The sequence below is a fragment of the Callospermophilus lateralis genome, chromosome 14 (genome assembly GCF_048772815.1).
Source record: "Callospermophilus lateralis isolate mCalLat2 chromosome 14, mCalLat2.hap1, whole genome shotgun sequence".
Classification (NCBI taxonomy): Eukaryota; Metazoa; Chordata; class Mammalia; order Rodentia; family Sciuridae; genus Callospermophilus; species Callospermophilus lateralis.
This window is the reverse complement of record NC_135318.1, coordinates 91,234,036-91,306,124: the sequence shown is the minus strand read 5'-3', so window position 1 is coordinate 91,306,124 and position 72,089 is coordinate 91,234,036. Positions and strand designations below refer to the sequence as shown.

Below are 72,089 nucleotides of genomic sequence, written 5' to 3'. Positions count from 1 at the left end.
ATAACTAAAATGATGAATTATATATCTCAAACCAGTTAGAAGACAGAACTTTGAATATACTCACCATAAATAAAAATAATGAAAAAATTAGGTATATGATATGCTAATTATCTAAATTGAACACTACCCAATGTATACATGAATAAAAACATCAATAGGTATACATACATACCTCAAAAATAGGTATAAAAATACATCAATTAAAAATGGAAATTTGAAGTACAGTTTCTATTGAATGTGTATTTTTTTGTAAAATGGTAAAGTCAAAAAATTGTAAGCTGAATCACCATAATTAGAGGACCACTTGATTTCTGCCTTTACTGGGTTCTTCCAGATTCCTTGTGGAATTGTTACTGGCTTTTAACCCCCAAACTACAAACACTCAAAGAGCATGATTCTTCTTACTAATAACCTCATTTGCAAGAAATTGTTTTCTAGGGTATTCTTGCATTTAATCTCACTGATCAGCATAACAGCCTAGAAATATAGGGCAAGTATTACTGTCACCATTTTTATAAGAGTTAAGGGAAGTTCAGTGAAATTAAGCAACATATCCAAGAACACACAGATGAATGTAAACACTGCCAACATTCAAAATTGGGCTTTTTGATTTCTAATCCCTTGGTCCTTTATTAGGTATATTGAATTTAGAAAGGTACACTAAATTAGAATTCTACTTCATGTATAATTACCTGAAAAAGAAAATAAATATACAATCATCACATTAAACTTGAAATTCATGCAAACAATTAATAGCTTTTCAATACAAGGGTATTCCATGTCATATGTAATTAGATGTTACATATGTTAAGTGTAGCTCAGACTTGGTTGTTTCATGATGAAATTTCCCTTTATCTGGCAACTCTAAACATGGGAGTAATCAATCAGAGCATGTTCACCAGGTCATCTTAAATGATTTTCCTGGTCTTAAATGTCAACAGTGACAATAAATTCATTGGAACAATTTACCTTTTAAGTATTATGCATTTTGTTATTTGTTTATATTTTTATGAATCATTATTTTTTCATTTGAGATGATGTTTGCTACTCTGCCTTCTCTACTTTATTAGTTTTTTTTTTCCTCTCTTCTTGGTGATTTGACTTCTCAAACTCTGTTGTTATTTTTCTCTGTTGTCTTACTGGGATTCAAGTCAGGTTGATGACTCCAGATGAAGGGCATCCATGAGCAGCCTGTCATTCTTCCATGAAGGCAGCGGGAGAAAGTTGTACAGCCCATCAGTCTTGGAGGAGTTTCCCGTCTGAGTCTTGCTTTCATTCTTGCTAGTTTCTGAGACCAGACCTGGTTCACATTGGACAGTGTCAACTTTACTTAAACTTCACTTTACATCTTTACTTGATGGTTACAGAGGTCAAAATTCTTCTAAAGCCACCAGAATTCTGACCTTTACATCAGATTTTATTACTAACAAAATAAACTCTAGAAAATTATCTGATGGACAAGAAGGAAGAAAGTGCTATCTCAGCTTTTTCACTGGGATTCCCACAGTGCCACAGGCTTTCCTAACAATCAGTAATGACCAGGCTCAGTAGCTTTTTGGCTCTGGAAAGAATACAGACAAGGGAGGGTGGCGAGAGAAGATTCAAATTCCCTATTGTTTCAAAAATTCTCACCCATTATTCCATTCATTAATTAGAAAAACAAAAGATAACAAAAACCATTTGTATGATCAAAAAATATTTTAAAATCCATAGGATTTTACTCAATTCCTGGCATGTTCCTATTTCCTTCTCAGAAATTATATTCAGAAGGTGTTGTTATTTCAAAGCATGTACACAGGTATATGTATACCTAGACATAATTTATATTTATGATCATATATATGTGTTCCACATCATATTTTGGTTGTAGTGGTTACCAAGTCTCTTGCAGCCATCAACTCCAGTGAAGTGATGGAAGTAATGAAAAACTGTGCTTGGGTTAGAAATTATTTCTCTATAAACACAGTTGTATATTCTATAGAAATGAACCTTTCTTTATTGATTCTTTAGGTAGTTTTCTACTGCAAATTATCAGAAACGGTTTTACTGGGCATCCACATCAAAATTCATGTGCAACTAGCCTTCCTATTCAAGCACTCTATTCTTTACTTTATATCCAAGGCAGTTGAATGATTCTACTTAGTTTGAGTGGCACTCTGCCACACACATATTACAGTAGAAGGAGAACTCGGAAGAATCACTGAAGCTAACCATACATTACATGCATGCTGCACTCACCAGAGGGCCCTTTTCACATTGTTATGGTTTCATAAGCTACACTGACATTGTCATTAAGTTTAAAAATTTGATTCTGTTCACTTTGCCATCCTTAAAAGAGATGTCTCTGAAGGTTGTCTCTTTAACAAATAGAATTTGCACACAAAGAGTGTTCTATCACCTGTACTTGTAAATAATTATGTTATTCCACTTTTTCATAATAAGTAATGAAAGAGCCAAATCAGAAGTAATAAACCATACTAAGCAATAGTGAACAGATTGTAAGAATTCTACTTCTGAGTTTTTTCTCCTAGACTGTTCAGCAAAAAGCAGCCTCCCCCCTACCTCTATTTGACTCACTTTTGGAGGCATTTGTTTTATGATGTATATTAACATATACTCCTGAGACTGTAAAATGCCACAAATTGGATAAGCCCAAAGCATTCTCTACATTAAAATTTATGTTGCTTAGTTATATGTCTGCATTTGGCTCTGTGGTATCAAGCTAGAAATGCTGATCTCAATTTTGATGTTGATAGCTTTCTGTCCTGTGAATATAACTTCTAAGGCCACCCATGTGACACTGTGACTGCAACAGGAGGATGTACATTTCAGCTCAATTAACTATCAGACGATAAGTACTATGGCTATTAAACTACTGACATTTTAGAGTACTTAAAAATTCACTTAAATCTTCAGTGTTTATTCTTGACACATGATAACTTTCCATCAATTAAAATGAATATTAACACATCATATCATTTAAATTCACTTCATGCTAATTAAGTTTATTACTAACATATCACTTTTTAAATTTTGCTCTCCTATTCACATTTTTAAGAGTGAAGGGTCCCAGAGAGTTTGTCTGTATTTTTAGTCACCATCAGTTCTCACCTCATCAGTTCTCATCAAATCTTCTATTTGTTTGACACTGTGAAGGTATTTGGATAATTATTTATGTTCAGTGAACAGATTTATTCCCACAGAAAGTGATTTTTTTCCTATTAAATATTCCATGGTAAATGGCTAATTCTAAATTTTATAAAAGATAATTTTCTATGGTATGATGCTGTCATCAAGCTCTTCTTATTTTCTGCATTATCTTCCTATAGTTTACTTTTCTTACTCCTTCTTTGAAGTCACGAGTATACCAACATGTTGAATTCATGTTTAACAATGCACTACCACTTACTGTTTTTTATTATTTTGAGTATCAATTAAGAATACTGAAATTAAAAAAAGAACTTCTTCATCTCTATCTCTACCATTGTTTGTCTTTCTACTTACTGGTTTAAAATAATAGTATTATATTAAAATGTGTTTTTAAAAATCAAAAAATAATAATAATTTCAAATATTCTCTAGATGATGAACTTGGTATTATATTCATGTGATATGATGTAATTTATTTTTTCCTACTTTCCAATACTTAAAGTGCTTAATTTCTCTTCTATATTAGTAATGAAGTTATAATGATGTATATAAAATAAACTGACAGAAAAAATTCTGAAAGTAAATTTATTTTGGACATATCTTTTCTTTTAAATTTATTTTGGATAATTAAGTTTTTTTTTCCTGCCCCAAATCCATGATTTAATCATCACTTGTTTAGTAATTAAAAAAAGTTGCACTTAAATTTCAAATCAGAAAACATACTGTGTTCAATAATCAAAATCTCTACTAATGTTAAATATGAAATGTTCTCCAAAAAATCAGGTGTAAGATAGTGACAGAAAGTTTAGAGCTGAAATGATTGGGTTATGAGAGCCTTAACCTAATCAGTGCATTAATTCACTGATAGGGATTAACTGAGTGGTAACTGTAAGTGAGTAGGGTGTGACTGGAGGAGGTGAGTCACTGGGGTGCATGACTTATGGTTTAAATTTTGTGTCTGGTGTGTTGAGTTCTCTCCACTTCGTGGTGGCCATGTTCTGAGTTGCTCCACTCTGACATTCTGCATCATTTCTGGCAAGAGCAATGGAGCTGGCCATCTATGGGCTGAGACCTCTGAAACTGGGGGCCCCATAAACTTTCCTTCTTCTATGTTGCTCTTGGCAGGTAGGTTTGTTTGTTTGTTTTGTTACAAGGGAATGAACATGGGTGCTCATGCTCAACCACTAAGCCACATCTCCAGCCCTTTTAATCTTTTCCTTTTGAGACAGGATCTTACTAAGTTGTTTAGGGTCTGACTAAGTGGCAGAGGCTGGCTTTGAACTCACAATCATACTGCCACAGGCTCCGGATCCACTGGGATTACAGGTGTGCACCACTGTGCCTGTCTTCTTATGAGGTCTTTAGCTGTCTAAAATATGTATTAATCAAAGTTTCTTCTTGGATTAAATTAGAGGCATTTCTCAACTCTAGCATGAAACTGTTATAGTTCCTTCCATGCCTCTGCCCTATCTAGAGTTCATTTATTCCTCCCATACTTCCCCTCCCTATTCCACTATAAATCAGCCTCCTTATATCAAAGAAAACATTCAGCATTAGTTGTTTTTTTTTTTGGGGGGGTGGTATTGGCTAACTTCACTTCGTATTATCTTCTCTAACTCCATTCATTTACCGGAAAATGCCATGATTTTATTCTCTTTTATTGCTGAGTAATATTCAATTGTGCATATATGCCACATTTATTTTAATCCATTCATTACCTGGAGGACATTTTGCTAAGTTTAACAAGCCAGACACAGAAAATCAAATATTGTACAATCTTATTTATATATGGAATTGAATATGGTCAACTTTACAAAAGTGAAAGTATATAGCAGTTGCTATATACAAGAATAGGGAAGTGGAAATTGGAAAACACCAATTAAGAGTGTAAAATTTTAGTTATGAAAGAATAAGTTCTGAAAGTCTAGTACACAGCATAGTGACTACAGTTAACAGTACTATATTATACACTTGCAGTTTGCCAAGATGGAAGATCCTAGATGTTATTACCTCAGAAGAATGAAATAAGAAAAGAAGGAAGGAAGGAAAGAGGCAAATATGTAAAGTGATGGACATGTTTATTAGCTTGATTGTGGTGATTATTTCACAATGGATACATATACCAAATGATCAAATTTGTACACCACAAATATAAACCATTTTTCAATATATGTCATTAAGCTCAGGGAAAATAGAGTATTTCAAATAGGGTTATACTGAAAAAGAAACATGAGAGTAAATAAAGCCTGCTAAAGAACAAGGAGTTTGGAAATGTAGAATAGAGAGCTGAATTTACCCAAATTGTCTTTGTTCACATAGAAAACAATATTATATTATCAATAATGTAAAAGTATAATTGTTTATAGATAATTAATTACTTTGAATAGGACTTCCATTGTCAGTATTAAATAATTATTTCAGTAAAATTCTTATAAAATTTTTTTTGGAAACCTAAATATTCAAATACTATTGATTTAAGAAAATTCAGAAATCATATTTCTTTCAATAATGTAAAATCTGGCTCCAATGAGCACATTTAACTTTGCTAGAAGTGGAATTTACCTGAACAGATGCTCTGGTACTTGTATTTGAAATAAGAAATGAGATCACATGTATTTGTAGAATTAGCACATGTAACAGATGAAAATTGGATGTTGTGCCCATTTTCACTGTCGTGGGGTTATGCTATGAGACACCCCAGATGTTACACTTTGGCAGACAGTTTTTATTTTTTGTTGGGAGCTCAGAAGATTATTGTATGAATCTGGATATATCCCAAACTGACCCTCCAAGTGTCTGGCCTAATTTAGAGAAGCAGATGATGTAAATGAACTTCTTTACTTACAAGGTTATGTGTAAGATGACAGTTCACCTGGTTTGGGAATCCTTCATGAATAATCCTGCCTTCTCCATGCAGGGTGATGTTCCTCACTGTTTAATGAATGACAGCTGTTTGTTGAACAGAAGTTTCCACATTTGACCTAGAAACAATTTTTCTTTCTTTCTTTCTTTCTTTCTTTCTTTCTTTCTTTCTTTCTTTCTCTCTCTCTCTCTCTTTCTTTCTTTCTTTCTTTCTTTCTTTCTTCCTTTTTTTTCCTTTGGTACTGAGATTTGAACTCAGTGGAGCTTAACCATTGAACCACATTCTTAGTCTCTTTTATTTTTTGTTTTAAGGCATGGTCTCACTATGTGATTCAGGGCCTTTATGAATTGCTGGGGCTGGCTTTCAACTTGTGATTCTCCTGACTCAAGTCACTAGATTTACAGTCAGGGGTCACCATGCCAGGTTACAAGTTTCTTAATCTACACTGTATGTTTTGCCTTCCTTTGTGTTTTGGTTGCTTTCATTTTGCATAAGATTATAGTAGCTGTTGAAAAGTGAGTTGATTTTTACCCAAAGATATTATTTGATTAATTTTGTTTCTATTTAAGTAGTTATGATGCTACATTTCTTTTTATAAATTCAATGTGTTTTGAAGTGTTATAAAGTTTTTTCATTTATTCACCTAAGATTAAACTGTTCTTTTAAATCTTAGAAGTAAATTAGATTCCATAAGTACATTAGTGTTCCATTATCCTTTCATTTTTGTTGTATGTATGAAGTTGGCTTTGTCTAGCCAAACTATGTCAAATATAGATACTTTCTTTTCTGTCATCACTAATATCATAAGAGATGGCATTCCAATCCTCATATTCCCATGACTACAGAATGGATTATTTATTCACATGGATTGAGGGTGGAGGGGATTTCTTCAATTATCGTCACAAAAAAAGAGCAAGAAGTTGTGGTTATCTGTTTCAGTAAAGAAACACAACTAGCATAACATCTACTATTGGAGCCACCATTTAATTAAAATTATACAAGTTAATTTTAATCTATCATAATCATCCTATCTTTTTTGCAGAAATCATGAAGGCAAAAGTAATATGTTGGGGAGGACTATTTGAAATTCAAGGTTTTAAATGTGACTGTAATCATTGCAATGCCACACTATCTGTGGTATAACTTCTATTACCTGTGAAGAAAGAGCAGTTTCCTGATGCTTCTTTTTCTATCAGTCAAGGAACCAAAATAAAAATTCTATTAACTTCAAAGTGGATTCATATCAATTATATATTCAAAATATAGGTACACAACCACAGGTTGGAGCTTCAGATTCAAGGGACTTCCCATGTGACAACAGAACATTTATCAACTGTGCTTCATGGTTTGCCTTTCTAATCTGGGGTAACGTTAATTTCATCTTCAAAAGATCTGAGTACTTTTACCCCAGTGTATATAGTGATTTTAATAAATGCAGTTGGGTACATTTGAAGATGGGTTGGGAGAAAATTTATTTGTGGTGGTATTACAGGGAGCCTTATTAAGAGAATCAATCTCCATTTCAGTTTATAACCACTGCTCAGAAGTGGCCCAGATTTGAAGTCTAGATGAAACTGTCATTCACTAGTTCTTGTTTTTTCCTGTTTTTATAAATCTATCCATTCATTATTGGCTATCCTACTACTTTGTATCATGTTCATTAATAGATTCTACTTACCATTTCAACCTCTCTACTTTACAATAGTAATTATATGCACCTTGCAATATAATTATATCTCTGACATGTAAATAATATAAGTGCCTTCATTTTTCTTTTTTTATACAACAATAACTATTTATTGTGCATCCATCCATGAATTCAAGGCCTTAACTAGTATGAAGCATACAAAAGAGTACAGTCTATATTCTAATAAAACCTAGTAGTAAAGTTATAATCTAGTAAGTGGATGTCACAGAGAACAGTGAACAGAACGTGAAAAGCACCAAAAGAACAAGGTACAAAGTGCTAGTGAAGGAAGGAAACGAACTAAAATTAAGACAATCATGGGAGCTTCATGCTACATTAAGCTAAAACTTAAAACAGTATAGAAGATTTTAAACATGTAAAAATGGATCAATATCACAGAGAAAGATACAGGTATATTAGAAATTGGTCAGATTGGCTAAAATTTAACATAAGAAAAATGTGACAAAAACTGCATTCAGCTAATTATTCTTCAAAAGTTAGCTTGGGGGCTGGAGATGTGGCTCAAGCCATAGCGTGCTGGCCTGGCATGCGTGCGGCCTAGGTTCGATCCTCAGCACCACATACAAAGATGTTGTGTCCACCGAATACTAAAAAATAATATTAAAAAAATTCTCTCTCAAAAAAAAAAAGTTAGCTTGATAATACTTTCAGACAAAAAAAATATAGTTGATTTAGAGAGCTTTATTTTTAAGAAAATGCAAGAAAACTGAACCCAAAAAGGAAGGCGTGGGATGCAAGGAGCAATGATGGAAACAAACTGAATACCTTGGTGACCTAGATAAGCCTATGAGAGGGGAAATGTGGGAGAAGTCACTTACCTTAGTGAATCTGGGAATAATTTAGCCTCGTTCTCACTTTTCATGGGACTCTACACTTAACTCTGGTCTTTCCCTCCTTGATAGAGGTTTCACAGGGCCCAGCAGGAATATGGCCTTAGTGTGTTTCACTATGACTAGTTAGGCAGGGCTACTTAAATCTAGGGTTTGACAATTACAATCCAATAGGCACCTAAGTAATTTATCTACTAACGTTATCAGCGGTAATGCTTGTATTTCTGTTACCTCTTTTAAAAAAAAAAAAAAACTTTTGTAGTTGTGGCTGGACAGCATGCCTTTATTTTATATGGTGCTGAGGATCAAACCCAGTGCCTCACACATGCTAGGCAAGCGCTCTGCCACCCTGCCTACTCTTATCAACTGTTTGAAGATTCAGGTAGGAATGTACCTAAAATGGTGTCTAGAAGGAAACTTATGGCTTCAGATGTAAGAATTGTAAAACATGACAAAATTAATGATCTGGGTGTTTAACTCTGGAGATTAGAGAAAGAAAAAACATAAAACAGAAGAAAACAATAAAAAGCACATTAGGAAATAAACACATAGTAAAGAAAGCAAGAAAACCAAAAGCTGTTTATCTAGTGATAGAAACAAATATTAAAAATGAGAAAAATATAGCTATAAAAGACATTTTAACTCACAAATGAATAATCAACTTTGTGCAAGATCTAGATAAAAATATAAGTAACCAATGTTGATTCAACAATAGAAAACAAGGTGGGCATGGTGGCTCACGCCTGTAATCCACTGGAAGCTGAAAGCAGGGGGCTCCCAAGTTCGAAACCAGCCTCAGTAATTTGGGGAGGCCCTAAGCAACTTACCAAGACCCTCTGGTAAGGTACAAGGGGCTGGGGATGTAGTTCAGTTGTCAAGCGTCCCTGGGATCAATCCTCAGTACCAAAACAGAAGAGCAGCGAAGCTGCTAGGTACATATGTGCGCGGATCAGCTTGCTTCCTTGGTTCCAGCAGCAGGTAAGCTTAAGGACGTCTGCTGGCCCTTTGGTGCCAGGCAGCCATGCTGTGCTTGAGCTACTTATCACAAAACAGCGCTGCGGACATGTCTCCCGCTTTCAGCAGTTTGAACCTGGGACTTGCGAGTTGAGGAACTTGCCAAAAGGCCTGCAGGAAGTAAATCAGGTTAGCTGTGACAGGCTCCGGGCCGTGACCGTCGGCCAGGCCGGCTGGCATTGCGGCAGGTGGCATGTCCTCCAAGTAACCTGAGGAGTGCGGGGATAACTCCTTGTCCCTGGAGTCCACGTCTTTGTTATTGTTCCTTAAGGTTTTCAGACAGGGTGGATAAATAGGTGGAATCAGACAAACGGTTGAATGGGGCTGGCCCGGGGCGGTGGCCTCCTGCTGCGCTGTGGTGGACGAGTTCCCAGGACGTCCAGTCCTGGTTGCGCTGCCTGCCGGGAGGCCGCGTGGCCGGCCTGCAGCCGAGGGCGTCGACGGCCCCGCGGCCCGCACCCTCCACGAGGCGGCCGGGGCAGGGTGCGGTGTACCCCACTCGAGCACGGCCCCAACATGGATTTCCCGCTCATCCTGGCAACCGCCGCAGGAGCTTTACTCACGGTTGCTGCGGCCGCTCTGGCGGCAGCATTGATACTAAGGCGTCTAAACTTCCTAAAGTGGACGGAAAGTGAGGACCAAGAGAGCAGCAGCCACTCTAGCGAGCAGCCCGCCGTCGCCCGCAAGACGACAGCCCAGGTGAGCCAAGGCACGCACCAGGAGCTGGGCAGTAAGGGACAAGACGCGCAGGAGGAAGCCAAGGGAAGGGAAAGGTACGGCGGGCGCCCTGGCGTACGCCGGTGGCGAGCGGCCTCTGCCCGAGGGCGCCAGTGCCCGGTTCCCCGACCCGCGCCGGGCTTTCGCCGCTTGAACGCCTGGCGGGAAGAGAACGCCCCGAGCAGCGCGCGCGGCACAAAGGGCGCCACCTCACAGAGCCCGGCGCGGCCGACAGCGGGGCGAGCGCCACCCGTGCAGGCGCTGCGGGCCGCACTGGGCCCCTCGGGGCGGCGAGGCCGGCGGGTGGGTGCGCGGGCGGCGGGAGAGCCCCGTGGGGAGCGGGCGGGGACGTGGCGGCCAGTTCCGTGGGCCCGCAGCGCCTGAGGCGCCGGGGCGGCCGCAGCTGCCCGCGCCGCTCACCTGCCCAACCGCAGTGCGCGCAGCCGCCACCGCCTTCATTTTTCTAATACAAAATTCTGTAACTCACATTGAGCTAGTGAGATCAGTTCCAAGGTTACATTTTATTCTATCAGCCCTGGATAATAGGGCCCACTCACCACAGAACTCAAATATACTGCCACTTTAGTTTATTTCTTGTTGATTTTATAAAGCTGGAATACTTCCTGCTGAATACAGTTACCTGGTAGATCCTTTCATCTCAAATAAAAGACAACAGTAATAACAACACCAATAGAAATTTTAACATTCATATCACAGTTAGATTATTGATCCCTTTATAATAAATTAAGAATTAAAACTGCCATACACAAGGTGGTAGCTGTGTACCATGCATCCCCAGCTCATGAGTGATACATTTCTATAACTCCACTGGTATCTGTTTTTTAAAACAACTCTTTATACTCCTCACTTATTGTGATTTCTTTCTGAAAGTGAAAACTGGATAAAATTGTATATAAAGTTTAAAGTATTTGGGGGGTTACTCCAGAAAATTGGAAGGACAGAGAAGGGAAAAAATATTGAAGTTGAAGTCTAAAGTGTATTATAGAGGTACTGCCAGGAGCAATGGGGTCCTAATTCACCACATCTCTGAGAGGTGTTGAGAATGTCTCCCAGAAATGTCTTCCTACAGGGAGAGAGCTGAAACATTTATCCACTGCTCCCATTGCCTTTTGGTTGAGTTTTGCCTGGAGGAGATGTTATTCTTCTGCCCTCTGATCTGTATTTTAATGTTGATTGAAGCATTGGGGAAAGTCTCAAGGAGAAAAGAAAAATATGTACACGGTCTGGATTTGGGAACCAAATTCTTAGTGCAAAATGAGTTGAGCTTCAAAGAAATTATTTATTTTACATGAGACTAAAATAAAAAGTGTGTTAATTTATGTGAAGATGGGACTTTGTGCAAGACTAAAGTAAGTAAGTTATATTTAATATAATGAATCAGAGAATACTGTACTCTTCAGCCATTCCTGAAGATTATTTTATAAGACCAAAAATTTCACACAACCAAGATATACCTGGAGAAACTTCAAGAAAAATACTGCTACTAAGAATTAAATATATTCAATTAGAGATACAAGTCTAACACAATGAGGTCAAGGTGAAAAATATGTACAAGTGCTGTATATCCTTAAAAATTAAAATAATGCAATTCAGTAATAAATGGGAGCCAAAAAAGTTATTTAAGTATGGGCAGCCAAATTGTAGCAGGCAAAGTAAGGAAAAGGGGAACTGGGTACATTATTAAGGCATAAGTATAAAGGTTAACAACTAGGAAAAAAACTAAGAACCCTTGCAAAACAATTTAAAAGTGAATCACACAGAAAAAGAATAAGAGTAAATATTAAATAAGATGATATACTTTCCAGCAAACATTCAGCCCTCTCTATTAATCTAAATGATTACTCACATATGAAAGAGATTCATAGAGTGCCAAAAAAAGACCAATTTCATTTTGTGTTCAACAGATACATAAGAAAAGTTGTTCTGAAAGACCAAGAAGAAATATATTAATTTTATTGTTTATTTTATAATCGATTTGAGAAAAATACATACTTTAGCTTGTTTTACTGAAGAAACCTCAAATTCTAAAAGTAAAAATGCTTTAATATAGTAACAGTCATAACAGACTTGGTCTTCTTCCTAAATATAATTCTAAACATAATCCTTCACTGAAAAGAACCAGGGATCCTTGGAGACATGGCTGATTCCAGAACAGAGACAGGGAAAGAATGTCTCAATATCATGAGAGGGAAACCAAGATCATGCTCAAAAACTGGCATGCGCATGTCCAAAGCAACTACCATAAAGGGCTTTGACCTGCTAAATTTGTACAATGATAGCCTCAAAAGGAATAAGTAATGAAAATTAACTCTTAGCACTCAAGGAAATAATTCATGAGTCCATAGAACTACTCAAGGTAAGAAGAATACCAGCAATGAAAGTATAGGAAAGAAGGAACAAATTAATTAAAAAAGTAACCAACAGAAAATCTATCGAACCAATGTAATAATGTATATTGTAATAATAATCAATCGATTTTTAAATTATTAGATAAAGTACTTTTGAATACAGTTACATTGATATAGTGTCAAATATAATTCATTGGTTACTCATTAGTGATAAAACAAAAAAAAAAATGTATCTTACATTTTGGTGCCTGCTACCTAAACTGACATTGAGTATTTCTGGGTAGAATGTAATGTGAAGTACACATCATAAGACATCATCCATGTGACATTTTTACAAATAAAAATAATAATAATAATAATAATAATAATAATAATAATAATAAATTAACCTGAATCAGATTAGAACTTGATCAACTCAGTGAAAGGCAACTGTACTAAATTCTTTAGAAATGTCAATGTCATTATTGTACCATAGGTCATGAAAAATATTGGTGGAAACCCTATAAATCAAAATTTAAAAATGAAACATGAAAACCAAATGTCATGAACAATACTAATTAGATACAAAAAGGCAAAAAGAAGATGAAAAGAAATAAAGAATTTTGACATACATTTCCTATTAGGTAATGCTATATTAATGTTAAATATTTTCTTTATGATTTGATTAGGTAGAATATATATTATGTATTATTACCAATTAGAGTCATCTTCATGTTCTTAGGAAACATATGTTGAGGCATCAAGAGATGGAATACCATAGTTTTTATGACTTAATTAAATTGAATCAAAAAAAGGTACATCCATGCATATGATGCTTATATATGTGTGTGTTCTCTGTGTCCACGTGTGTACAAAGACTGAGAAAAGAGAGAGTTATTACACTATTCTATCAAATGTATCATAGGTTTGAAAATTTTATACAACAGTAGGAAAATTTTTCGTATCAGGAAATGTATCACTGATTAATTTGATTAACCTTCCTTGGAAAGACAACAAATATAGCTTTATTGTTGCCCTAAGAACTCTCAGCATAGTCATCTTATGTGCTGGAGTCCACTTTTATTTTTTTTTTTAATAAAGGAATTGTGAACAATCAATCATAAGAGTTCAATAATGTATTAACAGTGGTTTTATTTAAAGGACTGTGAACTACAGTAGAAATCAATAGCATTGATGATACTGATATCATCAGTTTTATCAGTAAGGTAAAATAAATATTATCTTTGGGCTGGGGATGTGGCTCAAGCTGTAACACACTCACCTGACATGAGTGAGGTGCTGGGTTCGATCCTCAGCACCACATAAATATAAATAAAGATGTTGTGAAAACTGAAAAATAAATATTAAAAAATTCTCTCTCTCTCTCTCTCTCTCTCTCTCTCTCTCTCTCTCTCTCTTTAAAAAAATAAATGTTATCTTAAATTATTTTGTATTATTTCTCAAACATTTTATGATTATGATATCATTCATATGTTCAGTGATTAAAATATGATTATCTTATTGCTTCATGCAATACTTTGAGGTTTTAACATTTTCTTATGTAATAATGTATATTGGTAATATAAATCCTTAGATTTTATTAAATATAATCTGAGCCTATTAATCATAAGATCATTATAAGCATGAAACTGATATTACACATACATCCTCTAGAATCAGTCTTTACCATTTATAGCCTTTCTGATTTCCTTCTTAAGGCCTAATTACTTTATTTGTAAAATGAAAATATTACCCATCTTGCATTTTGTGATGAATTTCTTGTTGGCAGAGTTCTGAGGAGGTGCAGGTAACAAATGGTAGGTGGTAGAGAGCATATGTGTGGTGTCTATTCTGGTCTCTTCCTATGAAGCCACTGGTATTCAATCATGGTGGCTCTATTCTGAGAAGTTTATCTAGTCCTAAACATCTCTCAAAGACCTCACTTTTAAAAATTGCTCAGATAAATATTAATATTTTACCATGGGAACTAAACTCTTATATTTGGTCTAGGTAGATAAACCATATTCAAATCATAGCATCCTCAAAGTTTGGTTCCTTCAAACTCTCATGATATTTGTTAACTCTTACTTATTATATAATATGTCTGTTTCTAAACAAATATGTGTGATATCTCATGTGAAAAACAATTTAATTTGAAGTTTATTTGCAAGTCATCCATCTATTTTCATACTCTGCTTTGTAGTTATTGATCACTCAAGTCAAAGATTACACCAAAATCTCTGTTCAAATCTTGGGTTTTAGAGAGAAGGTTATTGAACTTTTTGAAATATAGTTAATTAAAGCAAAATGTACCTATAAAATTTAAAGTGCTGCTGTTACTTGGCCAACGGTACAGTAGTTAACATACAAGAGTATTCTTCACTAATCTTCCTTGATTTTACCTGACAATTGGGTTCAACCATCACGTTCTGAGAACAATTATAATACTAGCTAGGTACAATGAGGAATCCAAACTGAGCTAAAATGCTGCTCCTTATAAGTTACTTTCTCCTGGTGTGGGCCCTGAATCTATTAAATAACTGGATGCAAATTTCTTACTTTTAAAAATCTTCTATCACTCCAGCCTTTTATTCTGGATAGTTGATTCATCCCTATTGTCTCAATCTGAAGTCTTCTTGTCTACTTTCCAAACAATAAAATCTTGAATTTACGTAGGTTAACCTAGAATTTATATGTACATATAAACACATATTTTGTGTAGGTGTGTGTGTGTTTATTTTTGTGTGTGCGTGTGTCTGTGTGTGAAAATATACTTCCCAATACTAAAAAAAACAAACAAAAAAAACCAAACAAAACTTGTCTAAATTCATAGAATTTTTGGTGGAGAGGAAATGAAGGATCCAAGGGTAGGATCTATGTCTATATCTCTGGTTTAAGATCACATCATTTCTCTGTGTAATACCACATGATGCATAGATTACACATAGAATTTTGGCCCACAGGATTTGGCATTTTTTTTTTTTTTAGAAAAAAGGAAAAAAGTTTTATTGCTTTGCTAGCAAAGGAGAAATGTAGAGGACTCCTGTACCAAAGGCTGTGACTCTTCAGATCACTAGTGGGTAATGGTAGGGGTGTGTGTATAAAGAAACTCTTCAAGGATGACATTCCAGGTGTGCTCTGGTAGGAGGTCCCAGGGTGCCCTGATGACTGTTAAGATTCACTTGTTAATTTAGAAGATATTCACTTTCCAGATCCTTAGTAGGTATCTCCTTTCTGTAGTGGGTGTGTTTAAGGGCAATTAACTAGGGGAACAAAAGATAACATTGTCTCTCTAATCTTGTTAGGGAGGGGGAGAGGGGAGAAGAAAAATAACCTTTAAAAAAAATAAGCCTGAAGGTGAAGGGACCACTGTAGCATTTCCTAATGGTCAATTTCTACCTTCCATTTCCATGGAAAAGTAGACACTGACATCCCCAAGCTCTTTCATGCTGTGAGAGGGTAAAGTTGTGTGTGTTTGTGTGTGGGGGTGTGATCTCTGAGGAATATCAGCTGACTCTTAAGAATAGTTAGTAACAAGGTCAGTTTTGACAAACTTGGTCAAAACACCTGGCAGGAGATTATAGCCTGAACATAGTTCTACATAGACATTTAAAAGATAAAAACCATGTTTCTAGTTTAACATAACCTAAGATGTACACTTGTGTCAGCCCTACCAAAAGTAAGTAAAGCTGGAGGCTATAAAGGAAGGGTACTTTAGAGTGCCTAATATTTAACTATCACAAAGGACTCTAGATACACAAGCTTGTTCTGCATTCCAGAAACTGAGATACTAACTGATTTCACATTTAAAACAAAAGGAATGCTTTGTTGACTTGTTTTTTGTTGTCCTAGCATAAAATTTGCCCTATGTATACCTTATCCCTTCACCTGCCAGCTGCCACTCTGAGCCTTTGGAATGCTGACAGATTTTGAAAGAACTATAATTTGAGTAAAGTTATGTTGAATTCATTCTCCTGTCTTTTTTAATCCTATCTTCTCTCTCTCTCTCTCTCTCTCTCTCTCTCTCTCTCTAAAAAAAAGATACTATTCTTGTGGTTGTACATGATATGAAGATTCATTTGTGCTGTATTCATATATGACCTAGCTTCTTTTTTTATTTCTTCTTTTTAGATATACATGACAGTACAGCATATTTTGACACACTATACATACATGGAATATAACTCATTTTAATTAGAATCACATTCTTGTGGTTGAACATGATGTGGAGTTACTCTGGTCATATGAAAGTTAGGTCTAATTCATTCTACTGTAGAATGACCTAGCTTCATTACATTAGGCCCCAACTCCTCAATGTTCTACCATCTCCCAAGATTTCCACAGGCTATAAATCAAGTCTTCAGCATATGACCTTGGGTGAACATTTAAGACCCAAACTATACTATCATCAATTTTAATTTGTATCGACTTACTTTCATTATATTGTTTATTCTTTCTTCTTTGAGTATTAGAGAGGTTCTATTGGTTGTGTTTTTCTTTTCTGTTCATTAATCACCAAAAGAAGGGATGCTTTATCTGTAAGTGTCCCTGAGAGTGTGAAGGAACAGTGGTTTCTATCTCTCTAGGAGAGCCATATGGAGGATAGGTTTTTCCACAGTAAGAGGAAGCATCCCTGTTCCCCAAGGTTCCACTGGGTTCTGAAGTAGTTTCAGCCATCCTATCTGGCTTTTCTTCAGTGACTTACCTGGTAAATATATTACACTCACAACTGATCAACTTACCATTTGAACCCAGGTGACTAGAAAAACACCTAATACAAAGTATGTAAACATTCAAATATTTCTGAAATATTGAAGATATATAGAACTGTACAATTTTCTGTTTTACTACTATCTTAATAGAATAACAAGACAGTCCAGAAAGCATATACTCTATTGATAAAGTGTTACTAAAATAATAATTTGTTTTCTAAATGTTATTTTTTTTCATATTTAATTTATTATAAACACAAGTTAAAAAATATCAGTATTATGAGTCAACATTTTCTCATTACAATTGCACAAATATGTTACAATGTTGCCTCTTTGAGTGTTACTAGAAAGGTGAGCCTCTTTCTCTTGATGTCACCAGAAGCTCCACAGAGAGAAACTCAATAAGAGTATGCCACACACACACACACAGAAACATACATATTACCTGCTCATAGTAAACACAAGGAGCATTAATGCTTGGCCAAGGAGGACACCTACATCATCAACCACCTGCAGAGGTGCCTTGCTTCTTGTAAACATGGGGAATGAGTGACTGTTACAGAGAATGTTCCAGGTTTTAAAACATGGAAAACATGGTGCCCTGTCCAAATGACTGTCAATGTCAGGGATTTGAAAAGGAGTAAGCAGTAGTTAGACAGAGGTCTTTTCTGCAAATGTCAATGTATTATTTAGAGACCTGCTATAATTTTTAAATGCTTAATATAAAATAATCTATTTGGATTCAAACTCTATGCTATCTAACATTTAATTAGTTTTTATAATTAAAAATAAGAAAAAGCAAATAATTAAATATAACTTTTCCCTGTACATTTATTTTTGAAGGATGAACAATTTTGGTTTATTAGTTTTATCATTTATGCTGGGGATTGAATTGTGGGACTCCTCCCTGTGTTCTCTGACCAAATGTATATGTTGACGTCTTAATCCCCAGTGAGGTAAGGTTTGGGAGGGAGACTTTCTGCAATCACTGCATCATGAAAATTCTAATTTCATAATGAACTTAGTGCCCCTGTGAGAGGGGAAAAAAAGACATCTTCCAAAATTTTTACATATGTTCCAAAAATGCCAATGTTTCCAGCAAAAGTCTGAGAAAGATGATTGGAATGAAAGCTCTGAAATAAAAGAGGAAACAGGTCAGAAAACCTCCACCTTCTTAAGGAACACATAGATAATCAGGAATAGAACATCAATAGAAGAATGGTCAGTAAAAGATATTGCAATGAGGTCTCAATGGAAATACAAAACATGTTACTGGGCAATCGAGAAAAAAAAAAACAATCCTTGTTACACAGTGGAAATAGCATTGTTGATTCATGTCTATATTGTAGTGTTTCATAGAAGACAGGAGTTGTTGTTGGTGAAACTGAATATTTAGTTGAGTTTTTTTTTTTCCTTAAGTCAAATGTGAAAGAGCAGCTTGTTCCTTCCAACAGTTTATAATAAAATAAAATAGGAGAAAAATGTATTTTAAAATGGAAGTGCTAATTAACCATCCCACAAAGAACACTGACCATTTAGACTAAAGAAATAGAAACTGGATGAAATAACATGAAAGCAAATTTGGGGAAACCAGAGTAAAATGTTTTGGAATAAATGTTTCTATTTTCAAAACTCATATGTTGAAATTTTGATTTCCAATGTGATGGTATTTGGAGGTTTTGGGGTCATGACATATAGACCCTCATGAGGATTAATGCACTGATAAGAAGAAACAGAAGATTGCTTGCTTCCTCCCTTTCTTTCCAAGGTGTGAGGTCACAGCAGGGACCAGAATGAAAGTCCTCATCAAGAACTCAACCATGCAGGTACTCTGATCTCAGATTTCCAGCTACCCAGTCTGTGGTCATTTGCTCTTGAAGTCTGAACTGATTAGCATAATCTATTTTTGCAGAGTTTCTTGAATACAGTTAACAATAAGAACCTGAAGACATAACCACTTAAAAAATCTGTTTTGGCATTGAGTATTGATATTTCAAAAATAAAAGCATATATAAAGTTTTCATATTTATATTTATGTCAAATGTTCATTTCCATTAATGTTTTGTATTTTGTTTTCTTAAAATTATTCAACATAAAGAAACAATGTGAAATATTTTATTGCCAAACCACATATAGACAGTTCAATTCAGCAATAAATAATTTTATAAATTTTACCTATTTGCCACAATGAATAAAGTTTTGGAAGCATTGAAGTAGGAAATCGAAAAATTCCATTTACAATATAAAAGGCAGTTTAAATTTGTATACAATTAATTTTAGATATATCATTATAATTTAAGTAATCCTTATCAAGAGTACTTTAGTGATTATTTACTAGATAAAATTTAGTAGTGACTCATGTTCAAAATTACTTATTTGCTTATGTGTAAAATTTGACTCATTAATTTTTAACAATTGAATACTTAAGATACTTTGCAGGGAAACAAAAATATTGCCAAGATTTTATTTTATAATCACTTTAAAAGAGGAAGCCATAAGTATAGCTTAAGGGCTATAATACTCATCTTACAAATTTGTTGGGGACCACAAATCAAGTCAAGATGGCGCCTGACAGTTTGCCCGGAGGAGTGGTTTGTGAGGCAATGCCACAGAGCCATTAAGATGATGGGGATTCCTTATTGGCTGACTGCTGTATCTAGATGATGCTAATTGAGTCAAGCTGTGTGTAATCAGTTAGGTATATATAACTTTGCTGTTCCACAATAAGGCGGCTCTTGCTACCTTGGGTGCCCGCTATCTTGAGTTCCCGCTCAGTTTCCACTGAGTTTCCCCACAATATAGCAGTTCCTGCTTCAAGCTTCAAGTTGTTTGTCACATCCCGGTTATTTTGCCCAGCCGGACTGAAGCACAAATTTAAAATGAATTCTTAACTATTGCTAATAAAAGGGAATGAAAAATTTATTGATTAATACTTCATAGTACATAACTTGAAGACAAGCAATCCAGAATAATTCTGGAAAAATATTAACCTACTTCACCTTAACTGTTGATGAAAGATTTGAGCTAGCATAAGGTATGCCTCAGAGCTTGCTTAATATGCAAGCTATAAAAGTAAGCTGTTCTTATGTCTGGTAAATACAACAATAAATGTTGTATTGTCTCTCAAATTTTACAACTTATTATTTTTATAATATCTAAAAGTGATAATTAAAATAGTTACACACCACATGATTCTGAAAAGACACATGTACCTCCTGTGTTTTTTTAAATTTTTATTTATTTGTTCATTTTTTAGTGAGCATTCATTTATCCTGAATAAACAATCTGAGATTTGTCTAATATTTCTTCCTTATTTTACTTACATATAAATATTGCTTATGAATAATAAAATTTTAGAACTGGAAGAAATCATATCCCTTATGAAGCTGAAAATGAGCCCAATTTTCTAAACATCTAACTTGTATGGTCTCCCTCCATGTCATTAAAAATAACAAGGGTGGGATATCAATCTTTACCAGTACACAAGGAGTACTGTTCATGAAGCAGCAACACATGCAGAGTTTAGTATATACTATACAATATATAGTATATACAGATTATAGTATATAGTGTATACTTTACATATTTTCTCACATTTGAATCTAGAAATGAAGCCAACAGGTTGTAAATACAGTCAATATTTTACAAAAGATGAAAGAATCAGCCAGTGAAAGTCTGTGTAGAGTTAAATTTTTGTAGCAGAGCTGAGTAACAGAGGTAGGATTTCAACCCAGGCAGTTTGTTTCTCTAAACCCAATAGGTTTTCTCACCATAGATAACCCCTTTTTCATGAGCAAAGAGGGTATTAGCAAGTGACCACTTAGTTATCAGCTGTAACTCTATTCCACCTGCCAAAGTAAGTGGTACTGTATATGAGTAACAGCAAAGTGGCAAGTGTAATGATTGTATGTGGTGTGAGGTGTATGGGTTGTATGAGAGAAATATCCATGATTGTAGATACTTATTTAGTGTTTGTTAACCAAAATCACATGAGGCACAGTTTAACAGTGAGGTTGTGTTTGATTAGAACTCACTGATCATGCCTGAGCATCAGAAGAACAGAATTTCAAGAACAGTAGTCTAATTAAAGAAGTGATCTGGAGACTGAAACATTTAAAAATGCTGTGACCTTCTTTTGTGTTTGGTGATTAACAGATTTTTACCTTAAAGACTTGAAGGACTGGGGTCGGGGATGTGGCTCAAGCAGTAACGTGCATGCCAGGTGAGCAAGCATGGGGCGCTGGGTTCAATTCTCAGCACCACATAAAAATGAAATAAAGATGTTGTGTCCACTGAAAACTGAAAAATAAATATTGAAAAAATTCTCTCTCTCTCAAAAAAATAAATAAATAAATAAATAAAGTGAAGGACTGGTTCTTGACACTTATTTTCACTTTTTGTTCTATGACCACAATCCCAGATCATTCATTATCACAGAAGACACTTATCAGAATGATGTTTTATATATGTCTAATCAGATCCTATTAAACTTCACTTTCTGTTAGTCCTAGTCTTTCCACTCTGACCTCTGAAATGCAATGAATTCTTATAATTTTCTCTTCTGTTATGGTGACCCTCACATGATAACATTGTAATGTCAGTACTGTGACAATCACAGAGTATAACATTATTCAATTCAGATACACAAGCTCATTTTTTGTGCATTCTAAAGAAGTTTGTTTAAGGAAGGATTCTACCTCAAAAATAAGATTTTCAACTTCAAATCCCAGGAAAACAAGAATTCTTTAATCTTTTTTTAGTGATGAAAGAGAAATTTTAAGAGCTTTTCTTTTTACATACAATTATCATATCAATAGTTTTTGAAGCAAATGTTGTCCAAATAGTTCCTGATACTCAAATTGGTCCATCCTCAATACTCTCTTAAGGAATGGACATTTAAAACATCTTTTTATTGCATTTAAAATTGTCTTCACATGGACATCTGTACACATTTTTAACTTTGCATACACATACAAACACACACATACAAAATAGTCTTTTACCAATTTCTTCAGTTTTCTTCTAGCCTATACATCTATGATAGCATATAGATTCTCTTTTCAAACTGAATTATTCTATACCTAAAATCCACCTCTAAAAGTGCCCTTATCTCTGGTCATTTTACAGTGTCTACTGGTTTTAATCTTTATTCCAATAAAACCTATTATTACGGCACCATAGCTGTACAGCTTCCCTTCCTTAGCTACATACAGTCTTATGTACAATCAATCCAAAGATCTATTCTTAGTTCTCTGGTTTTTACTACTTCACCAAGAAAAAACATCATCCTTGATTGGTTTGAGTTTCATCGTTTCTACTTTTACACATGAATCATAATTGCATCAGGGGAAGATTACATGATATCTTTATCTGATGGTATAAAATGTACAATTTCCAACCCCAAAGAGAAAAATAATGCATGTATAAAAGCTAACAATTTTGCAGCTGGAAGTGATAAATGACTTTTCTCAGTTGCCCATTTATTTTTATGTGAAAAGGAGTCAAATTATAATATGCTGGAAAAGGATAAAGAGTACATGAAGTACGGAAATCAGAAAATGGACATAGGAGTATTGATAGCTACACTCTTATTCCTGTAGAAAACAGAAGTTATCTTTAAGTATTTGCATCTCTCTTTTCAACAAGAAGCTGACTGAATTTGATATATATTTTCACTATGTGCCGCACACTGCTATATGCAACCTGATGTCAGTAGAAGTGTGTGTGTGTGTGTGTTTCTTCTACAGTTTTGTTTTGAAATGGCATTAGATAAAATAAGGGAATAAATAGAGAATGGGTGTGAGGCAGTATCTCCACCCCCACATCACACTGCTAGAGGGAGTTCTAGGGCAGACTCTTCAGGGGGTCGGTCCTCATTCTGCTGGGAGGTCTTCTCCACCCCACAGCCTTCTTCAGTGTCCGTGTGGAAAGGGAGGCTTGAGGGGGACCAAGAGGAGCGGAAGTCTTCATTCTCGGGCTCCTCAGAGTTACAATCTTCGGGCAATAGCGCTTCTAGAGTGGGTGTTTTCCCCACCTCTGATTTACAGAGGGCATCTGGGTCTGCGGGGCTGCAAGCCACCAGTGAGGTAACAGGGAGAGAGAAGACACTCAGATCCTTCTCCTTGGGGAAAGAAGCTGTGCCTTCTTCTGTACCAGGCTCTCCTTTCACTCCCAAGACTGGCCTCTGCTCCACCTGGTAGTAGACCAGGGGACCGCTGTTCAAGTAGGATGGGCTGTTCACCCTGGAAGCAGACGGGTGGTCTGGGTTCTCAGCAAAACACAGGACGGAGGAGCCTGGGGGCAGCTGAGCCTGAATGAGAATGGGGGCTGAGAGACCTGGGCACAGCTCTTCAGGAACGGCCAGGGGCTCCTCCAGGATGCACACACCCAGGCTCTCAATGCTCCAGTCCAGGCTGGCGCTGGAGCCGCTAGAGTCTTCCTCGGCCTTGAGCCGCTCCAGTTCCTCTGCGCTCTGCAGGTGCATCACTGCTGTTTCATTCTCTGCGATGAACTCTTGGAAGTCCTGTGTCTCGGAGCCCTGGGCTCCTGTCAGGCTGCAACTGGCAGTGGGTGAGGGCTCCTCCTCTGGGGCTGCCCGGCGGCTCACCTGCCGCTTGCTCTCTAGCTCCAGCTTCATGATGGTGTGGAGGTAATGAGTCCGGACTCAGATTGGATTAAATTCAATGCGCCCAGCCATGTTCCCACAGCCATCCCTGGAGCAGCCACACGGAAAGGACATGCGATCCACCTGGCATTTAATCCCAGCCTGGCTACAGGCACATGCTTCTGGGTCACAATGTAGTCGACAGTCACAACCACATTCTTCCCGAGATAGGCGGATGGCTCGAAGTTCTTGCTTCTCTTCAGCATCAATGCGGTGAACCCCAGAATCCCTAAGCAGGGCCCGTGGCCTTTTGGTGGGAAGAGGCTGCAGGAAGAAGTAATCGTCCACCTCCACATTTTCCACATCAATGTCTTCATCTGAAACATCGTCTAGTGTCAGGCCATCAGCCTCTACCGACTCCACGGTCCTATTCTTGGTCAGCTTCATTTTCTTGGCATGGAGTTTCTCTTCCTTCAGATGCTCACGAAGAATCTCTCGATGGTTCACCTCCTGCTCTTGTGCAAACTCACAGAGTGTATAGCTGCGTACAGAGTTGTGGCGCTGGGCCATGCCCAGAGAGCTACCACCCTGGCTGGGCACACTGGTGAAACCCTGGCGCCTGGCAAAGTAGTATACCGTCGTCACCTGGTCAAAGCGGACATTCTTCCTCCGTAGCTGCTTCTGCGCTTCAGGATGGATGTGGGTGTGAAGCTGGCAGTTGTAGGAGGACTGAGGCTGTCACAGCTGTCAGCACTGTCACTGCTGGAGATCTCATCATCTGAGTTGGAAACTGATGAGCCCACATCCACATCATCAAACTTCCTTTTGAGACTCGAGCCCGTGAATGCATCCATTGGTTTCAAAGGGTTTCCTTGGGGAGCCTACCAGGTTGGCCCCAAGCTTCTGCTCACCACCAGCTAACCCGCTGCATTAGGATTCTTTCATAATGAAGAATGGTCTGTGTGTCACATTGCCACTCTAAACCCCTTTGAAAGGCTGAATCAAGACTAAAAGGGATGGACGGCAGTCGGCGGCGTGTTTGGGCCCCTCCATCCGCACAGCTCTGGGTTTGACCACTCCTCCACAGCCGCCCGAGGGCCGATCCCGAAAAAGGACTAGGCGGCACCCTCCGTCCCGCACCCCCAGGCCCATTACCAGCCCCTCCGCAGCTGCCTCCTCCTGAGATGGTCTCTGCCGCCCCCGCTGCCGCCGCCGCCACCGCCGCCCTAGCCCGGGTGGGAGGGAGGGAGGAGTGAGCGAATCCCGGGCCCGTGGAGACAGTCAGGGAGCTCCCAGGGCGGCAGGGTGGGTGGGCAGGCCGGCTGGCCGGCAGGCAGGCGGCGGGGGGCGGGCGGCTCCCGCAACTCAGGCGCCGCTGGCAGCAGAAGCCCAGAACCGCCCCGGCTCCGGCTAACAATGTGTGTGTGTTTTAATGTGTACTTTCAAAAGATATTCAGATAGCATTTATCCTCCAGAAATTTAGACTCTATGGAGAAAGAGCTGTTTATCAATGTATAAAGGTTATAGTAATAATTATTCACCTAAAATTGTAATAAATTATTCAGTGGAAAGACAGAATATACATTGTAGAACATGAAATATGTTATTGATCTATCCTAATACAAATCCAGGTCATTTCCTAAAATTGATGAGAAAAAGTTGTCAAAAGTTATGGAAAATGGTACAGAGAAGCAATATTTTAGTGATAAATTTATCACATAAGAAAGAAGGTAGTGAAACAGGAAGAAGTTTGTCTATGAGTAAGTAAATAAGCAAAAAAATCTAATGAGAATGGTCAGCAAGGAGGGTGTCTTGATGACTTAGTGAGGTTGACAGAAGGCATTTTGTACAGTATCTATATCTTTTAAGAATTTAGAATATGGGTTGGGAAGCTATTAAAGACTATAATCATTTGAGTGAACGGGGAATATCTAGCAATTGGCAGTTATTATTATAGTTAACAGTTTGTAGTTTTTTTCTAGTTGTCTATGGACAATTGTTCATGGAAAGGACAATATTACACAGGTAGAAAATTGTTAGTTGATATTTTAGTGTGTTTTCTTCTGCTAATAATGCAATTCTGTGAACTTGGTAAGTTATGAAGGAAAGAGGTTTACTTTGGCTCACAATTCTGGTCTAAGGTCAAGGGTGCATATCTGGTGACAGCCATCTTTCTGGCAGATTTCTAAGGCAGTACAGGGCCTCTCATGGCAAGAAATTTTGGAAGTGCCAGAAACGTAGTCACACTTTCTTTACAGAAGACCTAATCTCCATGTAACCCATTCACTTATTTATCCATTATTGATATAAAGTAATCCCTTCTTGAGGGCCTAGCCCAAATCACCTCTGGAAGGTTCTAGCACTTTCCACTTTTCAAATATCTCATAATGAAGATAAAATTTCAACCTGAGTTCTAGAAGGAATAAATCATATTCAAAACCTAGCAGAAGTTATTGAAATATCCACATAAAAAAGCATGTTGGTGAATTATTTTTTTAGAGAAAGTGCAGGTAAAGATGATTTTTCTCTTCCCCTGTTGTGTATAGATAAAGCACCTCACACTGTAGCCATTTTGCAATTGGTCTGAGGGTGAAGGCACACTAAGATTAGCAAAGCAAAGAGATAAATAGGTTCTTGATAACAGCACTAAATCCCTGAATCAACTAAGGGTGGGCTGACAAAGAGGTCCAGTTATGAGGACTGAAACCCAAGACCTAATGGAAAGACATTATGGTACCTATAGTGAGCACTGTCCAACAGTAATTTCTCTGAACACTGTATTTCTAGAGGAATAGATTATTTTTAATGAAAGACAAGACTTTAGAGGTTTATCATTGATGCCTTGAAAGGTTGTGATTTAGAACTAATCTTGTTTAAGTGTCTGTAATATTAGAGTTGAGGGACTGATTTATAAATAAAAATTATGTAGGAAATTATAAATAACATAGTTTTGTATTTTGAAAAGTAATAAAACCAATTCTGTCTGAGGCTACTTTATAATGATGTTCTTAAAAGAAAATGGGACATGACAAAATCCATAAGTACTTAAGTATAATAACGACATTGTTTATTTTGTATTTTCTCTTGATAAGCCTAGAATTGATATCAGATAAATACCTTCACTTTCCTTGGATCAATCAAAATAGCAAGATATTCTAGATACTTGTTGTTAAGGGGAATATGCCAAAAGTTGAGTATCTCTTGCAGATGATTGGAGTACCATAGAAGCATTGACCTAAACTTATTAGAGAAGAATTACCAAAACAAAAAAAGATGAGGTTGAATGAATCAGAAGGAAATGAAGAATCACGAGTATTTGATGATGAACAAGATTTCCAGAAGGCTGTGACACTGAATCACCAAGAAACTGACTTGGAAGATAAAGAAACAGATCTCCCCAGGGCTATTTATTTCAGTATGCAATGTAGACCCAGAAATAAATTTCAAAATACTCCATAGACATCAGGTACAAATCTTATTTCAAAGGAGTTATACAAGGAAAGGGAAAAGAGACTTGCTTTGGAAATAAAGTACGTAATACAAAGTTAAAATTGCACATCTCATATGTAATATATATTAATGGGTACACATATTTTGTGTTATATAGTATATAAACTCATATATTATATATGAATATTATATATTATAATATATGTTTGTGTGTGTATATATATATATATATATATATATATATATATATATTTACATGATGGTGGTCTGGGATATAAAGGCAGTATTTGGTAACTGGTCAGGAGAAATTGATTGGAAGGAAACATGAGTAAACTTATTGGGATGAGAAAATATTTGCTGGATCAGATGGTAGTTATTATGTTAAGAGTATATTTTTATCAAATTTATCAAATTGTAATTAAATTTTATATGATTTAGTATATAACTTGCTGCAGTAAAGACAAATATTTTTTAAAAACTTATTGTATGTCATGTATAAAATTTACAATTGTTTGAAAAAGAAGTGAGAAAAATATATTAGATATAACTCAAATTTTTTTTCCTCACTAATTGTTTTGATCAGCATTTTCAATAAAGACATGTTCATGTGTGGTAAATTGGAGAACAGGGTATATAATTACTTCAATATTTTACTATTGAGCTTATTTCTGAGGTTATACAGAGAGAGGCAGATGAGGAATTAGATATCAGATAAATCTAAGGTTGAGTTATAAACCTGAACTGTCTGAGATATATGACTCAATTGAGAACATGGTGGGAAATGAAGTGTGGCTAGAGATGGAACATAGCAATGAACAGAGAAGAAAATCTAGACTGAAATTTTGAAGGATTTCAACATTTTTTAGTTTTATTAGAAAGAGAGACTAATAAAGCAGAAGCCATAATGACAAAAGAAAGCAATTTAAACTTCAGCTTTCATTTAAGGAAAAATAATCACATCTATTAAAGTCTAATAAAAACTCAGAAGTAAAGAAGACTAACAGGTATCCATTAGAGCAAGGTAGTTGGGTGATTTCAAGGACAGTTATCACAGGAATATCTATAATTTTCAATTTGGGAAGTACGGGAGGATGTTTCAGTGGTGATGGCAACATCAGGCAAGGAGATGATAAACCTCACAGAAGAGAAGTGAAGTTGAGGGATTCCCATTACCATGTGAGAAAAAGGGGCTAAGGTTCAGAAGATAATTAGAGATGAGCCTGGAAATGACAGTTTTTCATTTCTTTTGGAGGAAATAATAATGTTGAATAAAGACTAAGATAAGTTTATGGATTTAACCCAAACTTAAGTGTGTTTTAACTTGATCACTATTTTCTACAAGACCATTCTCAGAAACTATGATTAGAGTTGAGCACAGTACAGATGGTCTGGCAGCTCAGAGAGGTAGGAAAGTGGACTGGGTAAAATGTCTTGTAGAATTAAAGACCTGTTTGTTTTCCAAATAACCTCTTTACATTTTTATATCATATAGGTTATATGCACACAAAATTAAATGTAACTATGATTCCAGCATGATTTTTCTTAGCACAATGTGACATTTTAATTACCTATAATTTCTAGATGGAAGTAGAATGATCTGCCTGTCACACTAAAAATATTTTGCAGATATTGAATATAATGCTGTGTTAAAATACATCTGTAAGATTTTAACATAAGGAGGTGACAGTACTGACTGAGAGAGATCAATGTCTTTGAAAGATAATTTTATTACAATACTTACACATCTCAAGAGATGTGTTCATGGGAAAACATACGATTAGAATATGTAGTTACAGGACCAATAGGAAAGGCTAGGCAAAAGTTTCATGAAACTTATTTAGGAAAGATAAAACAGGGCTGAATAAACAGTTTATATTTGACTATTCTGAGTAAATTTCCCAGTTTGCAAGGCTATAAAGGTGATATCTAGTTGCCTGGAAACTGATCATAGGATGAGTTAGGGAGGCCAATATTGGTTTGGTGTGTGCCAACTAGATGAGGAGGTGGTTGGGACCATAGACTTAGAATTGGTAGTTTGCATATAAAAGGCAAGTTCCCACCTAGCCAGTCCTTTTGCTATTTGTAATAATTGGATATCACTGGGAAGCAAAGTCTGTTTTGGTACTAAGCATTTTACAATTTCAAAAACATTATAAAATTAGAAAAATTTAGAAAACCATATATGGTTTCCACTTAGATTTTTGCATGAGCTTCCTTTGAAAAATCACTACTGGTTGTCCTAATTAAGGAGATTATTGGTAATTGGTTGGTCCAACATTTGAATTCTCAAGGTTCTCTTAATATACTGAATGAGGAGGGCAAAGAGCAAGGAGTTTGGAATAATTTGTATAGACTTGCTTACATCAATAAAAAGTGAAATTTAAGGTGGGTAGTAAAAGACTTGCAGGAAGCAATAGAGAAAACAATGACAGGTGGGTGTCTGCTTATGTCTGAAGAATTAGAGATCATGTTCAGAGAGTGGGCTGTTTGAATTAGTAATTTTGCAGGTGATATTGTTGAATATTGATAGATGTGAAGGTAAAAAAATAATTGCATTTAAGATAAACAAAGGAGATAAGCCGTTAAAACTGAACAGGTCATCAATGTGTAATATGAAGATATCTAGGATGATGAGAAAAATAAAATTGTGGTAGAAAGTAAAAAAACCATCTATAAGCTAGGGCTTTTTGGTCTTTGCATAATGAGAAATAACATGAGTTAAGTATATGACAGAAATAAGAAAAATAATATAATTTTATATTAATGAGTAGTGGATCAGAGACAGGAGCATTGATATAATTGGAATGACATTCTGATCAAGACGTGGATGTATATAAGATGTGAAGGAATGTACTTATAAGAGTGCAAGGTCAATAGAATAAAGATAGTCATCATCTGGGGTTCAGAGATGAAAATAAGATTCAAAGATGGAGAATAAATAAACTTTAAAGCTTATTTATTTATCTTTTTATTTTTTTTAATTTGAATACTCAAAGGCAGAAGGAAAGATTTAGCCAGGCTGGGGAGGAGATAGGAATATACTGTGTAGGAAGAAAGACTAATTCATGCTAAGCATTGTAGTAGACTCAAATATAACAAGAAGTGAAATTACTGCTTTGGTCATTGACTTGAACGAGAGATATCAGACTAGTGGTAGACTTCTTCTTGATGTTTTCGTAGGTTTGTGTTTATTGTGACTAGTCTGTATTTGAAAAAGTAAGTCCTGGTATTTGTTATGGAGTGAAGCATATATTTTCTAAAAGACATGTTCTTGAATAGTATAATTAGTAACACTATTGAAAAAGCCTGTCAACAGCACACTACATAATTCATTATGGTATATTAAGATAAAAGAATACAACTATGCAAATTTTTTTAGAAAACTGTTAAGCTCAACAACACAGATGAATTTCACAAACATAATATTGGTCAAAAGAAGTCAGATAAAAATGAGCATATGTTGCTTCAATCTATTTCCCTTAAGTTCAAACACAGTCAAGACTAAACCATAGCATTGAAAGTCTAATTCTTATTTAAAAACTACTAGAAAGAAGCAGAGGAATGACTTCTAGAATATTAGTAATCTTCTAATTCTTGATATGGATAATGATACCTGCTTAGGCTCAATTTAATAAGAATAAAATTGTCTATACTCTTATAAATGTGAATGCTTTATGCATGTATTTTAAACCTACTTCTATTTGTATTAAAATAATGACTTCAAAAATTTCAGAGCTATTTTTACAGTAAGAAAAATGTATAAGAGATTCTAATAGAATTATTCTCCTTTACTGGTCAGAATGGTTTTTAGTAAATATTACTCCCCTTGTCAAGGGATGAGATTCACCAATATTAGCTTGAACTAATAAAAATTCATCCCCTGGGAATATGGCTAGGATATTAGGTTCTGTTAACAAGGAAAAAATGCTGCATAGTTTTCAAAACTTAGAATTAATAAATAATTAAACAAAATCCTTAATACATTCATATATAATTTTATTTTAAAACACTTTTAGCTTTGCTCTGATGACAGATCATGTTCAGAAGATGATCTGGTTCATGATAACTCATCCTTTTACCACTAAAACAAACAGACAGACAAATACATAGCAAAGGAAAAAAAAATCAACATGGTCACAGGGCGATTTAATAGCCACAGCAACAGCTTCTGATTATAAAACAGATAAAGGACTGGAAAAGACTCCCCCCCCCTAGACACACACGCAGCCAACAATATGCAAAAATGTTCAAAATTACTGATAATCAAAGAAATGTTAATCAAAACTACAATGAGCTATCATTCCTATCCTCATTCCTATCAGGATGTCTGTTACTAATGATCAAAAGATGAGTTGATAGGCTTGTGAGAATGTGAAGAACTAAAAACCCTGAATATCCTGTTAGATATGTCAAGTGGTGCAACTCCTATGAAAAACAGTACAGGGAATCCTCAAAAACTAAACAGAATTATCACATGATCCAGCAATTCCATTTCTGAATCTATATGTAAAAGTATTGAAATCAGGATCCTGAGGAGATATTTGACCTTCTGTGTTTGCTGCCGCAGTACTCACAATACTCAAGGTGCAGAAACCGCCCCCGGCGGCAGCAACAAGGCGGCCGGCCGCTGCGGGCAGAGGCGGCGGGCTGTGAAGGCCCCAGCGGCGGCCGTGCATCCCTCACGATGGCATCGCCGACCTTGGGGGCTTCGCGTGGAAGCCCGGACGCGCTCCCCGCAAGTTCCTCTTCGCAGGAAGACGAGGAGGGCGATTCTGCAGACTGGACGAGCTCCTCGGGCTCCTGCGCCTCGGCCAGCGGCGCTTCCGATGATCTGGAGCCTGAGTGGCTGGACAGTGTTCAGAAAAATGGAGAACTGCTGTACTTGGAGTTGAGTGAGGGTGAAGAGGAGAGCCTCCTTCCTGAGACACCGACTGTGAACCACGTCAGGTTCAGTGAAAATGAGATCATCATTGAAGAGGATGACTGCAAAGAAAGAAAAAAGTGTGAACCCAAACTCAAGCGATTTACCAAAATTTTAAAAAGTAAAAGACTTTTACCCAAGCGCAAAAATAAAAAAAAAAAAATAGCAGTGATGATGGGCCAGTATCCATTCTAAAGCATCAGTCCAATCAGAAGACAGGAGTCATTATCCAACAGCAGTACAAAGATGTGAATGTTTATGTGAATCCCAAAAAGCTCACCGTCACAAAAGCCAAAGAACAGCTCAGACTTCTAGAAGTGCTGGTTGGAATTATCCACCAGACCAAGTGGAGCTGGAGAAGAAGTGGGAAGCAGGGCGATGGAGAGAGGCTTGTGGTCCACGGCCTGTCACCAGGAGGATCCGCTATGAAGAGTGGTCAGATAGTAGTTGGTGATGTCCTTGTTGCTGTGAATGATGTTGATGTGACCTCTGAGAACATAGAGAGAGTTCTGTCTTGCATTCCTGGACCTCTGCAGGTGAAACTGACATTTGAAAATGCGTATGCTGTAAGAAAGGAAACAAACCAACTAAGAAAGAAGAAGGCACAGTCTAACACAAATGATTTAGTCAAACTGCTGTGGGGAGAAGAGGCTGGGAGCATCCCGCAGAATACGGTGAACTTGCCTCACATCATCATGTACCTCACGCTGCAGCTCGACTCGGAGATCTCGAAGGAAGAGCAGGAAATTCTTTATCACTATCCAATGTCTGAAGCATCTCAGAAGCTTAAAAGTGTGAGAGGAATTTTTCTTACACTCTGTGACATGCTGGAAAATGTAACTGGGACACAGGTTACTAGCTCATCCCTCCTTTTAAATGGAAAACAAATTCATGTGGCTTATTTGAAACAATCTGACAAGGTGTTGTTAATTGGTTTGCCTGCTGAAGAAGTTCCTCTTCCTCAGCTAAGGAATATGATAGAAGATGTTGCCCAAACTTTAACATTTATGTATGGTTCTTTAGATAGGTCATTTTGCCAGGTTGAGAATGCTCCTCGTTTGGATCATTTCTTCACCTTGTTCTTTCAAAGAGCGCTGCAGCCTGCCAGCCCCCCTCCCTGTGCCAGTCCCAGTGCTTGGCAGTACGAAGCTTCCAGTGCAGCGCTTTTAGACAACCTCCCTGGAGTTCGGTGGCTCACACTTCCACAGGAAATCAAGATGGAACTAGACACAGCATTAAGTGACCTGGAGGCCGCAGATTTTGCAGAACTGTTTGAGGATTACTATGACATGAGACGGCTATATACAATTTGGGGCTCTTCTCTATTTTACAAGGGTTATTTGATATGCAGTCATTTGTCTAAGGATGATCTTGTTGAGATTGCCACCTACTGTCGCCACTATGGCCTGCTGTCTTTAGCAGCAAAACAAAGGATTGGTCAGTTGATAGTATGGAGAGAAGTGTTTCCTCAACATCACCTCCAGCTTTCTGCAGACTCAAGCACAGAAGCCTTTCAGGAACCAGAAGGGAGATATTTTTTGCTAATTGTTGGATTGAGACATTATATGTTATGTGTGCTATTAGAAGCTGGAGGCTGTGCATCTAAAGCTATTGGGAATCCTGGGCCTGACTGTATATATGTGGACCAGGTCAGAACAACTCTTCACCAGCTGGAAGGAATAGACTCCCACATAGATGAACACCTAGTGTCTTCTCCAGGCCCCTGTTTGTCTTGTGCTGACTGGTTCCTTTCTGGAACACGTGAGAAAACTAAGAATTTGACAGCTTCCCCTATTCTCAGCAGGCTGCAAGGTTCTTCCAGGACAGCAGCCTCTCCAACATGCAGAAGAACCCTTTTTGGTGACTATTCCTTAAAGACACGTAAGCCCAGTCCCTCCCGAAGCAGTGGAGGATCTGACAATGGTTGTGAAGGTGGAGAAGGTGCTGGCCTTAGCCCCCACACCATACCGGATGCAATACAAAAGCAGCGAGCCGGGCTCTGATTGTTCAGAAGAAAGTGGAACCTTGCTTAAGATCACTAAAAAAAAGTCTACCCTTCCAAATCCATTTCATTTGGGAAATTTGAAAAAGGATCCTTCAGAAAAAGAATTGGAAATATATAACACAATGAAATTGACATCTGGTCCTGAGAACACACTTTTCCACTATGTTGCCTTAGAAACAGTGCAAGGAATCTTCATTACTCCTACCCATGAAGAGGTGGCACAGCTCAGTGGCTCTGTCCACTCACAGCTAATAAAGAATTTCCATCAGTGTTGTCTCTCCATTCGTGCAGTTTTCCAACAGACTTTGATGGAAGAGAAAAATAAGGCACTAAATGGTGGAGATCGTGCTGATTCTACAAATTCGCTGTCCTCTCTTAACCCTGTGAAGGAATATGGTGTGTTATTTGAATGCTCACCTGAAAACTGGACTGATCAGAAAAAAACACCACCAGTTATGGCCTACTGGGTGGTAGGGAGACTCTTTCTTCATCCAAAACCTCAGGAACTTTATGTCTGCTTTCATGACTCAGTCACAGAAATTGCCATTGAAATGGCTTTTAAATTATTCTTTGGATTAACCTTGTAGTTGTGTTTTTATGATTAATAGCAACATGAGTGACAGGTGGAACAGTGTTAAAATTGCTGAAATCAATACACAAGAGATAATGTTTAGTTTATTTTCACTGTTCAACATTGAGCATAATATTGTTATTGAGATGAAATGCTGTTGGACTTGATGCATCAAGCCTTTTGTAGTATTGTGAGACATTGGAGAAGATAGATGATTGAAATATATAGAAGGGAGTGTTAACTTATTGCCATTTTGGTATGTAATATTAATTTATTGACTAGTTTGAAATAATGTAAATTGTTTCATATAAAGTTAATATAGAAAATGTTTATTTGGGAAAACACCCCCCCCCCAAAAAAAGATGCAGAAACCATATGAATATCCTTAAATGGACAAATAGATAAAGAAAATATGGTTTATACATGCCGCAGTCTAGCTGGGCACAAATAACAGAGCCGTCAGGAAGCACTTGTAGGTTCAAAACAGCAAGTCTTTATTGCCGAACTCTACCAGCACTCCCCACATGGTCCCCAGGAACACTCCCGAATGCCACCCACGTAGCTCCTCCAGGAACATTCCACACACCAAGTGGAACTCCCTCCCCTGGGCTGTGTGCATTCACTCTCGGAACAGTGAGAACTCAACGGGAACTCCAAAGTAGCAGCGGGTGCCGAGGCAGCAGGAGCCATTCTATTACCTGAGAGTAAAGGTCTAATATACAATTGAATCAATCCAGCATCATCTTAGTGGCTCCCCACTCAACCATTACTTCTGGCAAAATGCCAGGGGCCATTCCAACTTGGCTGTGGCTCTCAGCATATACATTCAATGGTATATCATCCACAGAACCAGTTTTCACTCAATAGTGGTTACCAAGTGACTCTTTCAGGTCAGTAATAATTACTAAAAATATTTATATGATCATGAATTAACAAAATACAATTTTAAAACTTTTATATTTTTATCTGTAATATAATTCAGAGCCAGTGATATTATTTTTCAACTTTTCATGTTCTACTCATTTAAAAGATACTTATAGACATTACATTTCAGTGGAAGGAGGTACATGTTAAAAAATAATAATGTGAAATAAGAACTGTTATGTAAATAAATTATATAAATAAATGTTACAGAGAAATGAAAGAGTAGAGTTGGGAATGTTGGGGAGAGAGAAATTTATGGTTTTCCACAGGTTGTTCAGGATAGGCCTCAACAGAAGTATGGCACTTGAAATCAGAATTAAAGAAAATTTAGGAAGTGAGATAGATAACTGAGTGAAGAATGCAGTTGAAGGAAATAACCAAGGTAGATCCTCCTAAGTTGGGAGTAATTCTGGTATAGCAAAGGGAGGTTCAATAACCATGTCATTATTTTATGAAGCAAAATAATTAGAGAAAGTGTGGTAAATGAGGTCAGAAGTAAACAGGGTAAGGCAGAGGGATTTCAGACAACTGTTAGAAATTGACTTATATTCTCAGTGAAGCTATTTCCATATTTTGAGAAAAATATGAGATAAATTGACCTCCATTTTAAAAGTATTTCTTTATGTGCTGTATTTCATAGAAAATATGAAAAGAAGGACAAAAACAGAAGAACTTGTTAGTAGGCTTTCTAAGTAATCCAGGTCAGGAAGGATAATAGCTCATTGGAGGGTAGGCAGCAAGAGAGGTGATGAGTAATTGTTACCAATTCTGCAGGAGGCATTTTTGAAACAGAAACAGCAGAATGATGAACTCATTTTAACGTGTAAGAGTAAGGTAGGCATCAAAAAGGATTGTGGTTTTTTTTTTTACCCACAAACTGGAAGGATGAAGTTAGTGTCAAATGAGATAATGAACATCACTTGACGAGCAGGTTTGGGTAGGAAGATAAAGAGTTTGACTTAGTAAACGAGGTGATTGGATTAGTAAAATATCCAGAAGAAGATGTTAAAGCAGTTGGACTGATGTGGTCAGAGTTTGGAAATAAAATATAAGTTGGAAACTAATAGGTACAATAATCACCTATAGATGACATTCATAAAATGAAAATTAATTAGTTCATCAAGAGGATGAAGAGACCTTAAGAACAGATAAACACTCATGACTAAACCCCAGGGTCCTGATTTTTTAAGAGTTTGGGAAGTAGGCCACAAACATACTGAAACCAAACTGGGTAGAAAGAGACCTAGTAGAGCATGGTGTCACTGACATTCACCACTGAGTTTGTGTGGTGTACTGAGTATAGGTCTTAGGTACTATTAATCCCAAATACTCTTATTAAAAGACTCACCATTATAGTTTATATTACCCTATTAACATACAACTTGCAAAGATTAGTAAAGCACAAAGAGTATCATTGTATCCTAAAAAATCCTCACTAATTTTTCCAAAATGATCTTTAGCAGATGTATGTGTGAAATCTGGCATAGAAGTGAAATGTTACCTACAGTATAATTCTTCACTAAATCATGCATTGGAATATTATTCTAGAAAACCTGTAATTCAACAAATGAATTTTATATAAGAATGTCACAAAAACTAAGGGAAACATACTCCCATTATTAATATATCATATATTCTCATAAAGAATATTTGTATTTACTTTTTCATGTAGAAAGTATTTTTGAAAAAAAAGTCTATAAAAAGAAATCTTGGCAGTCACAAATAAGATAGGCATAGAAAATAAAACTTCAGAACAAATATAATTACCACAGAAAATATTTGAAAAAGTTATATCTGATAAAGAACTGTAATCCAAAATACACAAACAGCTCTTGGAACTTAGGACTCAGAAACTAACTCAAGTAAAAAAAATGGTTCAATAACTTTAACAGAGTCTCACCCAGAAGATATACAAATATCAAATAAAAATATAAAAAAATATTCCCCATCATCTACAGTTAGAAAAAATGCAAATTGAAACAACAATGAGTTGTCATTACATAACTATTAGAATGATCAAAACCCGGGACACTGGCAGTACAAAGCACTGGCAAGGATTTGGACCAATGGATACTCTTATTCATCGCTAATAGGAATGTAAAATGATAAATCTCTTTGGAAGACAGTTTGGCAATTTCTTATAAAACAGAATTTTAAACATCAGAGAAGAAGTAAATGATTTTGAAAAGCAAAACAATAGGGGATTTCAATAAAATCAAATGCTGATTCTTTAGAACTTCTTTAAAATCAATGCAATTCTAATGAGAATAAATAGGACAAAAGGCAGAAATTGCAAATGAGAGAAGTGAACAAGGAGATAGCTCTACTGATGTTCCAGGCATTAATGTCATGGGGGAAATTATTAATAGCATCATGTCCTTATGTTTCAAAACTCCTTAAAATATACAGGGATTATGAAGAAACAGTAAACATATGAGTAGTCTTCTGTTTTAATAAAATTGAATCTGTAGTTAAAAATTTTTCAGAAAAAGAAATTGCTAGTCTACATAACTTTATTGATAAATTTAGAGAACATTAAAGGAGGAAACTATAAACTATATAAAAGTGCTTTGGAAAATAATAGCCTAAAACAAAAGTCAGACAAAAAATGATGCATATGGAAGCTACATATTAATATTTTTTCATTGCTTTGGATGCAAAAATTCTCAACAAAATATTAGCAAATCATAATTAACAACTGTTAGAAGCATAATTTTTCATGAGCAATTACATTTAATCCTGATTGCTCAGGCTATGTTCAATCAGATAAAAGCTGTTACTGGGAATAGGAAGAGAAAGAAGAAAGATCAAAAGAAGGTCACGAAGAAGAAAAAAAATGAAGAAAGCTATGCTTACAGTATATTTAATGGTGAAAGATAAAATGCCTTCCATAGAATCAGAAACAAGGCAAGGCCATTCATTCTCATAGCATCATACTAGAAGGCATGTCCAATCCAGAAAACAGGAAAAAAATGGAGTTATATCATGTTTACAGGATGGAAAAATCCCTGCTGAGAGATCAGTTATCCACAAATTTATCTATAGATTTAATGCAATTACAACACTACAATCAAAATCCTAATAAGATTTTTTATATATAAATTGGCAGGTTCTTGGTAATATTTGTATAAAAAGGTGAAAAAAAGAATATTTTTGGAGGTTGTAGGTCCCCCAGTAAACAACATTCAATATCAGAGATTCTGGGAGAACTCAGGGCAGTTGGAGAATACAGGTTTCTTGGTTTCTTGTTATCAGTAGAATAAGTAATAAGTATGCAGGGAAAAGCCTCCATCTGTCTGGGTAATATTAAAACTTTTGCTCCACCCTAGATTGTACTTCTTAGCTCTAAAGATTTATGAATAATCAACCTATGCCTCAATTATTTCAATGTATTTCTAATCTTTGGTTTTTTTATCCCCCAAATCTTTTCTTTTTAATTTTATCACTGCTAAAATAAGAGTTGCTCAATTTCAAAAGTGGCCTATATCTTTTCTTCTTCCAATCTCTCCATGACTTTCTCCTTTTTCTCTAATTTTAATTCATCACTTTTGTATAAGTCCTCACATTATCTTTTTCATTCATTCAGTCTGTCCTTTTAGATTAGGCCTTCATATATTCAATTTTTCATTAAAACCAAACATAACTCTAACCTTCTCCCAGTCTTACTTCTCTCACCTAGGCTGAATTCAAGACTGAATACCTTGAGACTAAGAAACTCTCAGCTTGAGGTTGAAACCTGAGATCCCTGGAGGTGCAAGTCCTGGAGTCCAAAGGCAGGAGAACCTGGAACTCTGATTTCCACAGGAAGAAGAAGAGCATTCTGACTTGGAAATAGAAAGTGAGAAGCCATTCTCCCTCCATCTTTTTGTTCCATCTAGGGTCCCAGGTCATGAAATGGTGCCAAACATTAAGGGTGAATTCACTGTCTCACACACCTGTGTTCTTTAGAAGCACACCATGACACACAAGGGGCAATCCAGTCATACTGATCCAAAACATAACCACCTAGGTTTCCCTTTTAGAAGAAGGGTGTGTGGGTTAAGTATCTTCTGAATCATTTCCAACTAGATGAGTATCCCTTAATCAAGTCAAGTTGTTTATTCAAAAATCAAGGCATCACAATAGTCATGTAAATCCACTTTCCATTTAGAGAATTGCATTCAATTCCTGGAGAACATTTCCATGGTTTACTCTCCATGTGTTTGTTCATGTTCTATCAACCAAACACACCATAAACTAGGTTTTGTGCCTGTACATTAAACTGATCCTCTTATTTGATTGGATAACCTTAGTTTATACTTTGAGCTACTATTAAGTTTGCATTATTTGGAAGGGATCCTTTGATTCCTCAATGTAATTTTGATTTATATTGTTCATAACATTTATAGGTTATCTTCTAAGTATTGATTATTGATCTTGAACTTAAATTTCTGCATCTATAAATGGAAAACTACTTCTATAGAGAGGCTGCAATGAAGAACTAAAAGAATATTGATTGAAAATTTTTATAGTTTCCTGTGTGCCATATAATGTTATATCCAATGTTAAGGGTAAAAGTTGAAATGAAACTTCTAATATTAATTCATGTTACTATTTATACTTTGAAAAATGATTTTATGTAGGAGTTGAAATTGAGCTGGTTCTTAAAGGGAGATTAAGGGGTTTTTTTTAGATAAAATGTTATTAGGTTGAGTATCCAGTAATTAGCTAGAAAAATAAGTGCAGCTTATTATAGGGGCAAGATATTTGAGATAAATTTGTCAAAGCTCAGATTTAAGGAGAAACTAAACCTAAAAAAGTGATGGAAGTTAATAAAACTACTTAAAGAGAATTTTTACCTGAAAAAAGGACAAAAAACATAATTAAATATATGACCTTGAAGAAGCAAGACAGAAGGTGAAAAGGAATATAAGTTATAATATTTCTGAAACAAAATGGAAAAAAAGGATGGGAATTATAATAGACCAAGTATCTTTGGGAATATTGCAGAGAATAAAATTTGCAAAAAAGAAAAAAAAAATAGTATAAAAGAAGGAAGAATTGTCAAAAAGAATTAAAAAAAAAAACACCATGAGTTTTAGCACATCATGTACAATTGACTTTGAACATACATCATTAGAGAGGCAAGACTAATATGGCAATGGAATTTATAAAGAAATTAGGACTGTAAGCATTGAGGATAGGCATATAACATTTTGACCACAAAAGAGACAATGAAAATATATGTTCACCAGGGAGGCAGCAAAGTCAAGAGAGGGTATTTTGTTTTTTTAAATAAGAAAGAACTCTTCAATTTCATAGACCATAAAGAGAGTGTATTGTCCAGTGATCAAATTAAATTAATTCACTGGCATTAATGACTTGTTTCTTTAAATCCTGGGGCTTTTCAGTGACCTTTTCAATTTTCATTGCTTAGGACTCACTTGGTTTTTCTTTTCTTTTTGTTGTTAGTTTTGATTGATCTCTTGTATGATTCTGGAATATGCCATGATTATTTATAGAGTTTGTACATGTTTTCATACTTGGAAATTGACTTCAAAATTTTAAATTTGAAATGTCAAATGAAATTAAGTGTAGAAGGCATACATGGTTTATATGAGCACTCATGGTTAATATTTATAAATAAATAAGGGAAAGATTGATAATATCCTAGAATACAGGTAGAACATCTGTTATCATATAGATCTTATTCTCAAATAGAAGTTCAAAGTCCTGGAGAACAAATCAAACATTTTCAAAAAAATTTGATCGATTTTCACTTTATGATTTAATGAATTTTGGACTTTCAATAAGAATTTTGAACTTAAATTCTAAATGCCAAATAAAAGGAAAAACAATACATGCCAGCAATGGAAATAATGGGTTTGAGCCACTGAGGCAAGGTAACAGGAAGTTGCGTTCAAGGAATTATATTACAATAGAATCACTAGAGGGAGATAGATTTGTATAAAAGTGGTACCAATAAATTAACCATTAACATGTTTCCATGCTGAGAAATATAAATTTTGTGATTATACCTAAAAGAAAGATATTGGGAAATTTGATAAAAAGATTTTGAAAATACTTTTACTTCAGAAAGATTTTTCTGAAGACAGATCAGCTGTCATTGAACAAATAAAAAAGAAAAAAAGATGAACAGAACCTCGAAGATGGAATCATTGACTGTGAGTTCATACAATTTCTTTAATGAGGAGGAATTGAAAGTTAATAAATGAAATGGCCTTTTATCCTTAATTTTTTTACCAAAAAACCCTCCAATTTTCATTACAAGTTTTGCATACTTGCATAGGATTGATATTAACTGAATATTACATTAATGGTTTTATTTATGAGAAAGAATGAAGGATGGTAAATATCACATATTACAGAATTAAACTTTAATAAACACTACTTTTATGAATAGTTATATTGCTTTACATTTTTATCTATGGTCCTCAGGATTCAGTTCCTAGATATAATGTGCATTCTTCTGAATTATAATATGATTTTTTAAAATTGAACCACATGAGACCGCTGAGGCTGCTGAAGAAGGCACCCAGGCAGGGGGCAGAGGCCAGCACCGGGCCACCTGGCGGGGACGCTGGGCTCTTGGCGCCCTCAGGCTCCGGAGACTGCGCTGGCCTCAGCACCGAGGACAGCCCTTCTTCTGACTTGGAAGTCCCCTACGGAAGTTTCCATTATCAAACATCTTCTCGCAGTTTGGATCCAGAGTCCAGTAATTACCTTTCCCTGGGTCATCCTCGTCGCGGGGCACCTTCTTGAAGCAATCGTTGAGCGACAGGTTGTGGCGAATAGAGTTCTGCCAGCCGGCCTTGCTGCGCTGGTAGAAGGGGAAGCTGTCGGCCACGAACTGGTAGATGTGGCTGAGCGTGAGCTTGCGCTCGGGCGCGCTCTGGATGGCCATGGCGATGAGCGCTGAGTACGAGCAGGGCGGCCGCACCATCTTCATCAAGTCCTCGCGGCTGGCCATGGACAGCCAGCCCAGCTCTCCGGGCGCCGCGGACCCCGCGGGCGAGGCGGGCGCGGCGGGCGCGGCGGGCGCGGGCTGCGCGAACGGCCGCTGGGCGCACGAGAAGGAGCCGGCTGCGGGCGGCGGCTGCAGGAAGGGCCCGGCTGCGGCCCCGGGAGGCAGCGGAGGCGGTGCGCCCAGGTAGGCGGCGGCCGCGGCGGCAGCGGCGGAGGACGGGCCGCCCACCCCGGGCCCATTGAGCCACAGGTAAGGGTTGGCGGCAGCGGCCGGCGGCGCAGCGTAGTCGGCCAGCGTGAAGGGCGCCCTGGAGGCCGTGGGCGCGCCCGGGGCGGCGGCGGGGGACAGGATGGACTGCAAGTACACGCCGAAGTTGTCGCCGCAGTAGAGGGCCATGTCGGCGGCGAGGGCGGGTGCAGCGCGGCCGCGGCGAGCGGGGAGCGCTGCTGGTCCCGCCGCTCGGTGGAGAGCATCCCTCTGCGGGCCACCCTGCGGCCCGCCTCGCCTGCGCTCGGCGCCGGCTCCTGGGCCGGGGTCCGGCAGGTGCCCTGTAACCCTTATTTTTATCCACTGATCTTTAGACATAAAATCCTCAATGATGTAATAAGAGCCCAAGCCTTTCCTGAAATGGAAATTTTGCATTTGATTTGCTGAGTCAGCTGGAAGATGTGTTGAATTAAATTGAGCATTATCACTTTTTATTGACTATTTTTCAAAATATTTTCTGATAGGTCAATTATTCAAACAAGGGCTGCAATAAAGTTTTTACAGTAGTTCCTTGTACACTTGTTTGAAACGTTTGGATACTAATGATGGGATTGCTTAGCTATTGTGTTGGAAAGTTGCTGGCAATGTAGAAATAACCTCACTGCTTTTGCTGTAAGGGATTACCCATTTGAAGATGCTACTTATTCTTTTGATAGATAGTTTAAATTCATTTGTAAATCAGAAACAATTTCAGAAAGCATGTCCATATGAAGAATATATTAGTAGATTTGATTTCAAATCATTAGTATTATTCTTTTAACTTTCTTCTAATGGCAACCAATGAGGAAGTGTATTTCTCCACGTGATTGTGTGCCCAACATTTCACCTCTAGTTACCCCAAACCCTATTGTGCTACCACTACAGTGTCCATCTTGTGTTTGTATGTTGGCTTTGTGGCTAAGCTATATTTCGTCACCTTTTCTTTTTTTACTCCTCTCATACAGGCCCAGAAAAGAACTACTCTAGTAGCATGCTCCCCTCTTGCTCCCTCAATTTCCAGGCACATTGATAGAGTACCTGCCAAGTGAGGAACTGCACAACATGACTGTTTGGTTTTAGTCAAATGCATCATTTACACTTGTATGTCCTTTTTCCCTTCCCTCACATATCTCAAAAGTTATTTTGTGAATTTACTAAACTCAGCCATGTGTTTAATCTATAAGAACATTTCTCAAACAGTAGGTAAGTATTAAAATTATCAAGAATTTAAAAAAATGGACTCTTTTATGATACTACCCCATGAATAGATTTTAATAAGTATATGGTGCTATTTGGTATCCATATAAAAAATATGATTCTAATGTGAAGCCAAAGTTAAGAATCACTTATTTAATATTTTAGATAAAGTTATTTAAGGTGGTATTTTTAATTAATATTACTTTTTAAGATATGCATTATAAAATATAAGAGAGTTCATGATACAGTCAAAAGGGAGTCAGTATTTTCAAAACATTTTCTTTGCAATAGTTAAAAATTCTGGCCATAACTATTGCTGGTATTATACTTCAGTTTACTGCATTAAGTAATCAGAAGATCTCAAAAAAATATATAAAGTAACTATTTTCAGATATGAGCTCTCTGTTCATCCTGAGTTCCTCACTCTTCCGAAACTGAGGATGGCAATTTTGTTGGGATCTTGGGATCTTGGGGCTTGGATCTTGGGATCTTGGGATCTTGGATCTTGGAATTTTGGGATCTTGGGACCTGGGATCTTGGGGCTTGGGAAGCTGAGTCGGGGCTGCTCTTCCAACTGGGGTGTGTGTCTTAGTCCCCTGTTTGATGACTCTTGTGACAAATCCTCAGAAATCTGGTGTCTTTAGACAACAGAAACTGGTTTTCACATATTCTGGAGGATGGAAGTCCTCCATGGTGTTGGTGGATTGGCTCCCTCCGAAGCCTAGGGAGAGGTCTGGGACTGGCTTGGGTACTGCCAGCAGTGCTTGTGGTCCCTCTGGGTCTCTCCATCTTCACTTGGGGCTCCCTTGTGTATCTGTGTGTGTCTGGCATCTTATCCCATCTCTTATGAAGACATTTTCATTGACATTAGGATGACTCATCTCAAGACCCTTAACATCATCACATTGGCAAACCCTATTTCCAAATCAGGTTGCATTTGTAGGAAGTGGGGTAGAGAACTTAGAAACAGCTCTTTAGGGGACTTCTGGGGCTTGAATGTATCCCCAGCATTCATGGGTTGGATACTTGGTGCCAAGTGTGACTATGTTGAGGGAAGGGGTCTTTGGGGTTAGGTGGCCAAGAACATTCTTCCCTGAGGAATGGATTCATGTGGTCTCACCGGGGTGGGCTCCTGATGAAAGAAAGTGTTTGGCCTGGTCTCCCTTCCCCCATGCATGGGAGTATACTCTTGCCCTTCCACCTTCCCCATGAGGGACAGAGCAAGTAGGTCCTTGCCATTTGCCAGCATCTTTGTTATGGACTTCCAGCCTCCAGAATCATAGGAAACAAATCTCTTTTCTTTATAAGTCAGCCACCCTCAGGTATTCTGCTACAGCAGCACAGACCAGATGAGACAGGGACATGCTTCCCCCCACTGCATGAGGAAAATGATGTTAATGCCCCTTGTGATCTTCAATGTAATCTTGTTTTATATTGTCCATAACATTTATAGGTTATCTTCTAAGTATTGATTAATGACCTTGAACTTAAATTTCTGCATCTATAAATGGGAAAAAAAATACTTCTATAGAGCGGCTGCAATGAAGAACTAAAAGAATATTGATTGAAAATTTTTATAGTTTCCTGTGTGCCATATAATGCTATATCCAATGTTAAGGATAAAAGTTGAAATGAAACTTTCAATATTAATTCATGTTACTATTTACACTTTAAAAAATGATTTCATGTAGGAGTTGAAATTGTGCTGGTTCTTAAAGGGGGATTAAGTTTTTTTGGATAAAATGTTATTAGGTTGAGTATCCAGTAATTAGCTAGAAAAATAAGTGCAGCTTATTATAGGGGCAAGATATTTGAGATAAATTTGCCAAAGTTCAGGTTTAAGGAGAAACTAAACCTAAAAAAGTGATGGAAGTTAATAAAACTACTGAAAGATAATTTTTACCTGAAAAAAGGACAAAAAAACATAATTAAATATAGGACCTAGAAGAAGCAAGACAGGAGGTGAATAGGAATATGTTATAATAATTCTGAAACAAAATGGCCAAAAGGATGGGAATTATTATAAACCACCAATCTCTCGGAACATTGCAGAGGATGAAATTTGCAAAACAAAAAAACAATAGTGTCAATAGTATAAAAGAATGAAGAATTGCCAAAAAGAATTTAAAAAGCAAAAAAAAAGTAACATGAGTTTTAGCAAATAGGGTACAATAGACTTTGAACATACATCATTAGAAAGGCATGACTAATATGGCAATGGGATTTATAAAGAAATTAGGACTATAAGCATTGAGGATAGGCATATAACATTTTGACCACAAAAGAGACAATGAAAATGTATGTTCACCAGAGAGGCAGCAAAGTCAAGAGAGGGTATTTTGTTTTTTAAATAAGAAAGATCTCTTCAATTTCATAGACAATAAAGAGAGTGTATTGTCCAGTGATCAAATCAAATTAATTCACTGGTATTAATAATTTGTGTCTTTAAATCTTGGGGCTTTTCAGTGACCTTTTCAATTTTCATTGCTTAGGACTCACTTGGTTTTTCCTCTTCTTTTTGTTGTTGCTTTTGATTGATCTTTTGTATGATTCTGGAATATGCCATAATTATTTATAGAGTTTGTACATGTTTTCATACTTGGAAACTGACTTCAAATTTTTTTAAATTTGAAATGTCAAATAAGACTAAATATAGAAGGCATACATGGTTTATATGAACACTCATAGTTAATGTTTATAAATAAATAAGGGAAAGATCCTAGAATACAGCTAGAACATCTGTTATCATATAGATCTTATTCTCAAATAGAAGTCCAAAGTCCAGGAGAACAAATCAAACTTTTCAACAAAATTTGATCAATTTTCAGTTCATGGTTTAATGAATTTTGGACTTTCTATAAAAATATTTGAACTTAATTTCTGAATGCCAAATAAAAGGGAAAACAATACATACTCAGCAATGGAAATAATGGGTTTGAGCCACTGAGGCAAGGAAACACAAAGTTGAATTCAAGAAATTATATTACAATAGTATCACTAGAGGGAGATGATTTTTAAAAAAGTGATACTAGTAAATTAACCATTAATCGTTTCTATGCTAAGAAATATAAGTTTTGTGATTATGCCCAAAAGAAGCTGTTGGGAAATTTGGTAAAAATATTTTGAAAATACTTTTACTTCAGAAAGATTTTTCTGAGGACAGATCAGCTGTCATTGATCAAATAAAAAGAAAAAAAATGAGCAGAACCTCAAAGATGGAATCATTGATTGTGAGTTCATACAATTTCTTTAATGAGGAGGAATTGAAAGTTAATAAATGAAATGGCCTTTTATTCTTAATTTTTTTACCCAAAACTCTCCAAGTATCATTACAAGTTTTGCATACTTGCATAGGATTGATATTAACTGAATATTACATTAATGGTTTTATTTATGAGAAAGAATGAAGGATGGTAAACCTCACATATTACAGAATTAAACTTCAATAAACACTACTGTTTATGCACAGGTATGTTGCTTTACATTATCATCTATGGTCCTCAGGATTCAGTTCCTAGATATAATGTGCATTCTTCTGAATTATAATATGATTTTTTTAAAATTGAACCACATGTATTTCTAATACTTGTGTAAAGGGCTAAAGCAGTTGTTCAATATTAAGGAATGTGAGCCAAGAATTCCTAAGGATCCTAACACAGACAATTGTTGATGAACTGTGAACAGTTTCTCCTCCCTCCCATACTTTTCCCTAATTCTGCTCATGGAGGATAGTCTACACAGTACGTTAGAATTCTGTATGACTGCTAGGGACTGAATGTTTCATACCAAAATTTATATATTTGAAGGCCCAGCTCCCATTATGTTTGTAACTGGGGACTGGATCTTTGGAAAATAATCTCCAATTAGGTCATGGGGTTGGGGCCTCATGATGGAATTGGCATAAATAGAGGAAGAGGAAAAGAGAGAGTACGGTAAGGATTGAGCTCTTTCTCCTCATGAGCACATACTGAGAGAAAAAACATGCAAACACACAGTGAGAAGGGGAATGTCTACATGTCAGGAATGAGACTCTGACCAGATATCAAATCTAACACTACCTTGAGCTTGAACTCCTCAGTTTCTAGAACTGTGAGAGTTACATGTTTATCTACATAAGCTTTCCAGTCTAAGGAATTTTCTTATAGCAGAATGAACAGACTAAGATAATAACATTCTCTGAATATTTTCATTTTAATAGTTCTACATAAATGAATAATTTACTTTTATTGCATTTTACAAGCAGATGTGTATCAGGTGTTTAGTGTATATATCAAATTATTGATTTACAATCATACAGAGATTTTTTTTTCTCAAAGAGTAAAGAAAAATATCATGAAACATTATAATACTGGTTAATAACAATAAATTAAGTTCAGATTAGAGTCTTGAAGTCATACAGAATATATTTCTATACACAGAAAAAAGATGACCTAATTTGAAGTCTAAAATTATACTGGCATTGTACATAAATAACTATTCTTTCTTATTCACCATTTTATCGTTAGTGTCTAGAAGGGTACCCAATAAATCTTAGGTGCTCAATAATATTTTGATGAAATAAAAGAAGAATGGATGCTTGTATTCCTATTCTTAAGAAACCCTTTGGTGATATTATAGCACAAGTCTTACTCTCCTTGGGAAGCCAATTACTGAGATGAACATGGATGTCCAAAACTGTTCCTAAGTCTGTCCCCAGTGTACTATGTCTTTGGCATGGCCAATTAGTTGATATGACAATAAATGATTGTCCATGGACCATTTTTAATTACTTTCAAAATATATAAATTATGAAAATTGGTTAATATAGAGAAACTACTAACCTCACTAGATGTAGAATTCTATGTCATATCCAAATACATTGTGCTCTAAACCATGTTCTTGTCCAGGCCTTGATACCTGGGCAGAAGTGAGAACAGTTTTCATAGTGAGAAACAATCAAGTTACCCAAAACTTGGGAAGTTTATGTTTGTTTGACAGTTCATACCTCTGTTGCAGCAAGTACTATCTAAATTCAAATCGCAAGTACTATTTAGAATTAAAATTCTAAATAATTATATGTCCTAAGAAAACCAAAGTAGTCATTTTCTTTGCTTTAGTTGAGAATGTAAAGTAAAAGAGCTGAAAATTCTCTAGTTCAAATTTTGCCAATTTTTAATATAATTATAAATCATCTGGAGTATCATTAAAAATAGTTTTTCTGTTTCAGCAGTTGTGGAAAAGGGCCTGATTATTAGAGAGTTCCTTCTCATAATCAATCAGGTGATGATAATGATGTTGATCTGTGTGCCGTACTTTGTAAAGAAACAGGTTAATACATTTTCTTCATCTAAGTGCCAGCAATCTTAAAGGTTCAGTAGAACACATATGAAGAGGAGCAAAGTGTAAAGAGCAGTGTGGTTGATTTATTTCTACTCTTTACAGCTAGTCAGCCATTGCCAGACCAACTCTGTAATGTGCTTTGAGATGAAGCACGGCTGTCTGTGAATTTCAGAATATATATATAATATATATATATATATATATATATATATATATATATTATATGGCAAGAAATCATGGGTTTGTTTTAGCTCAATCTAGGTAATTTCATACAGTTTAAGTCCTATGATACATTCAATATCTTGTTTGCATGACATTTTTGTCTTTGAAAGATCACTGGTCCAAGTGCTTATGTGTGTGTGTGTGTGTGTGTGTGTGTGTGTGTACACCATATAAATAAAAAACAGAATTGAATTAATAGTATACTCTAAGAATATTAATGCTTTTAATATCCTCAAGTGAGAAAAAAATATGAACAGGACATAGTTTTGTTCTTAAGAAATTCAAATTTATCTTTAAGGGTATCAAGCAACTCTTGACACAAGTTGCTAAATAATAATAATAATAATAATATTAATTATTATTATTATTATTATTATTTCCTCCTTGTATAGCTATAGCTGTAGCCAGGTGCAGGTGAGGGCTTCAAATGAGCATTCTCGGTTGGAACACACAAACCTGGCCCTTCATTTTGTCTAGACTTCCTCATAATATAGTTAGGGAACTTCCAAGTGTTAATTGTCCAAGACTCAGATTAGGGGGATCCTGTATTCCCCTTTGTGACCTTGGCCTGATATTCTGTGCCACTTCTACTACTACTACTGCTACCACCACCACCACCACCACCTCCTTCTACTCTTTGTCTCTAAGGCCATCTCATAATCAAGGTACCAAAGTATTTATACATATCAATCTGTAAAATCATCTTACATATTCAGTAATCTTTACAAAAAATCAGTTATTATAATAAATTTTTAAGCATGACATTCAATTTCATCAGATTCAAAATGCTTCATATTAACAACCATGTTTCCTGCACTCTTACAACTTACTAAGACCTCTAGTATGAAATATATACTAGAATTTCGACCATTCTTCAATAGTAAAGGTAAGATATTGGCATGCATGAAGCCCTGGCTTCAATCCTCAATAATACAAAGGAAAAAAAGAAATCACTGAAGATAACACACATGGGAGAAAAAAAAATAAAGATTACTCTGAATACCACTTTCTCAAGTGATTTCATTCAGTTCCTGATCTTGGAAAAAATTGTCACAATAATTTTTCCAAATTTAATTCTCTCCATTACTAGATTTTCTCTAGCTTTCTCACACCTTTCTACATCTCATCAGGACAAGAGAGCACAATCTTTGTCATTAGCTATAGCTAGGAGGTAGACCTCCACTGTTTCCCCTTTAGGGTTTTATATTTCACATTCCATAAACCACTACCAATGTGAGCTGTAAATTCCTGACATAAAAATCCCAGAAATATCAAAGTTATAGTTGCCCCATGGTGCTTTTAATCCCTTTAATCTTAATGTATTTTTTTAAAAAAATAATTCATGTAAAATGTATAAAACTATGACTAGTATATATTAAATCATCAATAAGTGGTTGATTAAAAATGATAGCCAGTATTATCAACTAAGGTTTAGAAATATTCCAAATAATATGTGTTTTATAAAACACATAATGAGATGATGATGATGATGATGATGATGATGATGATGATGATGATTTTGTATTGGGGATTAGACTCAGGGATCCAACAACTGAGCCACATCCACAGACCCCTTCTTCTTGTTTGTTTGCTTTTGTTTCCTAAATATGAACTTTATATAAATTGTTAAATTGCATAATATTCTATCTGAAACTATAGGATTAAAAACAATATTAGGCATTTTATATTCATTAAGGGAAGTTCCTTAAAGCAACATATTTGGGCTTATTCACATTTAATAAGTTAAGTCAAGAATTTTTTAAATATATATCTTGTAAATCAATAATTTTCTTATGTCATATCACCATGTAAAATGATTTTAAATTGTGCCATTTGATCATTCATTAAGAAAGAAGAATCCTATTACCTGATCTGGAAAGGAAATATATTCAAATTAATTATTATTCATTCTCTACTTTGAAAATCCAGAATGTGTTTAATTTTTATTATCTTTTTAAAATTTTTATGCATTCTTATTAGATATACATGACATAGAGTGTATTTTGATAAATGATACATACATGGAATATAACTTCCTATTCTTCTGGTTGTACATACACTGGTGGTGTATTCACATATGAACATAAGAAAGTTATGTTTCTGGGGCTGGGATGTTGCTCAGCAGTAGAGTGCTCGCCTAGCACAGGCGGGAGCCGGGTTCGATTCTCAGCACCACATAAAAATAAAGACATTGTGTTGTGTCTATCTACAAACCAGATTCTTTTTTTTCTCTCTCTCCTTTAAAAAAAAGAAAGTTATGTTTCATTCATTTTAATGTCTATCCTTTTAAAAAAGACATGTCACCTTAGTATATTTCCTCGATTCTCAGCACCACATAAAAATAAAGACATTGTGTTGTGTCTATCTACAAACAAGATTCATTTTTTTCTCTCTCTCCTTTAAAAAAAAGAAATTTCTGTTTCATTCATTTTAATGTCTATCTTTTTAAAAAAGACATGTCACCTTAGTATATTTCCTATTGTTCCACTCTTTTTTACAAAGATAATATGAAATAGATTGTGGTAGAAAGATCAGTTGTACATTATCATAGTTAGGCCATCATTTTCAAAAAATACATTTCATTTATTATAAGACAATATAACCAATACCATAGTTCTGTTTAATGCCAAGCTTTGCATTCCTTTTAAAATATATATTTTTTTCAATATCAAAAGAAAGTTAAAACTGTTCTAAAATTTTCATTTATAATGCAAAGCCATGCTTTGTTTTATCTGTAAATGTATATCTCATGGTGTTGCAAAATTCCATTTGCTTATTAAGGAAGAAGAGTTTTCAGAAAAACTGACTTTTTAGTTCTTGTTAACTCAATATGCTAAAACAACCTTTGGTCTCATATCCAATTATATTGATGATTTCAAATGACTTATCAGGGAGTTTCAACCTGAATAGGAACAGATCATCTAAAATCAGGTTCTGCTGATTTTAGAGATTTATATTAACAGAGCCTTCCATATATTACATACATTGTGTTAGCTTTCCTTATTAATGTGTTTAATGAAAGAGCTTTCATATGTATGAAGCAAAACTGATAAAATGGCAGGGATAATTTAACGAATGAAACTGTTATTAGAATCAAAGTTTTCAACTTTTAAAAAAAATTTTGTAGGTTAAAACTGAGTCTGATAAAAGTAATTATTTATATAGAGATAGAGAAGTTGCACATATTGAGTTTGATGATGTATATTCTCTAAAAACATAATACATATTTTTTGGCTCCATGCACTGAAAAAGTCAAGAATCAATGACCAACTCAGGAACAATAAACAACTTTCATATGAAGATTGAGTCTCCTAAACTCATTTCTTACTTAAAAAAGAAGAAGAAGAAAGCACATCTGAAGATTCAACCCAGGTCTGTGATTGGGATTTTACCAGATGAATCAGAATTAAATAATTACACCAGATTTTATGTAAAATATATATTTATCTTTATGTGTATTAGATTTTTTTCTTCATAGCCAAATAGCATATTCTGTTATAAACTCAATGACTTTTTCATGTTCTTCACCAGAAAAAATCACAAAAAAGACACAGCTGTGATGGAGGGTGTAAAAATTGGAGATTTCAGTCCTCACATGTGAAAATATGTATTTTTTAAATATCATGATTCAGCTGACTTGTAAAGAAGTTCAAAAAGTAAAAAGAAATTATATTTTTCTTGGTATTTAGAAAAAAATTATATTTTTCTTGGTATTTAGCTTAACTATTCTAGCTTTTATGGTATCTTCTCATTGATATACATTGCTTACTAAAGTGGTTTCAGAAAAAAATACTATTTTGCAGAGTACATATCTGTATTATTTATCATGGTAAGATTGTCCATATTTTCCCACTCACAGTTGAACACATAATTGCACATTGATTCCTGTAACCCATATTTTTATCCACTGATTTTTAGACATAAGATCCTCAATGATGTAGTAAAAGCCCAAGCCTTTCCTGAAGTGGAAATTTTGCATTTGATTTGCTGAGTCAGCTGGAAGAATTAAATTGAGCATTATCACTTTCCATTGACTATATTTCAAAATATTTTCTGATAGGTCAATTATTCAAACAAGGGCTGCAATAAAGTTTTTGCAGTAGTTCCTTGTACAGTTGTTTGAAATGTTTGGATACTAATGATGGGATTGCTTAGCTATTGTGTTGGAAAGTTGTTGGCAATGTAGAGATGACCTCACTGTTTTTGATGTAAGGGATGCCCCATTTGAAGATGCTACTTATTCTTTTGATAGACGGTTTAAATTCATTTGTAAATCAGATATAATTTCAGAAAGCATGTCCATACGTAGATTATATTAGTGTATTTTATTTCAAATCATTAGTATTATTCCTTTAATTTTCTTCCAATGGCCACCAATGAGGAAGTGTATTTCTTCATGTGATTGTGTGCCCAACATTTCACCTCTAGTTACCCCAAACCCTATTGTGCTACCACTACTGTGTTCATCTCCTGTTTGTATGTTGGCTTTGTGGCTAAGTATATTTCATCACTTTTTCTTCTTTTACTCCTCTCTCTCATACAGGCTCAGAAAAAGAACTACTCTAGTAGCATGCTACCCTCTTGCTCCCTCAATTTCCAGGTATGTTGATAGAGTACCTGCCAAGTGAGGAACTGCACAACATGACTGTTTGGTTTTAGCCAAATGCATCATTTACACTTGTATGTATTTTTCTCCCTTCCCTCACATATTTCAAAAGTTATTTTTTGAATTTACTAAACTCAGTCATGTGTTTAATTTATAAGAACATTTCTCAACAATAGGTAAGTATAAAAATTATCAAGAATTTAAAAAATGAACTCTTTTATGAACCTACCCCATGAATAGATTTTAATAAGTATATGGTGCTATTTGGTATCCATTTTTATTTAAAAAATATGATTCTAATGTGAAGCCAAAGTTAAGTATTTAGGCAGTATTTTAATTAATATTACTTTTTTTAAGATATGCATTATAAAATAGAAGAGAGTTCATGATACAGTCATAAGGGTATCAATATTTTCAAAACATTTTCCTTGCAATAGTTAAAAGTTCTAGCCACAACTATTGCTGGTGTTATATTCAAGTTTACTGCATTAAGTAATCATAATATCTGCACAAAATATTTAAAATAACTATTTTCAAACATGAGCTCTGTATTCATCCTGAGTTCCTCACTCTTCCAAAACTGAGGATGGCAATTTTGTTTGGCTGTGGAAATGGAAATTAGAGTTCAATACTACCAAAGAACTTGAATTTGAAGGATAAATTACTAGAGAGAAGCACTACATCAAAATATCCCTTGACTCCTTCAAGCATTCTGAAGCTGTGTCAATGCAAGGTAAGAACAACTATCAGATGATGGAGAGAACCAGAATTCGTAAAGGTCATGCGTGATATTGGAAGTGTTAGAGTTCCTACCTAATCTAAATTCTGGTGGATATTGCAGAATAGTCAAACTCTTCAAGAAAGGATCACATGGTAGTTAGAAATATATTTGGATATACCCCAGTTAGGCCTCAGAATATGTCTCGATATGATCCAAGTGAAACAGGAAATTTAGTACTTGACAGAACAACATGGGATAGAGGTTCAAAGTGATGTCTTGCAGAAATCCAACATTAAATTTAAACAATACCCATGTGAAGAAGCAGGACATTGTGATGCACTTAAAAGGTGATAGTAACAGATACAAAGATAATCTATGTGTTCAGAAGGTAAAACAGAAATCAAAATTAAAATCAACATACTAATAAAATTGAGAAAAATGGACTAAAGGAAAGAAAATATTAATTTCAAGAATTAGAAGCCATTAAATATGTTGATTTTCTATTCTTGAACTTGAAAATGCTTAAGCTACTGAAACACTGGATGAGTTTAACAGCAGACTAGAACTAAGATTAGTAAATCCAGTTAGGACAATAAAAATATCTAAGCTACAGCAAAAGAAAAAAAAAAGAATAGTATAGAATATGTTGATACAATTAAAGGGGTTCTAACCTATGAGAAACTGGAATCTAAGAGGAAAAAAGAAAGTGAACAGAAATAATAGTTGAGGAAAATATAATGGCTAGAATTTTCTCTGATTCATGAAGGCAATTTTCCCTGCTTCATGAAGGCAATTTTCCCTCAAATTCAAACCTCTATAAACTAAAAACAAAGGGGAATTTTTAAAAATAAATTTAAAGGATAGAAGTAGGAAAAAAATGACTAAACAAGAATGAGAGATCTAAATAAGAATAGTTTAAGTTTTTGTGGTTCTTGTTAAGTAATGAGGTTTCTTGGTTATATTTTAATGTGAAATATTTAAACCTAAATATGGATATGTATGCATATAGATATTATAGGATGAAAATACATGTTTAAATGGCAAACTATCTTTTGGTATTAAAATATCCCTTTTTATGGTATTTCAGTTGTGAGAATTTGTGTATGTGTGTTTGTATGTGTGTGTGTGTGTGTGTGTTTGTGTACTTCTTTGTGCTTTTTTGTATTTTTTTACGCTTTGTAATCTTTGTGAAATTGATATGTATTGTTTAATCAGATCTGGTAGTATTATATATTTAATGACTAGCTGTAGTCATTTTCCCCACTCTGTGACATTTAAGTAGAGAGCAATAAATCAAGCAGAAACACATTTTTGTTAAGGTGAAGCAGAAATATTTTCATTCAGGAAGTATACGTGTCTCTCAAGTTCTTTCATTGAATTCTAACTAACTAACCTGGAAAGTTGCATAGAAATTATAAGAAGTCTAATTCCTTAAATAGTACATGATATAATTAATCACATCTTAAAATTTTGCACTGACATATGAAATTATAAGGCACACTATATAATGAAGAAAAATGTAAATATTTAAATATGGGGCAGGTTATAAATGCTCAAAACATTTTAACTGTTATGGTGATTCCTAGGAGGCAAATACTTGGTGGTGTGTTTTCATGAACCACTACTTTACATTTTCCTTGATGATATTTTCTAGGAGATGCTGCTACTACCTTTCTCTCATAAAGTGAGTCATAAAGCTCACTTCCCCATCTCTACTGTCATAGGGTCATTTCTGAATGTACTACAAAAATCCCTAACCATAGTTCAGATGTTTTAAAATAATGGCATGCATGATATCATGTAAAGGATAAATAAATATATATTGATTACACTGATAATGTACATTTAGAAAAAAAAATGTGATTAGCTTCATTTCTGTACTTGAGGCTCCAATTTTTAATATGAATAGTGTAGTTCCTTCCCCATCTGTATCACATCCAGCAGAATTTCAGAGTTTTACATTGTCTATGCTATATTCTCAAACTTTTGCATAGTCCATAGCATTGGATAGAGCATTCAATAAATATGTTAATGGAAAAATAAGAGTTAAATATTTGACATCTGCACATTTGGTTTTCATCAACATTTGCATCATTTGAAGCAGATGGAAAATTCATTATTGAAATAGATAAAAAATTATATATGTGTTCATTTGTTTATATGCATATATTCAAATTGCAATACATCCATACACATACACACAGACATAAGTAATCTTATATCTTAAGGAAAACTATGTAATTTGCCTTCTGAAATTATTTTAGCTACTTTATCTCTAAAATGTGGATGGAATATGTGTGAATTCACAACTGACCTATCAAAATTTTACTAAGATGACAAATTCCTTCTACAGTTGTTGGCAATAAATCCCTCAATAAATGGAGACTGTCTAAAAACATATTACATGTACAATTGAACTGTTGCAATGATCAAGAATTAAAATAGGTTTTAGTATAAACTACAATACATGCTCCATATAAAATTTGCCTTACTTAAATATTTATATATTTGAAATTATTTATTTAGCTGATATTCTCATGGTTTGCAGATCTAGTTATTATGAACTCCTTTTTAATTTTGTGGTTTAAATTTTACAGACATAAAATTATTTTGGGGATATATCTAGGCCAAATATTTTGCTAATATTTTAATTCACTAATACATTTTAAAATAACATTGTTACTCAATATCCTGTTACCTCTTCTTTAGTTTTAGTTATATGTTTCAACATATTTTAAAACCCAAGAACTTTAGCTATATTCATAGCATAATTTTAAATTTTCTGTTTTATCTTTCACTGGCTAATTGACTTTGAGCAGGCAAATATGAAAATGTATTGCTTTGGTGAGAATGCTGTCTGTCAAATAGTGGGATTGATAAGAGTTGAAAGTTCATCAATGCTCTAGAGCCCAAAAGGATATGTATGGTTAATTACAACTAATGGCACATTTCAAATCTCAGGTAAAGAAGATTTTTAAATGAAAAAACAAGGGAAAAAAGATTACAAACAATGAAGAACAACTTAAATTTACAAGAGAACCTAGAGGCATCAAAAAATGGACAGAGAAAGAACTCAAGCCATACCTGAGTCAGACTGAATGGAATCATAAAGAAGTCATTAGACAGCAAGTCTAAACAATGAAAGAATACTTTGAAAATGAATTACATAAGCAGATTCAAGAAGCAAAAGTGAACTCTTCCAGGAGATAGAGTTTTTTTAAATAAAATCAAACAGTAATCGTAGAAATGCAGGAAACCATAAACCAAATCAAAAACTCAAATGAGAATATTACAAAAAGACTAGATCAAATAGAAGTCAGAACATTGGATAATGAAGACAAAGTTTATCAACTCAAAAAGAATATAGTCAATGCAGAAAGGCTGGTACAAAACCATGAGCAAAACATCCAAGAGATATGGGATGTCATAAAAAAAAACAAACTTAACAGTCATTGGGATAGAAGAAGGTATAGAGGTCCAAACAAAAGGAATGAGCAACCTGTTGAATGAAATAATCTTAGAAAACTTTCTAGACATAAAAAATTGAAAGGATTGCCAAATTCTGGAAGCCTACAGCACCCCAAACATACAAAACCTTAACAGATCAACTCCAAGTCACATTATTATGAAGATATCCAACATACAGATCAAGGAGAGAATATTAAAAGCTACAAGAGAAAGGAGGCAGACTACATTCACGGGTAAACCAATTAGGTTAACATCTGACTTTTCATCACAGACATTGAAAGCTAGAAGATCCTGGAACAACGTATTTCAAATGCTGAAAAATAATGGATTCCAACCAAGAATATTGTATCCAGCAAAATTAAGCTTCAGGTTTGACAATGAAATTAAAATATTTCACGATAAACAAAAGTTAAAAGAATTTGCAGCCAGAAAACCAGCACTGCAAATCATTTTGAGCAAAATACTACAATAAGAGGAAATTAAAAACAGCACCCCAAACTAACAGTAGGAAGTAACTCAGTAAAAGGGGGGAAAATAACCAAAGAGGAAAAACAAGCCAAATTAAAATAAATAAATAAATAAATAAATAAACAAACATGACTTGAAGTACAAACCATATATCAATAGTAACCCTAAACGTTAATGGCTTAAACTCACCAATCAAGCGACATAGGCTAGTAACTTGGATTAAAAAACCAGATTCAACAATATGCTGCCTTCAGGAGACTCATCGGACAGGAAAAAACATAGGCTGAAGGTGAAAGGTTTTGAAGAATCATACCACTCATATGGTCCTCAGAAGCAAGCAGGAGTGTCCATACTCATATCAAATAAAATCAACTTCAAACCCAAGTTAATCAAAAGGGATAAAGAAGGACACTATATACTGTTAAAAGGAACCATTAACCAACAAGACATAACAATTATCAATATGCATGCGCCAAATTATGTTGCTGCAACATTCATAAAACAAACTCTCCTCAAGTTCAAGAATCAAATAGACCACAACACAATAATTATGGGTGACTTCAACACACCGCTCTCACCATTGGACAGATCCTCTAAACAAAAGCTGAATAAAGAAACTATAGAAGTCAATAACACATCAATAATCTAAACTTAACCGATATATATAGAATATATCAACCATCATAAAGTGGATATACTTTTTTCTCAGCAGCACAAGGATCCTTCTCAAAGATAGACCATATATTATGCCATAGGGCAACTCTTAGTAAATATAAAGGTGTGGAGATAAAACAATGCATCTTATCTGATCACAATGGAATGAAACTGGAAATCAATGATAAAAGAATGAAGGAAAAATCCTGCATCACCTGGAAAATGAACAATATGTTGCTGAACGATCAATGGGTTACAGAAGACATAAAGGAGGAAATCAAAAAATTTTTAGAGATACATGAAAATATAGACACAACATATTGGAATCTATGTGACACAATGGAAACAGGTTTAAGAGGGGAGATTCATTGACTGGAGTTCATTCCTAAAAAAAAGGAAAAAAAACCAACAAATAAATGAGCTCACACTTCATCTCAAATCCTTAAAAAAAGGAAGAGCAAAACGACAGCAAATGTAGCAGAAGGCAAGAAATAATTAAAATAAGAGCAGAAATCAACAAAATTGAAAGAAAAGAAACCATGGAAAAAATTGACAAAACTAAAAGTTGGTTCTTCAAAAAAATAAATAAGATCGACAGACCCATAGCTATGCTAATGAAGAGAAGAGAGAGAACTCAATTTACTAACTTACAGGATGAAATAGGCAATATCGCAACAGACACTACAGAAATACAGAAGATAATTAGAAATTATTTTGAAACCCTATATTTCAATAAAATAGAAGATAGTGCAGATATTGATAAATTTCTTAACTCATATGATTTGTCCAGATTGAGTCAGGAAGATACACACAATTTAAACAGACTAATAACAAAGGAGGAAATAGAAGAAGCCATCAAAAGACTTCCAAACAAGAAAAGCCCTGGACTGGATGGGTATACAGCGGAGTTTTACAAAACCTTTAAAGAAGAGTTAATACCAATACTTTTCAAGTTATTTCAGGAAATAGAAAAAGAAGGAGCTCTTTCAAATTCATTCTATGAAGCCAACATCACCCTGATTCCGAAACCAGACAAAGACACTTCAAAGAAAGAAAACTACAGACCAATATCTCTAATGAACCTAGATGCAAAAATCCTCAATAAAATTCTGGCAAATCGGATACAAAAGCATATAAAAAAATTTTACACCATGATCAAGTAGGATTCACCCTGGGATGCAAGACTGGTTCAATATACGGAAATCAATGAACTTTATTCACCACATCAATAGACTTAAAGATAAGAACCATATGATCATCTTGATAGATGTAGAAAAAGCATTTGAAAAAGTACAGCATGCCTTTATGTTCAAAACACTAGAAAAACTAGGGATAACAGGAACATACCTTAACATTATAAAAGTTATCTATGCTAAGCCTCAGGCTAGCATCATTCTGAATGGAGAATAATTGAAGGCATTCTCTCTAAAATCTGGATCAAGACAAGGATGCCCTCTCTCACCACTTCTGTTCAACATAGTTCTTGAAACACTGGCCAGAGCAATTAGACAGATGAAAGAAATTAAAGGCATAAAAATATGAAAAATAGAAGAACTTAAATTATCACTATTTGCGATGAGATTCTGCAATCTATATATGGGGGGAAATTGGAAGTTCATAACCCACTTGAATCAAATGTATGAAATATGATATATCAAGAGGTTTGTAACCTTTTGCACAATTAATAATAATAAAAAAATGCTTCCAGCACAAAGAAATAATATATGTCTATATATATCACATATATATATATGATATATGTCTTTACATATAATAATATGATATATATATATCTATATCATATTACATTTTTAAAATTCATAATAGCATTTTATGTTTATGTTGTTGCTTGCTATAGGTTTTAAGGATCATTATACCAAGTGTCTTAATTTTAAATAAATTTTTTAATGATTTACTAAATTTGAAGACATTTTTACTGAATGCATATCCCATTACTACATTTTTTGAAACTTTCCTTAAGACAGCATTACATTACATTGAATAGAATTATAAAAATTAGCTATTTCTGCAATTGGCTCAACACTGGCTCTTTTGACTTTTATAGTACACTAAATTTGAGTAAATGATTTTTTAAAAATTTGGATTATTGTTCTAGAAGTAATTTTTAGGAATGGAAAACAAATATTTTAATGAGTCTTTACACATAAAATATTATTATACTCTCTCAAAAATTTGGAAAGTTGCATATATATTTATATGTGTATAATATATATGTATTTATATATGACTGATTATATCTTTTAAGCAGTATAACAAATTATACATTTTTAAATATTTATAATATAATGATATGATGTGTATGTCATATTGTCTCCCTATGCCTCTGATCAAATATATTTTACAGTTTATACTAGATCTCAATTTGTTAGTTAGAACCTGTCTTGTTTATTTTTCTGTTGCACACAGTACTAAATCATAAGTGGCAGTATATATGTATATATAGATATACAGATATATGTAAATATGTGTGTATAATTCATTTTACTAAAACTAACATAAAATATGAAAATATAAAAACAAAATTAAAATTATTACAATGGAAAATTGTGTCAGTGAACTCTTTGCTGATCATCATGTATTTTCTCATTATTTTTACATACTCTTAATGATTTATTTGCTAACACAGTTATTTCCATTATGCTGTATTAGAATTTAGAAAAAGATCGATAAATATTACCTGATTTAGAACACATACCTGGTAAGATAGAATCTTGCAAAGTGAAACTAAAATATTTCCTAAGTATATAGGATTTGGATGCAATAAATTAAAGTACAGAAAGCTTGTCCTTAGCTTCCCCACAATCAGATTGCTATGCCTCTAGGAAAACTCTTCTAATTTGCAATGCTGCTAACTGTTAAGAACCTTGTTCAGGCTTATAAGAGGGGGAAAATAAATAATTTTTGAGATATTAAAGTGTATTAATGGCTCTGCCATTCATATATGAAGGCTGACATCCAGAATATGATGAATTTCACCTTGAAGTAAATCTATATGCCTCTGCTCTCTTCTGCTGCCAACAGGCACTACATTTCAAACATACTTCTATGATAAACTTATAGACATTAATCTTTTACTGCTAAAAACACTATACTTTCTGAAACTGTAAAGAAGAAAATCTTTTTCCTTCAGAGTTATTTTTCATTACTTCTATTATTTTTCATAGATAATTTGAAGTTTGCACATTTATTACTTAAAACAACCTGATAATCCTAACTCATCTATTTTAAAGGCCAAATTGACCTTCAGTCACATCTGGAATCAAAACTGAGGTTCACTTCATTCTGTTCCTTTTCTTCATACAGATAAGGAGAACATTAAATTTTAAGGTTGTTATTTTCTGTGGCTACTTGGCCTTGAGGCTCTCTCTCTCTCTCTCTCTCTCTCTCTCTCTCTCTCTCTCTCTCTCTCAGCCACATGGCAGAATTTGTAAGATCTTCTAAGTTTCTTTCAAGGAAATGTGAAGGTTATGAACATTTCTAGAGCAGATACTCAAACCAAAGTAGGGATTTGATGAGCTATAGTTTTAATGTTTACATGAAGTTCAGAAATTAAAGCACGTATGAATGGGAGCCTGGAGATTTTAGTATTTTCTAAACCCATTGTTACTAATGGCACAAAGCAAAAGAATTTACAAATGGTTGGAAGCAAAAATACCACAGAAAAAGAGAAATGCATAACTGCAACAGAATATTTCTAGAACAAATCTGTGATAATACTGTTTACTGAAACCTCATTCTTTTGCATTGCTTGACTGCCATTGCTAATCTTAGCTGTGTTCCGAAAAGAGCAAAGTGCATTGGACATTTGTTTCTAAATATATAAAAAGGGAAGCAGTGCTTCATTTGTTCCTTATATTACACTTTTAAATAGAATACCTGACTGTGGATCTAAACTCAATAGGAAGATTCTCCCTAATAGAGTAGAATGTGCCCTCCTTTGCTTGTTGTCTTGAATATTTTGTTGGAGTTAAACTTACTTACCACGAGTCTTTTTTGATTACCCTTAACCAAAAAGCAACTACTTCATTTTCAGAACCTATTCTTACCTTGATTTCTGTGAAATTCTCTTTAAGCTATAGTGTTATATTCTGTAATTTTTCCTAGGAAAGTATGAAGCTTAAATTAGATGAGAAAAAAAACATGGTTTGGCAACCAATTTATTCAAATCTGAGCAATTATGGTGAGAGAATGAAGGAAAGAAGAAGAAAGGACAGGATACAAGATTTATAAATAGTCAATTACTAACTCTTAATCTTCAAAGGTTATCATGTTGAGTTTCCTGGAGAGAAATTCAGAGAAAATATAAGAAAAATTATCCTCTTTCCAGTTCTTTTTAATTCATTATTCATGAGGTTATTTCTCTATTTTATCTAAATATGGAAAAATCTTTTTAACTTGACATGTATTTGTAGCATGGGCAAAATTACAAGCATATGTAAAGGTAGACATTTATGATTGGTCTGGAAATTCAGATATTTTAAAAATATGCTCATATGATTTAGATATTATTTCATTTTTATCGTTTTCCTTGTTATAATGAATATTGCAATACTTTTCAGTAAAATTCTGTAATCAGATTTTATTTAACTAGCACACCACAATTGAGAGAAAATGAGGAAAGTAAACCATAAAGTCCCTGAGTGTCCCTCCCCTACAATAAAACTAGCCAAGATAAAGGAGGAATGAGAGCAAGTCTGGGTTGGAATGTGTAGATACATACTATAATGAAAAGCACTGAATTTCTCTCATGTATTCTGGAAATTAGGGCAAATGAGTGTTATTTGTAGAAAGCTGCTTTTTTGAATGCACATTAAGTTCTTGGGGGGGGGGGTTGTCATAACATGGGACAAAGTGAGCTAAGCTGTTGGTGCTTCTGTTTCCTAACCTATAACCACAACCACCCTGAGTGGTAAGGGGTGCAAAAAAGAGAACTGTAGAGTTGCAAGTGCTGGTGCAGCAACCATCCCTGGGCAAAGTGCCAAGAGGTACAGAGGTGCTATTTTCTGGTAAAGATCTGGAGGCACCATATGAAGTAGAGGTTCATCTGTCCCGCCCATCAGTGTTGCACAGCCTGGAGAAGCACCTGTTCAGTTTCTTGCTACAATATCTTCTTAAGAATTTCAAAAAAATTTATCTCTTACATCCTATCTCCAGGTATCTTCTTTGGTCTCTGGGCAGAAATTTTCCATTGTTCCAGGAAAACTGGGATTTGGAAGTCACATTGTCATGCAAAAATGCACGACACTTTTATAAGTTATGTGTGTTATTACTGAGATAATACAACTCATAATCAGCATATTAATGTCAATCTAAGAATTTAATCCTCCTTGGGTAGAGTTGATATTATTATGACTAGTGGCTATCAGTTCAAATAATTCTTCAGAAATGATACTAATTCTATAAAGAAGCAAATAAAGCCAAATTTTTGTATATAGATGATCAATAATTTAAATAAATACATTTATGATTAGTCTAAAAATGAGAAAGTCTGAGGTAGAATCATATTTCAAATATTCATTAATTTAAAAATTTCCAAATTGCACATCCCTGCTGTTATTAGAGATTGTCAACAACTATGGTTGGGAGACAGTTCTCCTTGAGTTACTAACACTTCTGCACATCTTATGAACTGAGGCGCTACAACTTGATATTATGGACTACTTTTTAAAGTTATTTTATAGTAAACATCTTTGGAAGATAGAGATGGTGGCTCCTTTGGGGAGAGGCAGAGATTTGAATTATTTGCTTTCCAGAAGAAATAAGTATATGTCTTCCTCTGAGGAAAGATTTGAACATAGTTTTTAGTAGCTCCCTTTAAAATATTGGCATTTCCTAACTCGGTTTCCTTGTCTGAAAAACAAACTCCCTGAATGTGCACCATTCCACTGAACCTATCTCTGTAGTACCTGAATGGGATTTCTATGGGAAAGGTGAACTAATATACACAAGATCCAGTTTGCTTGCTATGCTGCAGGTAATAAAGTTCTTTGACCTTGGTCAAAACATAAGAATTTCAGTTAGACGGAAAGAGTATATTCAAGACATCTTTTGTATAGCATGCTAACCACAGTCAACAATAGTGTATTATAGTCTTGAAAATGGCTAAGTGAGAAGATTTTTAATTGTCCTCACAAAAATAAGTATAGGATGTAATGTATATGTTTACTATTTAGGCATTCAAGAACATATACATATTTCAAAACAACATATTGTACATAATAAATATATATAATAAAATAAATGTATACAATTAAAATGTTTTTAGTTAAAAAAAAATTAAATGCACTTATTTCTGAACCAAAAATCTTGTAGTTTCTACCAATACCCATAATACCATAGAAGGCTAGCCTGTTAACATACAAGCAATGTAAAAATATTGCACCCTTTACAATAAATGGGTAAACGCCATTCCTATTGATATGGTGATGGACTTCAGAGTTTAAGGAATTATATTTTTGAAGCTTTATCCTGTGCTATTTATTTCCACATGTTTCTTTCCTTCCAGGGTATAGTCAGATATATTCAGTGTAAGAATCTGAGAGCATGTAATCTTCACAGCTGGTAGGCAGTAGCTTCCAGCTGCTCTGCCCTTACATAGCATGCTCTTGATGCCCATAGCCTCACTTGGTGCTAGCAGATGCTCAACTTATAAATAAATAAATTTATCTACCATATCTCCTCAATTCAAGTTTTCATAATGTTTCTATAAACACATAGAGTCTTATGGTCATCTATATGCATTTTCAGTAAGTTTTTAGGGATAATTTAATATATATTACAATTTTGTTCATAGTGTAGAAATATTTTGATTTGCACAGATATTTTTATTTCTTTAAAGCAATTTGAGTCTCATCCTATACAATAACATATATTTGCACAGACAATAGAATTTTTTTTTTCAGTAGGAATAAAAATTGATTTGAAAATCTTACAAAAGGTTGATGTAAATTTATTCACCTGAGCCTCAATTAGCCAAAGCCAGTCAAAACTAGAAAATAATCAGAAGAAAATACAGCAGAAGGCCATAGAAATTCCATAACACCTAATAGCAAATGGTGGCAATGCCAATGATTATTTGATGCATAAAGTAATCCAGTGAAGTAAATTAATTGCTGAATCTTTTTACATAAGGACACTAGGACCCAGAAGGTGCAGATAATATGCAAAATATGTAGGGAGAGTGGCAATCTGAGTCGTACATTTGCTTCCAGACCAGTGACATCAACCCTACCCTCTCTAGATGTTGGACAGCACCAAAAGTGCATGTGCCATTGGGAATCAGGAGAAAAGAAACATCACCAAAAGTGCATGTGCCATTGGGAATCAGGAGAACAGAAACATGCATGACATCTTGGAACAAGAAAGGGACAAGAAAAAGAGAAAATAATAGGTAACAAAAATGCACAAAAGAAAAGAAGAGGAGGAATAAAAAGGAAACGGGAGATATGAGGAAGAGGGAAAAATGAAATACACAAAGAGGAAGAAACAAAGAATAGGAATTGCTTAAAATAGACCACTAGGATACTATGTGCCAACAGTTCAATAATGTGACGTGAATATGCATTATTTTTTAAATAGAATAAAATTAAAAAACTGAAATAAAGGAACTATACACCATAGAATAGCAAATAGTAGACAGACAAAAAAAGCATTGATAGTAAATACATTATAATATATGGGAAAAATAATTATTTTACATAGGTAAGAATATACCCAAAGAAAGAGAATATTCAGGAAATTTCTTGTACTGCTTTTGTCATAATTATACATAGTTTAATGTGTTTAATTTTTATAGTTTAATTTTTAATGTGAAGGATTTTAGCCAAAATATTCATGTCCTATATATATAAAACGAAGTTAGAAATACATTCAAACAAGAAATCTGAACCTCCTAAATTAGGTAAGCTTTCCAGTGCTCCTGACAGACACCAAAATAACTTGAATAAATGGAACTCAGTCTCTTTCTAAGGTAAGGATTTACCCTCATGGAGATGTCTGCTCTCCATAAGTCGGGTTACATATTAACTGATAAGCTTTACTAAGGAACTAGACAAGTTGATACTAAAGTCCATAAATAATCAAACATGCAGACCTATCAAGATATATATTTACAGAAGAAAACTGCAGGATGCACAAACAAATCAGATATTAATACATGCCATAAGTGTTTGGCAATTTTAGAGTGTGGTTCTGGCAATGGAATACATAGGTAGATTTATGGAATAGAATTGAAACCCAAAATAAATACAGACACATATGGAAATACAGGACGATAAAATTTGCACTTACAATCAATCAGGCTAAGATTGACTTTTTTTTAAAGAGAGAGAAAGAGAGAGAGAATTTTAATATTTTTATTTTTTTAGTTTTTGGCGGACACAACATCTTTGTTTGTATGTGGTGCTGAGGATCGAACCTGTGCCGCACGCATGCCAGGCGAGTGCACTACCGCTTGAGCCACATCCCGAGCCCCAAGATGGACTTTTTAATAAATTGAATGTGAACAATTCAATGGCTACTGAAAAAACATAAAAGTAGTTTTGGTTTATCAGGAACCTGGGAATTTTTAGAGGCAGAAAAATAATCAAATGAACTTGGAATGATCTCTATGCTACAAATCAAAGAATTGATGAAATGAATAGGAACAGAAGTGAATTTGAAAGAGTTCCACTAGGACAATTTGAGCATAAAAGGGTTACAGAAATATACAACAATGCATTACATGGAAAAGATTCCATTAGTCAATAGCATCAGAAAAAGTGTGGGAAGAAGCATTATTTTTATCAGAGAATATAAAAAGCTAATTTAGGCAAATATTCATGAACAAATTCTAAATCCTACTTTGAATAATTACTGGAAAACAGGTATTCATATAGTGTAAACATATAACAATACAGATTAACCAAATAGAATTTCTATTAATGGAGAAAAAATTACCATGTGTCTCCTGATATGATGCCAAGGAATGCATATATCATGTTCATAATATTCTCTTTCAGTGATTAATCAAAGCAGATCATAAGTTAACAAAAAGATAAATTTAAATTGAGAGGCATTTTATAAAACAGTGACATAGACTCTCTGAAAATATCAATTTCATGAAGTCAAAAAAGTAAAAGGGACTAAGGAAGACTAAAGAAACATTGGTTGAATCCTGTATTAAAGCAAAATGAAGATGGCAGATAATTTTATTTTCTACCAGAGAATTTAAATGAATTGCCAGTTATATAACATAACTGAAATCCCTTTGTGTGAAAATAAAATTGTGGTTATGAAGGAGATTGCCCTTGATCTTAGAAGGTACTTCATTAAATACTTTGGAATGAGGGTCATCTGCCATTAATGCTAGCAAGTTATTTTTGAATATGTTGTGAAAGAAAACAAATGTTCAAGTGTTAAAAGTTGGTATATTCCCCTAAGGGAGAGGTGGGTATAAATGGAATTAGAGTTTTACAATAACTTTTCTATAGACTTGATTTCAAAGTAAAAATAAAATAGAACATGTTTCTAATACAACAAATATAGAATTTCATAAATTTCTGTATGTTATACCTTCATTAAACTGATCTATTTTATTTTTTAATACCTTGTGTTCTGTGATGATCTCAATATAAGCAAAGTCATTTATTTTGCAAAGACATTTATTGTGACTAAGGATTTTCTCAAGTCATTTTAAGTCCTATTGCACAGCAATCATAAAATACAAATCAACTCTCAGGAACATAACAACCAACCTCTTCTCAATGGCCATAGTTTTCCTTGCCCTGCTTGTCATCAGTGAAAAGATTATAATTTTACACATAATTAAACTTAAGTTTTAAGTGGAATTCAGTAATATGGTCACCATTTTCTAAAGATTTGAAGGAAATTTACATAATAGTTCAAATTTTTATAGAATTTTTGATAAGAGGCTGAAATAGGAGGTGAGAGTTCACATCAATATTTAAACTAACATTATTTCTTGGAGTAACAGAAAGTAAAAAATTCCAATGAGGAAAGAGATAAAAGCTGTGAACTGTAGTAGCTTTGAAATTGGAATAATGGTCCTAAGACTATAAGGAAAAAATTTAGAATTCAAATGTACAGTTCGAGTTCATTGCTTATATCATTTTGATGGAAGGGAGTGGAGTGGAGTAATTTGCTTTGTGTTTTGGGCAAAGAAAACTGTCTCTACCAGTTTAATTGCATTAATGTTTCTTTTATTTAAAATATTCAGATGGCATGATAAAAATTCCTGACAGTATTCTAAAGGAACTTTGCATGCCCTCTTATTTGGACCATTAACATGAAAACATAGCATCCTTTTTTCTAAAAGATATATACACGGAAGCTACAGCTCCATTCTTCTCTTCTACGAAGCCACATACTTCTTCAAAATGATCTTTTCAGAAAGGTAACTAAATCTATACATGATTTTAAATTTGCTTATGTCATAGAACTATAATCACAGTTACACACATAGTACGTAATCATAATTGTATACTGATTAACACAAAATGTCTATAGAAGTATTCTGATCACAGCTGTACTTTTCTACATCAGGCTTTCAAATTGAATGATTGAAAATCATGCTCTCCTTATATTATTCCAAATTTTAAGTTTATCCATTGTTTTAGACTAAATGTAGCTCATACAACACTTGCTAGAGCAATGTTTTAAAAATTGGGTTACAGTCTAATGACATCAGCTAACTGACTTGAAATTAACACTTATTTTATAAAGATGAATTGGATAGGATGGTAAGGAATAGGAAGGGCTAGGAGATGACTAGCAAGAATGCTTCTACATGTATCACAAGCAGTAGGCACAAATGCCATCCAGCTTCTTAGTGAGTGAGCACATGAGCTTGTGTGTGCAATGTTGCAAAATAATGTCCTACAGTTGGTTGCAATTTTAAAAGCTGAAAGCAATTCTTTTTGAGCTTATACAGGACAAAATAGACTGCTACTTTCTGGAATTGTGCAATATAATAATAAATTAAAACGGAAAACAATTTCCAAGCACAGAGAGACATTTTATGAATCTTATAAGAGTCAAGTCTTTATAGTTTTAGTAAAATTTTAATAGAGCATGTGGAGAATGCATAAAGTTAAAAAATAGAAGAATTAGAATACTAGATCATGAGTCAAATTAAAATATATTTGTGTTTTATACTGAGAACACTTTCTAGTTTTTAAATATTTTTCAGTTAGTTTGTTAATATTTATATTAGTGAGCTATAAAATTAGATAACTATCATACAGTTCTAAGTATTTTCTCTATGATGTTTTTATTTTCCTTATTTAGGTATTTTTAAAGTATGTGTTGTCAGGTTTATCATATCAATTTCTTCTGTGTTTGTCTCTTATAAAGGAATCTTCTATGTCCAATGTGTATATTTTATCTTCCTATTTTGTCTAATAATACTGGAAAAGTTCCTGTTTTTTACCCATGTTTGTTTGTTTGTTTAAACACCAATATCATATCCATATAAACCCTATTAAATCTTCTATTAAACATCCTATATATTTTAATAGCTCATATGTGTATTTTAGACACACTGGTATTTCTAATATATTTTGGTTATTTTGATTTTTTAAATAATTATAAATACTTTTTTAAAGTTGAACATAAAGAGTAGTCACAATTATCACTATATAGTCTGATGAATAATTATACTCTTTAAGACTCAAACAATAATAAGACCCAGATCAAGGTACAGAGCATTATAAGCATACCTAAATTTTATCTACCCACATAGGAAAAAATTTTAATGGTGCTTCCATCTGCAGGTCAAAATGGATGGCCCATACCACTCTGGTCTCATAGGATTATATTCTCTACTGACACTACAGCCCTCTTAGGTTGTGTAAGCACACCCTGTGATGCTCATACAATGAAACTATGGTATTTCTCAGACCATATACCTGGCTTTAAGTGATGAACAACTGTATTCTAATATTCTACAATGGTAGTCTAGTTTTGGCGACAGAGAAACCTCATAAAATTGGAATCACAAGAAAATGAAAGTACAAGTGAGGTCTTCCCTGCTTCATATGATGCTCTGCTGTCCACATAAATTACCATAGCATGCATTTATTTGTTAATTTTCATTTATTATGATATTGCATTATATGAATGCACCAAATTTCTATTAGCCTATGGATTATTTCAATATGTGAAATTGTGTATACTATTAATTTGAATTTTCATATATGTACTTTTATACTTTTTACTCATCTGTTCTCTTTCTATTAGAGTTCATTATGGCAATTATGTATTTCTGGAGTTTTTTCCTTTCATTTAAGTATTTAAATAATACTTAAATAAATAATACTATGTGTTTACATAGTATTTTAATTTCAAATTATTTATTTATTGGTTGGAAATCTTTTCTTCTCTATC

At 34.7% G+C, this 72,089-nt stretch overlaps 1 protein-coding gene and 2 pseudogenes across 1 annotated transcript; 1 reads left to right on the top strand and 2 right to left on the bottom strand.

The window, feature by feature from the left end:
- Positions 1 to 23,085: 23,085 nt before the first annotated feature.
- On the bottom strand, positions 23,086 to 25,113 carry LOC143380536 (cysteine/serine-rich nuclear protein 2). The gene is given in 2 exon segments (XM_077105184.1): positions 23,086 to 24,631; positions 24,634 to 25,113. Coding segments are annotated over 2 exon segments (1,632 nt in total). The 5' UTR covers positions 24,800 to 25,113; the 3' UTR covers positions 23,086 to 23,165.
- Positions 25,114 to 32,040: 6,927 nt separating this feature from the next.
- On the top strand, positions 32,041 to 34,979 carry LOC143380435 (protein inturned pseudogene; annotated as a pseudogene).
- A 7,271-nt stretch (positions 34,980 to 42,250) lies between these two features.
- LOC143380065 (forkhead box protein I3 pseudogene) lies at positions 42,251 to 43,179 on the bottom strand (annotated as a pseudogene).
- Between the last annotated feature and the right edge of the window lie 28,910 nt (positions 43,180 to 72,089).